Below are 71,319 nucleotides of genomic sequence, written 5' to 3'. Positions count from 1 at the left end.
CTCTTTGGAGCTTGCTCGTGGATATCATCTTCTTCTGGTAGAGTTAAATCAACAAACTATGTTTTCAAGGAATGAGTTTCGCGTGCATTCTTGCTGGCAGCACTTCTGTAAGAAAGAAGCAAGTAAGATCAAGTTTTTGCATGTTTTACAAAGTTGGGATGATGATATGAAAGACCAACGTCGGTTGTGTGCCCATTCCAACAGTTTATTTGCCTTCAAACAAGTATACGATTCAGTAAATATTGATTGCGCATCCATTATCCGTTCTCTTCTTTGTCTTGGTCCTTACCACCAATACCCGATGTCAATTCATGCCATGGATTTCAAGTTGATGAGGGTACTAGATGCTCTTACGGTCCGATTTTACCATATCCCAGTTGAAATTTTGAAACTAGTTTGTCTAAAGTACATTTCCCTAACTTACAACAAAGAGCTTCCAGTTTCCATATCAAACCTTTTCCAACTTCAATCCTTGATTATCAAACCAGATATATGCATTAAAAGGCGTGGAACTGTGTCATATATGCCGGTGGGCATATGGAACATGCAAGAACTACAACACATTGAGGGATATGGATTAAACCTACCTACCCCTAATTCTAATGCTACTCTGAACAAAGTCTCCACTCTTTTTGGCGTGAGCGCAAAGAGTTGTACTAGAGAAATTCTCAAAAAAATCCCTAATTTAGAGAGATTATATATTCAGATGGAGTGGAAGCCTTATGATGATGAAGATGATAACAACTCACTGAGTAGCTTGGGTTATATCTCAGAGGAACTACAGAATTTGGTTGTTCTTAATTATTCTGTAGAGAATCCTCATATGGAGTATGAGTCTACGATTCCTCTTTCAATGTTTCCATCAAGTCTAACAGTTTTGTATTTGAGTGGCTTTGGGTGTCCATGGAAGCACATAAATGACATTTGTTCATTGCTACCCAATCTTCTGAAGCTCGAGTTACAACACTATGCCTTTCGAGGCCCATTGTGGGATATTGAATCAGAGTGTTTTTTGAAACTTAAGACACTTGTGATTGGAGACACTGATTTGGTGCAATGGAGAGCTCAACATGGAAGCCTTCCAAGTCTTAAGCTTTTAAGCATACAACATTGCTACAAATTAAAACAACTAGATTGGACGCGTGATCCCCCAATGGTCACAACGACTGCAATTGAATTGTTTGAGTGCAATCCCTTAGCTGTCGCCTCTGCCAAGCAATTAAGACCAAAATTTTCTTTACAGTTCGTTGGCACTCTTCCTTTTGAGCTGTGAAGTCAAAGCAAGATCTAACTTGGTTAACAGGTTAACCTTCCTACTCCTAAAATGCTTGTACTTGTGATTTAAACTTGATGTGTTTTGATTAAATCTTATTGTAGTACTTGAGTTTTAGGTTGTTGGCTGCTCTTTTTCTTACGAGTTAACGAGAATTTGACATCTAAAATGACCAAGTTTCGTAGGACTCTGTTGATGAGGTTTACTTCACTAAGGATAAGAGGCATAAATAGGACTCTGTTGATGAGATTTACTTCGCTAAGGAATATGATGCATTGAAATGTCTTAGGATTGTGATAGTTGTTAGCTTGGTTGCTTTGACATTAAGTTTTTTCTTTTCTAATACTTGATTTTTTGATGATTTTTTGAAGGTTGGATTATGAGAAGTGTAGGCCCTTTTGCGACTTATTGATGTGTGTTTTGGAGGGTTTTAGGAAGCTGTTGACATTGGGAGAAGTTTTGCTGCCATGGAAGATTATCAAATAGATGGAAACAAAGAAATGGTTGCTCTTGAAGCAATGATCATAGGCGTTTGGTTGACGTCTTGCTATGTAGCTACTTGTATCAATGTACTTGTATGGCGAAATTGTCAAAAATGTCACATAGTTGTGATTAAATTTTGATCTTTTCAACAACTTTCACATTCGGCCAATAAATTATGAGGTTAACATCGCAATTCCTACGAGCTTTGATTTATATCCGAAATTTTGGTTTATATCTCAGTTCCAATCATCATCAGTTTGCAAAGGAAGTACCGAGTGTATTAATTCTATTTCATAGTTTCTGAAATCACTACAAAAAAACTTATATTTTAAGAACATAAAAATCGATACGCAATTATTTTCTTTAGAAAAATTTTAAATATCATAGTTAAGGACGCAAAGAAAGCGCCCCTTTAAAATTTAATGATAAAATAACTTATTTTTTATTTTTTTTAGAACATTTTCATCATCTAATTTTAGTTGGAACATCAATAATAAAGATGCTTTTTGAAGCATTGGTGATATATTTAAAAACACAAATTAGCATCCTTAAATGCATTAAAAACGTCATTTTAAGTTTTTTTGTTTTAGCGAATATCCTTATCTTCATTTATATGTTTCCTAAATTTGACCAAATGTTATCTTAGCTTCATGTCCATCCATAGATTATAAATATCTGAAATTAACTAAAAAATTAAGCCTAGCTAAAATTACGACATGCATTCTCCATCAGTTTGATTTGTGGACGAAAATGGAAGGCCCGAAATTGTTGGCGGCTAACCTACATGACGACGGGCTGATAGTTTAGTTTTTATTGGGCTGAAATATGGCTTCATGAGAGTTTGGGCCTACCACCACATGACTCTACATGGAACCATATCACCTAAATGTCATTTATTTATTTATTTGATAAAATATCATATCCTTTAAGTTTTTCCGATTTCATGCAATATTTTTTCAATACCGTTGTAACTTATTAAAATAGCAAATTGTTTCAAATCGATTCAACAAATTCTCTTTTATCAATGTCACAAGAATAAATATGTATTATTATTATTATTATTATTATTATTATTATTATTATTATTATTATTATTATTATTATTATTATTATTATTATTATTATTATTATTATTATTATTATTATTATTATGAATAAATTGTAATAAATCAATTCATTATTTAGAAGTGGGGTTCAAATTAAGAGAAAAATTAAAATTTCGGCCAGTCCTGCGTTTTCAAAATAAGACGAGACTACATGCAGTTTGAACTTGTTTGAACCAGAAAATCTATGGTGAAAATATATCTGATATGATATCCGAAAAATTATGCATGAACATTATCGTCTTCTACATTTAATTATAATATCATTATTTTATTAAAAAATATTGATAGTCAGTCATTGCTAACATGCGATGAATTATGACTAACGAGAATAATTTATGCTACACACGTATATATGTGCTTGTTGTATATATAAAGTGGTCGGGTAGGGTGGAGTTAAATTCTATTGATAAATAAATGTGGTATGATGGATAAAAAAATATGAGCTTAAAAGATTACAATTTATATAGGAGAATTTTAGTTGAAGTGTAGAGCGTGCTTAAGGTTAGCCGGATTAAGAATTCTGATTAAATTAGCTTCATTTCTTTATCGGCTCGCATCCTTGTTGGGTCACTGATCACCCTTGCTCTGATAAAATATTTAGTTAGAGATATTTATTTTTATGTAACAACCAATATATATCTGCATTATTGGTTTGAAAATATTTTTAAGATTAGTTGTCGTTGTATAAGAGTTGAGGCATATTTTAAGATTAGGGTGTTACAATCACCACCTAACGCCGTTGACGAATCTCGACATACATACTAGTTCATCGGCATATCTCGACAGCCATGCTCCCAAAAACTCTTCCATGGAATTTTCTCAACATAATAGTTGAATCGAATGGATAACTGCATAGAACTCTTACAAATCAAGTAAGTCCTTCCTTTCTCTACTATTTTTTTAAATCATGAAATTTGTTATATAATGAGTTATACATGTTTCTGGTATTGGTTTGAGCGTTAAAGTATCAAAAATTGGAAGACACATAGGGATCTAAAATAGCGATGCTGAAATTGTAAATTTATGCTGGTTAATTGTTTGAATCAATTACAGTTATGTTTATAACAGGGATATTGACACCTAATATAATAAAACTTTCAAAAAGTTGAATTTTTCCCACGAACTTTAAAAAATTGCAAAAATAATATCTTAACTTTACCCGAGTTTGTTATTTCCCACCAATAAAAATATTCCGGGAAAAAAATATCAAGATATGAATTTTTTCGTAATTTCTTGACAACAACTTCGGAGTTTCAAGTTTTTCAATCTTTGAGAATAGTTTTTCTAGAATTACACCCTCCAAATTTGTTCTTCAATCTAATATTATAGCCATAATTTTTCATTGGTAGGATAATAAACTCGGGTAAAGTTCGTTATATTATTTGTCAATTTCAAAGTTCGTGGAAAAATCCAACTATTTGAAAGTTTTATGATATTAGATGTCAATATCCCTTTATAATATTATTAAATTTAAACCCGTGTTGAATTAAAAAAAAAAAATTTAAATGTATACTAAGAAGAAGAATGGCCGAGAAGTTGGAGTTACAGTGATTTATTTTATGAATTCTATTTTATTATATATTTTGTAAATTAGTTATACTGTTTAAAGTTGAAGAGTTTATGAGTAAGGAATGAGTACACTGATGAATAAATGTAATTGTATCATTAATTTATACAAAGTTTATACATAAACGCTTATATTTTGTTAAAGTAAGTAAAAGTGCAATTTAACATACGACTCTTTATCAATTTGGTCATAAACATTATCTTTTGATTATTTGGTCCTCACAAATGAATTGCCGAATCGGTCCCCAATTAACAGATACGTTAAAAAAATAGACGGTCAATTGTTAAAAACACTAAAATGACGAAGAACAGCTTCTTCGTTCTCCTTTTCTATTCTCCTCTCTTCCGGCGACGGCTGCAGTTCGTGAACAAGTTATGGAGCGTTCTTTGTGCACCGACGGTCCGGAGCGTCCTCCTCCACGCGGCGACGCTTGGCTAGCACGGCGTTGGCCTTGAGCGTGTCGAAGCATTTGGGGCAGTCGGGCTCCTCATGGAAGCGGAGGGAGGATGGCTCTCGGGAGCTCGGATCAGCGGCGGATCCGTCGTTTAAGGTGTTAGGCTGGTGGTGGGTTGCGGCGTGGAATGGGGAGAGGGATGCGAGGAGATTCGGTGGCGGATATGTTGGGCATCGGAGCTTCACTTCGACTTCCATCGATGTCGAGAAATGGAAGCCGTGATTGGGGATTTTGTTGGATGGATTAGAGGCCGTCGGTGGGATTTGGAGGTGGGGTTGGCGGAGCGATCGAAGTGGTGGAGGAGGGAGGAGGGGGCGGCAATGGCGCGTTGTTTGCGGGCTTCTTCGAGTTCTTCTTTTGTCTTCCACTTTCAATTTGATTTTTATAGGTTTCGCCAAGCATCTCTCTATTTCTTTCTCTTTGCTTTTAGAAGTAGAATCCCTACTCATATTTAGTCAAATTTAATCATCGTCTATTTTTAACGGATCGTTAGCAGGGACCAATTCTGTCAAAATTCATTTGTAAGGATCAAATAATCAAAAAGATAATGTTTATGACCAAATTGATAAAACAACCATATCGTTAGGGCCACTTTCGCCATTACTCTTTTATTAATACTCCTCCGTCCCCGATTAAGTCACACTTTTCCATTTCGGTCCGTCCACAATCAAGAGTCACACTTCATTTTACCATAAATGGTGAGTGGTCCCCAATCCACTAACTCACTTTACTCACATTTTATTATAAAACCAATATAAAAAGTGGGTCCCACATTCCACTAATCTTTTCAACCAACTTTTCTTTACATTTTTTAAAACCCGTGCCCAATCAAAGACTCTTTAATCTGGACTGAGGAGATCATTTTGTACTAACATGTCAGTAGGAATTTTCTTGTACAAAATTAGGTCAACCTTTTCCAAAAACCAACAATCATTCACTTTCTTCACGTCAACTTCCCAACTGATCTCTTTCCTCGCATTATGTTGCATCTTGTCTAATATTCTCACCAAATTCGTCGACCAAACTCGGAGAATTCTCTATTGCATATGCAAACAAATTAAGGAGAAATAGAATTATTAAAGCATTATTATTATTATGAAAGTTAGTGGGTAAGTGGCAATGAATGTCATTAGTGGATAGTTAATCATGAAAAAATGAAGAGTTTTAGTATTAATATTTCATTTAAGTTACATAACATGATATTTTTAAATTTAAAAATAAAGTAAGTATATGAAAAATTCTTTTTATACTATGAATGACATTCTTTAATTATTCCCAAAACTCTCCTTTTATATATTTATAGATAGATTATAATTTTTAATTTTTTAAAATATAAACTTTTGAAATGATATAAATTTTAATATAAATTTGATAAAGAAAAAAATATGTCGTGAAAAATGAGTTTCATATCATAAGAGGGAAAGAAAGTTCCTAAAATAAATGGGATGTCGGCACTGCACTGCTTTACTAAATTTCAGCCCCGTTTCTTAAAATTTCTGATTCCGTCATTGTTCAATGCTTTCGTTCTCATAAAATTTTTAGTAAGAGATTTATTTTTATTGGTTTGGAAAGAATATTTTTAAGATTAATAGTTGTTGTATTAGAGTTGACGCATATTTAATTCGGAACCACCACCTAACGCCGTTGACAAATCCTGTTCTCCGGCTTCACCACCGCAACTCTACTCCGAGATGGCGGCTTATGGTGCAGCCACTTCTCTTAAGTACACGATTCATCGTATTCTGCTTTTCCCTCGATTTCGTTTGGTTCATCCCTCTCAACAAATCTTACAACGAGCGTATGAGGCCATGGTTCGCTTGCAGAAAGTTTTACTAAAGCTGGATGAGACGAGCTACTGCAAGATCAGGACGGAGGTGAATGTTGTGGATGAACGAATCAAAGAGGTTGTATGGAAATTCAAGATTTACTCGAATCCCATTACACAAATCAGATTCTTCTACAGCTCAAAGAGAGAGATCACTTGTCTTTCTTAGCAGATATGCAGAGTCGTCGGCAGAGTGTTGATTGCTTGGTCGAGAGAGTGACGATGACGGAGCGGGTACAAAGTTCAGCTGGAGAATATGCCTGAAGAAGAAGGCGAACCTGTTTCCTCAAGGATTGATTTCGGTGGAATCAACTCTGAGAATTGGATTATCTGATGAATTTGAACGAGTCAAGGATTTGATTCTTGTACAAGATCGTGGCAATTTCAATTGGCTATCAGTGATTGGGGTGGCAGGGGTTGGAAAGACAACTCGGCGAAGAAAGATTTGACGATCCAACTATTCGAGACATTTCGAGCTTCGAGCATGGTAAAGGGGCGGAAAATGTGATTCCAAAACTTTACGACGCATTCTAGCTCAACTGGATCCCAACATTCGCCACCAAGTGCTTAACCAAGGAGATGACGATGATGGCATCGATATTTTAGTTGGAGTCTTGAAAGAGAGATTGAAGAATAAGAAGTGTCTCCTTGTGATGGACGATGATGGGAATGGGACAAACGGCTAATGGATAGATTGCCAAAGGAGAATATTCAAATCTTGCTTACAAGTAGGCTAAGATCTAATGGAATGTCACTTCAAGATTGCTAGGAGTTAAAGGGTCTCCATTTCAAGTAGTATGTTTGCTGAATGAAGAAGAACGTGAGAAATTACTTGTGTGAAGGTGCTCAATCAGAAGGGTTTGGGAGATCTCTTATCTTTCTCTGTGGATCTGCAGAGTCTGCGGCAGAGTGTTGATAGCTTCATCGAGACAGTGACGGTGATGGAGGCAGAGTATGATATTGAACGGTTGAATATGCCTGAAGAAAAAGGTGTACTCTTTCCACAAGAATTGATTGCCATAGAATCAACTCTAATATGGTTGGATTATCTGATGAATTTGGACAAGTAAGGGATTATCTTCTTGCAGAAATTGAAGTTGATAAAAGATGTGTAGATGAAAAGGATTGGCTATTAGTTATGGGATGGCAGGGGTTGGAAAGACAACTCTTGCAAAGAAAGCATTTGAAGATCCAACCATTCAGAGACATTTCGACTTTCGAGCATGGGTGAAAGTGGGAAGAAAATGTGGAATCAATGAAATATTACGATGTATTCTAGCTCAAGTGGATCAAAACATTCGCAACCAAATGCTTACTCCAGCAGACAATAATGATGACGAGGTGGAAGAACTCTTGGAAAAGAGATTGAAGGATAAGAAATGTCTCATTGTGTTAGATGATGTATGGAATGGGACACAGATATAATTGATTACTTGCCACATGATAATGTCCGAATCTTGGTTACAAGCAGGCTAGGAATTGAAGAATCTTCGCATCATGTCATAGTACGATTGTTGACTTTCGAAGAAAGTAAGGAATTACTTGGCGAGAAGGTGTTTGGTAAATATGGTTTCCCTTCCCACCTGAGAAATTGGGAGAAAAGATTGCCAAAAAATGTGAAGGTCTTCCACTTATGATAGTCACAGTTGCCGAGCTCCTATCCAATGAAGAAAAGACCCCAATCTGGGCTCCGTAGCTGGAAAAAACATAATTCAGTTTTCGTGGATGCATATAGTAAAATATATGAGGTACTTTTACCAAGCTATGAATACTTACCTCAATATCTAAAAATGGTTTTTCTCTATATTGGAGCTTTCCATCCGTACAAAAATATCGAACAAAATCACATGTTCTCCTTGTTGCATGCTGAAGGGTTTCTAGAACATAGTCTAAAACAGACTAAGGAGCCTTTTTGCTGAATTTTGCTTGGAAAGGCTTGCAAGCTATTATCATCTTTTTCTGTTTAGATTAGATACAAAATCTTGGTTTTCAAGGCCACAGTCCCGTGCATTCATGTTGGCAGCACTTGTGTAGAAAGAATCAAGTAAGATCAAGTTTCTGCATGTCTTACAAAGTTGGCATGATGTTTTGAAAGACCAACGTCGGTTGTGTACCAATGATCACATGTTGTTTGCCTTTGAACAAGTGCTTCGCTCAATAACGTATGATGGCGCATCCACCGTCCGTTCTTTGCTTTGTTTTGGTCCTTACCATCACTATCCGGTGCCAATACTTGCCATGAATTTCAAGCTGCTCAGGGTATTAGATGCTTACCAAGTCCGGTTCTACCATTTCCCACTTGAAATTTTCAGACTAGTTTGTTTGACGTATCTTGCCCTAACTTGCACCAGAGAGATCCCATCTTCCATATCCAACCTTTTTCAACTTCAAGTGTTTCTTATCAAATCCCATGAGAACATTAAAAAGCGTGGAGTTGTGTCATATTTGCCGATGGAAATGTGGGACATGCAAGAACTAATATGATTGATGTCACTGGAAGAGACCTACCAATCTCTAATGGTGATACTACTTTGGACAAACTCCACACTCTTTCTGGTGTTAGTACGAAGAGTTGCACTAGAAAAGTTCTCAGAAGAATCCCCAATTTGAAGTCATTACTAATTATTATGGAGTTGGGAACCTTATGCTGACGACAATAATGACGACCCATTGAGTGGATTGGATTATATATCTCAAGAACTCCTTCATTTGGAGGCACTTAAATTTCTTGTAGTGAACCCTGAGATGATGTTTGAGTATGGGGTTTCCCTTTTTAAAAATGTTCCCATCAAGTCTGACATTGTTGAAATTGGGTGGCACTGGGTGTTCATGGCAGCACTTGAATGACATTGGTTCGTGCTACCAAATCTCAAGGGAGTTTTTCTTACATGACTATCCCTTTCCCGAGGGCCAGAGTGAATATAGTCATTGGGTGTTTTTTCAAAACTTGAGACACTTGTAATTCAAGACACTGATTTGGTGCGATGGAGCGTTTAAAAGGGCGAAGCCTCTCAAATCTTAAACTCCTAAGTTTACAGCATTGCTACAAGTTACAGCAACTCGAATGGAAATATGGTAGAGCAAGATATAAATCTGAAATGCATGCAATTGAATTAATTGAGTGCAATCCCATGGCGGGGTAAGCTCTGCCAATCAGTTACCGGAATCTTTGTTTACAGTTCGTAGCTACTCTTCTTTTTGTTAGCTGAGAAGTCGTAGCCAGAATCTTTTGCTTGGTTAACAGGTTAGCCTCCCTACTTCATATAATTTGCACTAACTTTATAAATTCACTTATTTCTTACCTATAATGCATGTGTTTGTGATTTAAACTTGACGATGTGTTTTTGTTATATATTATCGTAGGGGCGTGTGTTTTAAGTTGTTAGCTGCTCTTTTTTTTTGCTAGTGTGTGGTTTGGTGGTTTCTATTACTGCGCGTGCAGTGTGTTTTCCCGAATCTAAGGATTGTGAATTGTTGGAGTTTGCTGAGGATCATGAAACCTAGACGGTGATTTATGTTTGTAACCGAAACTGTTGTCAGTTAGATTTGTATGAAAACATACATGTAGTTCAAGCCGTGTTATGCATGATTTTCACTTTGTTTTGATTCTATGTGGATCAGTTGATGCGTTTTCGTTAGTCGAAGTTCATCAATAAGCTCATTTTCAAAAGGGGAGAATATATTTATATGTTTATTTATCGATTAATGTAGCAAAAGAGAAGGGATTATTACTTGATTCTTGATTATTTTGTTTTTATATTAGATTGATAATGTGTATGTATACAGTATACCATCATCACATTTGTATAATAGGATTTCAACCTCTTTCTATGATGTTTATAGAGATTCACATTGAGGAATTCTTGCAATGAGAGATCAGTGTGGGTTTATGTTGTGGCTATAGATTTTAGGTATGTTTTTCACAATTACAGTTCAAAAAGACCAACAGAATACTTGCTAGTATGTAGAAATTGTTGTAAGAATTTTAGATGCAGAAAAGGTTTAAATCCCCTTGAGCTTTCATAAGCATGATTAATATTTTGTGTTCAAAAATGGTTTATTCCTTACCTAAAATGCTCGTGCTTGTGATTTAAACTTGATGCGTTATGGTTATATGTATCTTATTGTTGTATTTGTGTTTTAGGTTGTTGTCTGCTCTTTTTCTTACTCCTAATTATGAGAATTTGACATCTAATTAATGTTCAAGTTTCGTCCAACCTCTGATATATTTGTTGATGTGGAGGATAATGCCTTGAAATGTCTTAGGATTGTGATAGTATGTTAGGAACCTAAATTTCCCTAACGAACCGATAAAACGGAAAATAACAATATAAAGAGAACCGCCCCCGTTAGGGTCGGCGGAGAGATAAATACGGATAAACCCGGGGCCCGTGAGGGTCGCGGCAAACGGGCTGAGCGCGGAGTATTCCCGCCGGCAGCAATTGATTTGTGATTCAAGCCAAGTTGGACGAAATACTGATTCCATTAATTGGTTGAATGAATAACAAGATAATAATATATCCTATTTATAATAGGAGAACTACTACCCTAACTTAATGAACAAGAAAAATATATGAAAAGATATGAAAACCTAATATATCTAAACTAAACGAAGGTTCAGCATAGTAGCTGGATAGTTACTTTTGACAGTATGTTCAACTCATGTTTTTTGATGTTTTGATTATGAGAAGTGTAGGCCCTTCTTTTCTTGATGTGTGTTTTAAGATGGATAAGAATTTGACCAAATTTCATAATTTTTCGAGCACGTTTATGCCCATATGACAATATACATGTTTATAATATTTATATATATATATATGCTAACATCCTATATTCATTTTTCATTTTTCATTTTCAAAAAAATAAAAGATCAAAAGGGTAAGACGACGCCCATTTGTAATTGAGTCATATGTGTTTTTAAGTCATTTTCTGTAATCGCTGTGGGCATGTTATAAGCTCATTCATGGGTTTTTCTTCGTTTGGTTCTTTTCCCATGTCGAGTAGTGTTTGAATCAAACAAGACTCTTGTTTCTTAATACTACAAATTCTACTTAATTATGATTCTATTTTGAGCTGTGTGAACGTTAGTATCTTTCGTTCTCTACCCCTTTATTTATTTCTTCCTTTCTTGTGATTCTTGGGAAAAATGTAATCAAAGTTGTACAAGTATTTATCTTTTAAATGTTGTGCATGGTTTATACTGATAGGATAAACCTCCTATCGGACTGATCGCGTTTGTAGATCGCGATCGATAAATGCTTGTCTGACAAGTGCCCGCCCAGCACGACGGTTTTCTCACTTAGGGGAACAAAATGAACGATAATATTGATATTCTATTGATTGATTTGATTACAATAGGTCCTATTTATAATGCTAATAATTAACTTAATGAACAAGAAAACAAAGACATGGAAAAGATATACAAACCCTAATTTGAATCCCCTAAATAATGCTAATACTCGTATCAACCACCCACGGTTGAAATCCACCTTGTCCTCAAGGTGGGAACTCGGCAAACCAAATCGGGGGCCGGAACATCTTCCGTGGGGCAGCGGCGCAGTTTGGGTTTTGAGATGGTAAACTAGTTGTTGTCGCGGGTGGATTCCCGTCGGGCCCAAAAAGGATCGATCAGGGGGGGCCATTGGTTTGCGCGGTGGATTCCGTCGGGCAGCAAATAGTTGTGTTCGATCGGGGTTAACAAAAGTTGTGGTTGATCGGGGGTTTTGGGGGGAAAATCGTGATGAAAGCACCAATTTGATGGATAAACTTCCTATCGGGCTGATCGCTTTAAATAAAATCGGGGGATCAAAAATGTTTTTTAGGGAAGGGGCCCCTCAAACCTTTCCATTTTCTCCTTAGGGGAACAAAATGAACGATAATATTGATATTCTATTGGGTTGATTTGATTACAATAGGTCCCATTTATAATGCTAATAACTAACTTAATGAACAAAAAAAACGAAGATAAGGGGAAGAAAAAAACAAAGAAATGGAAAAAAAAAACAAAAATTATGGAAAAGAAAACAAAAATATGGAAAAAAAATGAAATCCCTTTAAATTTTACTATTTAAATAAAAAATTTAAAATTTCGTTTTACACCAATTTAGTGGACGCATGCAAACGTTTAAAATTTAAATAAAAAAACTGAAAGATTATTAATTTTTAAAAAAGAGTTTTTGAAAAAAAAATATAGTCGTTTTAAAAAAACAAAAATAGTACTATAATCATTCTATTAGTTTCACTAGATTTGAAAAAAAGAATACAGTATTAAATTAAAAAATTTCATATTTTTTTAAAAATTTAACCCCCCCTGTAAAAATTTGGATAAACTCGATATCAAAATTATGTAGGAGGAAAGAGCCATTAATATATTCTAACTACAAATAGAATGTGGGAATTTATCATTAATATTTGTCATAAAAAAAATCTCTATCATGACTTAAACTTTTTTAGATATTATTAAAAATTTTCCATTTAATATTATAAAAATATATATAAAGGGGTTGTAGTATTTCAATCTTCACTAAAAAATTCAAGAACCATCAGGGTTCTCAAATATCTTTTTCACCCAAAGATTGTTATTTGTGTCTCTTCTTACTTCTCTAACATCACTTTTACTTCAAAAATTTTTTTGTTTTCTTAGCTATGTATCACGGTTTAATTTTTTTTTTAAAACCCAAGCACGTCAAAAGTTTTTAAACCAATAAAGATTGCGAGTATCTAGTTCCTATATGCGAAAAGACACACCAACAAGCAGTTTGTTTTACAACGCGACTTTGCCTTTTGATGATTTAAAAGGAATTTGAAAAGATTGATAGTAAATTCATTGACGACTCTTTAATATATAATTTACGAATGATTGTCAATCAAATCACAATTTTTCGTTGGTTTTTTTCATCAATCTTGTATTTTTTGAAAGTGATTTTTTGAATCATAATTTTCAATTTTTCACAATTATCAAAATATTGTAAAAATAATAATACAACAAAAATTCAATATGATATGACAAAAAAATGACATCATTTTATTTTTAATGTTGATAAAAACAATGTCGATTTATCAAAAACGACGTGGTTTTGTGCCATATCATTTTTGTACTGTTTTTATCATTGTTGGAAATTTGTAAAAAAAGTAAAAGTTATTTTTATATTTCTTTTTAAAAAAAAGTTAAAAAGAAAAATTGAAATTTTAAAATTTAAAGATTTCTCTTCTCTTAAACGTATATGTCGTTAATTTTTTTTATGTGGGAGTTATTCAGATAGCCAAATGCAAAACCAAGGGCCGACTATTTGGGGAGATAAAAACAAGAAAAACAAAATGGGATACCCAAAGTCGGGGTTTATCACTTTGGGATCAAATAAATTCCGGGTTCAACCAAAATGTTTGATCGGATAAAATTTAGTATTAGAAGATAAAATGTTTGTATTTTTGATAAATCATTGAACTAGAAAATGATCAAGAAGAAGAAGATGAAACGGGAATGAAACATTGCAATTTGGGGGGAGAGGGCCAAAATAACCGAATTTCAAAGGTTTCCAAAATTGCAATTTAGTCCTTTTACTTTCGGAAATTTTATTTTCGGATGCAACCGGTCACCCGGCTAGGGGGGCCCCTTTGGGCCCCCCACCCGGGGGGCTGCCCCCCCCTTCTGTCAATTGCCTTGGGTTAGCATCTCTTCTTTAACATCAAAATTACATTCAAAATTCTTTTTTTTACTATCTATATATCATGATACATGGCTTAATTTCTTTGTTTATTACTTTATTAAAACAGCAAGCTCATCAGCACAGCCTTGTATAACCAATAAAGATTGCGCCCATCTAGGGTCTTATTGCCATCGGATCAAATTACAAGCAGTTTGTAATAAGTATTGCACCTGTGGTCTCACTGTTTTGCAAGGAACTAAGAAGATTGATGGTAAATTCAACGACTCATTTATGTCGCCAATCTTGTGATTTTGAAACTGATTAGTAAAATCATAACTTTTCAATTTTTTATAATTGTCCAAAATGGTCCAAATCTAAGATATAATGACCGGTTTTAGACAATATGACGTCATTCTATTTTGAGTGCTAAATAAAATTACACTGATTTAACTGAAATCATGTAATTTTGTGCCACGTCATTAAAATTTTTGACAACTGTTAAACAATTGCTAAAATTTGTAAAATCATGATTTTATATTCAAGTTTCATGAGTTTATGGGACTGACAAGTCCATAAAAGTAATAATATAAATTACAAGTATCTCTTTAATAGGGATGTGATCAATTGCTAACTTTCTTAAGTTGCTAACTTGCTAACTCATCAACGCAATGTATTAAAAATGTCAACACGATGACATTAAAATGTCAGCACATGGTTTTGTTGAACTTCAATATAACGAGTTGATATTATGTGTTGACATTTTAATGTCATCGCGTTGACATTTTTAATATACTGCATTGATGAGTTAGCAGAGTTAGCAACTTAAATAATTAGCAATATAACGCACCCCCTCTTTAATATATATGTTAACTATTTTAATTCTATAATTTTATGTGTGTTATTCAGTAAAGTCAGAAGCATGGAAGACTGCGGATCAGAATGCAAAATTGGTATGAAGAAGGTATGCATAAAGAGAGTTAGAGAAAATTTTCTTAAAAATAAGGGTAGTTATAATGTTATGTTAACCAATGGTGTTTCTAATATCGATCAATAAATGAATAGATTGGAGATTATGTCTCCAAATCAATAAATTTGTGTGTCATCATATGATTATGTTTGTTTTATCATCAGATGATCAGTTGCAAAAATCTATCTCTTTCCTACATTTTTCTTCTTTACGCAATCGTGATTAGCTTGATAGTTGATACACCATAGTACAACGTGTCCGGACCGCCAAATTTTACTTTTTACTACTCCCTCCATCTCGGAGTATTAGACTCACTTCTTTTGGACACATGATTTAAGGAATTGATATTTAAATAGTTAAAGTGAAGAGAGTAAAGTATGAGAGAGAGAAAAAGTAGAGGAGAGAAGAGAGAAAAAAGTAGGTAGAGAATAAAATAAGATAGATGCTTTTTGCTAAAAAAAGAAATGAGTCTAATATGTTGGGACATCCCAAAAAGGAAAGTTGGTCTAATACCTTGGGACGGAGGGAGTACTATTATACCTTGTTGTTTTAAATATAGCCGGGATTTAAAATTTTGATTGTAAAAGAAATTCTAACTTGTGGAATCCCATAATTAAAATATTGAGTGTAAAATAAATAGGTAAGGATGTACCGAATTTTAATTCATTTTTTTTTTTTGTAATTTTAATTGGTCTACATTCATTTACTAAATAATCTTATTAAATGACTCATACATAATTATATATGGAGCAATAAATGAAGACAAACTAATATATGAAGGTCGATTGCTCGATGGAGCTCTCTCGTGGATACCATCTTGATTTGTTAGAATCAAATTAAGAATCTATGCTCTCGAGGAATAAGTTTCGTGCGCGCACTTGTTGCATAAGAAAGCTAGCAAGATCAAATTTTTACATGTTTTACGAAATTGGGATTATGATACGAAAAATTAGAGGTTTATGCCAATTCCAAACCTTTTCTATAGGCAAATAAACAGAAATTTTAAGGTCGCGTGACATGGACTCGAATTATAACACTTTATTAACCTTGAAATAAACATGCGATTCATTAAACAAGTGATTGCACATACACACTGTATGTTCTCTCCTTAATCATGGTCCTCACCACAACTATATGGTCCAATACATGCCATAGATTCAAGTTGTTCAAGATACTAGATGTTTGTACAATATAATTTTACCACTTGAAATTTTGGAACTAGTTTTGTTCAAAGTATCTTGTCCTAACTTGCAACAAAGAGCTATGCGTTTCCAAATCTAACTTTTTTGACCTTCAATCATTGGTAACCGAGTTATTATCACGTGTGGCATGCTATAAGCTCCTTCATATATTTTTCTTCGTTTGGTTCTTTTTCCATGTCGTAGTGTTTGAATCAAACAAGACTCTTATTTCTTAATACAACAAATTCAACTTAATTATGATACCATTTTGAGTTGTGTGAACGTTAATATCTCTCATTCTCTAGCCATTTATTTCTTGTTTTCTTGTGATTCTTGGAAAATTGTAATCAATGTTTTGCAAGTATTTATCATTTAAATGTTGTGCATAGTTCAGTAACTAGAGGGTTAGACCTATTAAATGTACGTCATGTAACGTTCAAATTTTAAATACAAAAAAAAAAAGTGAAAGATTATTAATTTCCAAAATGAGTATATTGAAAAATAAATATAGTCGTTTAAATAACAAAGTAGTAAATCGTTGCCTCTATGATGATTTGCAAGGAACTGAAAAGATTGATGGTAAATCATTGACGACTCTCTCAATATTTAATGAACGAATGATTGTCAATCAAATCACAATATTTCATTGACTTTTTCGCAATCACGTACCTTTTGAACTGTAATTTAAAATCTTAAATTTTCAATTTTTCGCATTTACCAAAATTTTTGAAAATCAGAATTAATACAACAAAAATTAAATATGATGCCACAAAAAAATGACATCATTGTATTTCTAGTGTTGATCAAAACAACGTCGATTTATCAAAAGAGTAATGATAAACAACCAAATTTTGTACAACCAAATTTTGATTATATTAGTAATTTTAATGTGTTAATTAAATATTAAAATAATAAATATAGTTAGTTAACAAATGAAAAACACTTTATTATTTTTTAGCCTCATTTTCAATTTTTTATTTTTATATTTGAATTATTTCTCTATTATTTTTCAAATTTGAAATAAAATATGCATTAATTATATTTTATAATTCAAAAAAATTTAAAAAATTATACACAAATACCATATAATATTATGAACGTTCCCTATACTATGTATATGTCTATATTTTTTAATTAAATGTATAAATAAATTACATTTTTTCTCAAATAAACCAAAATTTGGTTGTACAAAATTTGGTTGCATATCTTTATTGTTATCGAAAACGGCTTGGCTTTGTGCCATATCATTTACAATTTTGATAATTGTTGGAAAATTGTGAAAAGTTAAAAAGTTACAATAATTTTATGTTTCAATTTTAAAAGCTATAGGACTAACCAAAAGTCAGAGAAAAATTGTAATTTAAATTATGATTTCTTTTAAATGTATATGTTTATTGCTGAATTCGATATTTTTATGTGTGTTATTCACATAGCTGAGATGCAAAAGCAGTGATGACTTGTAAACTAAAATGCAAAATAGTACTCCCTCCGTCCCATAAAAGATATCTTATTTTCATTTTTAGTTTGTCCCACTAAAGATGTAACATTTTCATACTTAGAAAAAGTTCCCTCTCATAATAATATAAATATTAAATTTTCTCTTTTCAACTAATATACAAAATAAAACCACCTAAAGTCTCGTGTCGTTCCACAATTGTTACATCTTTTGTGGAACAGAGGGAGTACGAAGCCATGCATGAACGGCGTCTGCAGCTGTACTTGAGAGTAAACATTCAATGAGTTGGAAAAAATTGTACTCAAAATAAGAGCAAATTATTGACCATGTTTCTAATATCTATCAATTTAGAGATTGTCTCCAAATCAATAAATTTGTAGTTAGTCGTTATATGATTATATTATTCATTGTGTTTTATCAATCATAATTGCAAAATATATCTCTTTCATCTTTTTTCTCTCATTAGTTTAATTAATTGGCTCAATTTAATGAAATGATCTTAGTTAAATTTACCAAACCTTGCTTACAAAAATTATTGACTATAGTCCAAAAGTATTTTTCTGAATTTCCATACAGTGTAAAAACAATATGAACATTATGTAGCAAGGAAAATAGCCATTAATACATATTGCCACAAATAAAATGGAGGAAATTAGTCATTAATACATATTGCCACAAATAGAATGGGGAAAATTAGTCATCAATATCCTATCACTAAACAAAATTGCCATGTGATGGAACTCGAATTTTGTATTCAAAATTTTTCATTTAATATTAGTAAAATGTCTATATAAAGAGAGTTGTTGAGGCCTCACTAGAACAACAAATATAGTAATAAAACAAAAAAAAAAGAAATTCAAGAACTATCATGGCTTCCCAAAAACTGATTTTGCTGATCACCCTTTTGTCAATTGCCTTGGGTTAGCATCTCTTCTATAACATCAAAATTACATTCAAAATTCTTCTTTTTTACTGTCTGTATATAATGATACATGGCTTAATTTCTTAGTTTATTTCTGTATTAAAACAGCAAGCTCATCAGCACAGCTTTGCCAAACCAATAAAGATTGCGTCCATCTAGAGTCTTATTGCCATCGAGTCAACTTACAACCAGTTTGTAATAAGTATTGCACATGTGGTCGCGCTGTTTTGCAAGGAACTGAGAAGATTGATGGTAAATTCAACGACTCATTCAATATTTAATCAACGAATACAATTTTTTGTTCTTTATTTTGTCAATCTTATAACTTTTTAAACTGACTAGTAAAATCATAACTTTTCAATTTTTTATAATTGTCGAAAAATGGTCCAAATCTAAAATATACTGTAATGACTTGTTTTAGACAATATGACATCATTCTATATTTATTGCTAATTAAAATTACACTAATTTAAATGAAACCATGTGGTTTTGTGCCACGTCATTTAAAATTTTGACCACTATTAAACAATTGAAAATTTGTAAACTTATGATTTTATATCCCAGTTTCATGATTCTATGGGACTGACAAGTCCATAAAAAATAATATTATAAAGTACAAGCATCTCTTTAATGTATACGCTCATTAATTTAATTTTATATTTTTATGTGTGTTATTCAGTTAAGTCAGGACGTAGTGACGACTGCAGATTGAAGGTATGCATAAACGGCGCATGCAGATGTGTCACGACCCCAAAACTTTGAAAGGATTCTTACAAGATTGAATAAAACACATTGCGGCTGATGTTTGTTGTTTCGCAACTATTTTCAATGACTATCAAAAGAATAAATTCAAAATAAAAGTTTATAACATCTAATACATGCATTAAAAGTCCGATAAAGTTTAATATTGCAAAATAATTGAATACTAATCTATTACAATTAATGAAAGGAGACGTGCATGAAAGGGGAGTTAAAAAGTGAGATCAGATAAGCATTTAATACCAAAAATCCATCAAGCTAGAGATCATGTTTCAGATTTACATATAGGAAGGATTTGCAAATCTCTACCAATTCCATAGGGATTTCCTTAATATAGACATATAGTGATATCTCATGATTATTACAAGCTTGTATTAAATGCTAAAATCATGATACAAGCTCTAAAATCATGATACAAGCCCAAGCCTTTCTTTCTTTCCTATATATACAAGCGTGCATATATAAATCGGCAACTAGAATCAGCCTAATTAGTTAAACTAACAACACACAGAAGTTCAATCTGAGTTCATCATCAAGTGTTTAAGTAGCATGACAATTGTTCAAAATAACCAATTTTATAAAATAGATAAACCAAGTTCCACAACTATACTAAGCACAAGTTATTATTGTAAATTAGTTAGCGCACTAATGCAACCCTCTCAAGAATACATATCCCCCGGAATGCCGGGAACTTATGTGGGTCCCTTTTATTTATTTGTTGTTGGGCTATTGATTTGTTTACTTGGGCTAAGAGAGTGAGGAGATAAATCCGAGCCCAACTCTTTATTTTTTTTATATAGCTGCAGTAAATAATTAGAGGGAGGCCCAATTCTGAGATTTGATTGTTTGGGCTTAAAATGAAAGATTGTGATTCTTTTCTAACCTTATATTTCTTCCTTTCTTGTGATTCTTCGAAAAGTGTAATCAATGTTGAACAACGGAGATCTTGCTGCAATGAGACTGAGTTCAAACATTATTATTGTGTAGTTGTTTCTATTTTTCAAGCACAATGTGAGGCCTTAGGAGATGGGCTTCTGGCAGCCAGTGCGTTAAGGCCTCCCTCTTAACGGGCTACTGTGTACCCTGATTTAACCCCCCTCACATGATGTCTGGCCGGAGTGTGGGGGCCGCCAAGGCGACGGACTCGCCTTTTTTTGCTGCAATGTTCAACAACTATTTATCATTTAAATGTTGTGCATAGTTCAGTTACTAGATGATTACACCTATTTAGTCGACGCCGTGTAACGTTCAAAATTTAAATAAAAAAAAAAAAAAAAACTGAAAGATTACTAATTTCCAAAATCCAAACTGAGTATATGAAAAAAATTAGGTAATTAAATTAACAAAGTTCTGTAATCATATTCTGAAAATAGAATATTAAATTAAACATTTTCATTTTTTATAAAATTAACCCACCTGTAAAATTCGGATAAAATCGATGGTGATTTGATAGTCGTAATTGCTAACATGGATAAGCCATAAAAGAGAAGGTTGGCCTTGAAAATGTGAAACGAGAAATTGGGCACGGTTAATACATACTAAATAGGATACTTAAGATTTAATATTTCTTTACCAAAATTTATGAAATGGATTAGAATTTAAGCAAATTTATAATTTAAATGGCTGAGAAAAGGTTAATGCTCGGATAACAAAAAAGTTAATTTTTCTTCTTGCATAAGTACAGAGTGTATTGATCAGAGATGCTAACTAGAAGTCTAGAACCCCCCTTACGAAATACTACTTTGATTGAGGATTAAATATATTACTTTTAACTGTGACACAATTTTTAAGAAATACAAAGAAAAGTAAATAAAAAAATTAGTAGAATGTGAGTCATATTTATATACTTACTCTGTTTTCTAAAATTGGGACTTTTAGAGTAACACGAAGTTTAATGTAAAATTAGTAAATAAGCAATAGATAAGAAGAAAAAGTATGTTAGTGGAAAATAGATCTTATCTCATATAGAAAAAGAACTTTCCTAAAATGGAGAATTTATATTTGTAGGAAACGATTCAAAATGAAAAGAGTTTTGATTTTTAAGAAACAGAAGAAATATTAATTTCATAATAAAGTGTGCGTGAAATGAGTTAATCGATTGTGTAGTTCGGATGTTAGCAAAAATAATAATAAAATGAGATTAGTAATGATATAGTGACGAAAAATTAAATGTAAAATATTTAATGACGTCGGATGGAGAAATCATAAAATCGGAGAAAACTAAACAATCAAGTATCCTGTGCAACATCTCATATTGCATTTATGCAGTCATCTTCGTGCGTCGAGAAAATTCAAGAATCTATTAACTTTTGCTTACAAAAATACTTTACTATAATCTAGAAAGGTATTTGATGAATTTAAATATAGTGAAAAAAAAAAACGATATCAAAATTATGTAGCAAGGAAATAGCTAAGAATACATACAACTACAAATAGAACGGGGGAACTTAGTCATTAATGTAAAAAAATCTCATATTATGACGGAAATCAAAGTTTGCACGATATTATTCAAAATTTTCCATTGAATATTACTCCCTCCGTTCCACAAAGATAGTCTCACTTTGATCCGGCACGGATTTTAAAATTTGTAATAAAGTTAGTTGAAAAAGTTAGTGGAACGTGGGTCTTACTTTTAATGTATTAGTTTTATAATAAAATGTAAGTAGGAATAAGTTGGTAGAATATGAGGTCCACTATGAAAAATGGTAAAAGTGAAATGGAACAAACTTTGTGGGACGAACGAAAATAGAAAAATGGGACAATCTTTATGGGATGGAGGGAGTAATATGTATAAAGAGAGAGCTGTAGTATTTCAGTCTTCACTAAAAAAAATTCAAGAACTATCATGGCTTCTCAAAAATCCATCTTATTGGTCACCCTTATGTTGATTGTCATAGGTTTGTGTCTCTTCTCACTTCTCTAACATCACTTTTACATTCAAAATTCTTTTGTTTTCTTTATTTATATATATATCACGGTTTAACTTTTTTTATAAACACAGCAAGCACGTCGGCAAAGTTTTGCACAACCAATAAAGATTGCGAGTATCTAGTTCCTATTTGCAAAAAGACACACAAACAAGCAGTTTGTTTTACAACGAGGCACGGCCTCTGTGATGATTTCCAAGGAATTGAGAAGATTGATGGTAAATTCAATGACGGCTCTTTCAATATATAATTTACGAATGATTGTCAATCAAATCTCAATTTTTCGTTGGCTTTATCATCAATCTCGTACCTTTTGAACTGTGATGTTAAATCATAATTTTTCAATTTATCACAATTATCAAAAAATTGTCAAAAAAATAAACAACAAAAATTGAATATGATATGACAACAAAATGACATCATTTTATTTTTAGTGTTAATCAAAACGATGTCGATTTATCTAAAACGACGTGGTTTTGTGCCATATTTACTCTACTATTTTGATCATTGTTGGATTTGTGAAAAAATAAAAAGTAGCATAATTTTATATTTCAATTTTGAAAGTTATAAGAAAAATTGCAATTTAAATTATGATTTCTCTTCTCTTGAATGTATATGTTGTTATTTAATTCTATATTTTTATGTGTGTTATTCATATAGCCGAGATCCAAAACCAGTGACGACTCCAGACTTAAATGCAAAATAAGTATGAAGCTGTGCATGAAGTCTGCAGCTCTACTTGAGATTAAACATTCAGTGAATTAGTGAAAATTATACTCAAAATAAGAGCAATTATATTTTTGTTAACCATGTTTCTAATATCTATCAATTTAGAGATTTTGTCTCCAAATCAATAAAGTTGTAAGTCTTTACATGATTATGTTAGCCTTTGCGTTTTATCAATCGTAATTGTAAAAGTATATCAATTTAGACAATATGACATCATTCTATTTTTAGTGCTAGATAAATGACACTGATATAACTGAAAGTCTGAAACCATGTGGTGTTGTGCCACGTCATTTAAAATTTTGGCCACTGTTAAATAATTGCCAAAAATTGTAAAGTTATGATTTTATATTCCGGTTTCATGAGTATGCAAAAAATAATAATATAAATATTACAAGTATCCCTTTAATGTATATATTTATTATTTTAATTTTATATTTTTATGTGTGTCATTCAGTTAAGTCAATATGCAGAAGCAGCGAAGACTGCATAATAGAATGCAAAATAGGTACGTAGAAGGTATGCATAAATTCTCTTAGAAATAAGGGAAATTATAATGTTATTTTAGCCATTTTATGGTGTTTCCAATATCTATCAATAAATGAATAGATTGGTGATTTTGACTCCAAATCAATTAATTTATGAGTCATTATATGATTATGTTGTTTTATCATAAGATAATCTCAGTTGCAAAAATCTCTCTCTTTCCTCCATTTCTCCTCTTTACACAATCGTGATTAGGGCATCCGCAGCGCATCTTGCTGCGGTCCCTATGTCGTCTCGAAGAGACGAGCTGGCATGAGACGGCGATGCAGCATGCATCTCGTCCTGAAGAGACGAGCCAGCTCATCGCGCGTCGCGAGCAGAAGGGGCCGGCCTCGAGCGGGCGAGCTACGCGCGGGCCACGTGGCGCACGCTGGCGTGCGGCGTGACGCCTACTCGCCGGCACGCGAGTGAGCGTCGTAATAATGACGTCATAATTCGATTTTTTTATAAAAAACAAAATTTTGATTTTTCGAAAAAAAAAATGAAATTGTAATTTTATTTTATTTAAATTGTAATGAAATTTATTTTATTCGATTTTTTATGTCTTTTTTATTTAAATTATGTAATGAAATTGTGATTATGTCTTTTTTATGTCTAAAAAAATAAAAATTCGATTTTTTGATTTTTTTAATTATGTCTTTTTTAAATTTTTAGGTTTTTAAATTATAATTTTATTTTATTTAATGAAGTGTGTTTTTATTAATTGAATTTGTTGGAAATTAAAATAAAAAATGAAATTGAATTAATAGTTAAGGGATGAGATGGTTAAGAGATGGAGGGATGCACGTATTGTCTCTTAGTTAAGAGATGGACTGAAAAGTACAGTGGGACCCATAAATAGTGAAGAGATGAGACGGTTAAGAGACAGGGATGCGGATGGCCTTAGTTTGATACACCAATATACAATGTGTCCGGACCATCGAATTTTTTACTTTTTACTATTATACCTGTTGTTTTGAATATATAGCCAGTGTTTTAGGTTTCACTTGCAAAGGGAAATTATTACTTATAGCTTGTGGGAGCCCATAATTAAAATATTGAGCGTAAAATAAATCGATAAGGATGTACTGAATTACAATTCAATTTTTTTATTTAATTTTAATAGACGTGTATTCATTTACTGAATAATCTTATTAAATGACTCATATAAATTATATATGGAGCATTAAATGAAGGCAAACTAATATATTAAGATCGATTGCTCGATGGAGCCTCTCGTGGATACCATCTTGTTTTGTTAGAATCGAATCAATAATCAAATGCTAGTAAGATCAAATTTTTGCATGTTTACAAAATTGGGATGATGATATGAATAAATAGAGTTGTGTGCCCATTCCAACACTTTTTTATAAGCAAATTATAAACATAAATTTTGTCATATCATGTTATTAGATGTTAGTTGATCTTTTTTTCTAGTTAATTAGTCCATGAACGAGAATTTTACACATAAAATGAGATAGTTGTTACAATTGAAAATCATTGTTTTAGCATGTAGGTATTGTCTTAAGAATGCCGATTGTTGACTTCAATAATTGAGCAGGTATGGTATATTTAAATTATAGTACTACTATTAAACAAATCGAGAAGCAAGGATGATTATATTAAACTTATAGTACTCTTTAAATTTATTTAATTTATGATTTTTTGGGGTTTTCTAACATCAGTATTCTAAAAGGTTCTCACAAGCTTGTGAACAAAATCCTTTTAAGAGTACTGAAATGAAACACCACAGGTCTATATTGCACCTAAATCTTTTATTTTTATCAGTTTTATCTGAAATGAAACACCACAAGTCTTTAGGCCATATAAAGAGGAGAAAATGCAAGAACTACATACTTACAGTAATAAAACCCAGTGGTAATTTGCAGATATCATTATGACAACGATGAGTTATGTAGCTTTCATTATTAGTCATTTTTCGTTAATGTGAGGATAACATTAGTATTCTGCTCATTCATTCTGCTTTCTTTTCCTATGGATTTTTCGATAACAGTATCTTGCATGTAGGCATGTACGTAAATTCTCTTTTCTTGCTTAATCTATAATGACTTCATCTTCCTTACTAGGCACCATGTTTGTGAATTTCATTTCTTCCTGGTGGTATTAAGTCAATATACGTGCATCAAATCAATGTTATTTGAGTAAAGGCCAAATGTGGTCCCTAACATATGACCGTTTTATCAATTTGGTCCTTAACATTATCTTTTTTATTATTTGGTCCCTCACAAATAAACTCAGACCTGAATCGGTCCTCACTTAACAGAACCGTAAAAAAATAGTCGATGACCGCAATTTGACTATATTAAATTACTAATGGTAATTAATTATACAATTATAATTCTTTTCCTATAAGCAAAATTGGAAAAAAGATAGTATCAGTTGCAAAATGAAATGAATAATTTGTAATTTAATAGGAATTAAGAATTATAATTAGGTATAATTAATTACCATTAGTAATTTAATATAGTCAAATTGCAATCACCGTCTATTTTTTGGCGGTTCTATTAAGTGAGGACCGATTCGGGTCCGAGTTTATTTGTGAGGGACCAAATAATCAAAATGATAATGTTAAGGACCAAATTGATAAAACGGTCATATGTTAGGGACCACATTTGACCTTTACTCATGTTATTTCACAAACTAAGTATAAATAGGGCATGTGTACTGATTAATCACCAATTTTTGTTTTTTTGCAGTTGTCTCTTATTCAATGAGCGGAGCTAGGAGATTTATAGCTTGTAGTTGAAGAGAAGAGTTTAGCTTCAAGGGTAAGCTGCTTTCCTTTTATTTTGTCTCTTATTCATGGTCTGCCTACACTCGTTATAATATGTTTTTTGAGGTTTAGTTCAATGTTTTAAGTTATGTGTATAATTTTCTTATTATCTAGGCGATGGTGCAAGCGATTGCAGCAATAAAGGGCGAAAATCAAAATTTGAGTGACATCTTCATTAATGATTTTTGTTGAGGAAAGCTCGACAAGAAGAAGAGGATGTTTGGGACATGAAACTTGGCACCTAATTAACCTCGTGGTTTACACCTAGACACAGTCTACAAGAGCAACAACCTTGGATCCTTTTCCTTGCGAGATGAATTGCATAAGGAAATAAATGATGAATTAAGGGCTGAATTAAGGGGGGAATTAAGAGGGAAAATATAATTAGGGGGGAATTCGACAAGATTTAGATGTGCAAAGTGTGAAAATTTCAGCGATGGAAGAGAAGATGAACCGGATCATGATTTCCCAACAATTCAATTTCTCACGACTCATTGATGATGATGCTTCACAGACTTGATACATATTAAATATAAACTCCCTATTATGTGTTCTTTTTTATTTGTACTTTGGTGATGGTTAACTAATATACCTTTAGGCTATTATTATTGGTTTGTTGCTATTATGGAATTATTTTAGCTATTATAGGTGATTTGATTGTATAAATGAAAATAGGTGTTACACAGTAATTACTGAATTAATTTGTGAAAAATACCCATTAATTACAGACGGAAATAGTGGGAATAAGCACGTCAGTATTTACTGACGGATGATGCACTAAATTTATTGACGGTAGCATTAGGTCGGGGAATCCGTCGGAAAAATATACGAACGGAATGTATTCTGTCGGTAAATATTACTGACGTGAAGTTTACAAATGGAAAATATCCGTCGGTATTTCCGTCGGCAAACACATTACCGACGGAAAATTCCGTTGATAATTTTACAGTTTTTTGTAGTGGTATTGGATCTTATATTTAATTAAATTTTTCTTACTTACATTTTATTATAAAAGTAATATATAAATATTGGACTCACATTCTACTAACTATTTCAACCAATTTTCTACTGCTACATTTCATAAAACATGTGTCCGGTCAAAACTCATCTTGTATTGGTGGACGGAGGGAGTAGTTGTTACAAATGAAAATCGTTGTTTTAACCTTTAAGTATGTATTAGGAATGCCGATTGTTGATCTTTTCGTTACTAGTTAGTCTATGAAAGAGAATTTGCCATAAAAAATTGATGGTTGTTTTAATTGAAACTTATTGTTTTAGTTTTGTATTAGCCATGCTGATTATTGCCTTCAATAATTGAGCAGGTATGGTCATATTTAAATTATTTTTGTTCTTCTATTAGCCATGCTGATTGTTGACTTCAATAATTGAGCAGGTATGGTCATATTTAAATTATACTATTAGTCTATGAAAGAGAATTTGCCATAAAAAATTGATGGTTGTTTTAATTGAAAATTATTGTTTTAGTTTTGTATTAGCCATGCTGATTATTGCCTTCAATAATTGAGCAGGTATGGTCATATTTAAATTATTTTTGTTCTTCTATTAGCCATGCTGATTGTTGACTTCAATAATTGAGCAGGTATGGTCATATTTAAATTATACTATTAGTCAAATAGAGAAGCGAGATATTAGTATATAGTAGGATGATTGTTATGTTGTATTTTTGGTATGACTTTATTTAAAAGGGTGTAGTTTATTGAATTAAGACTAAAATTAGTCATGTACATATGTCCATTTTACGAATTTAGTGTATTTGGCCATTTGTTACAAATTTATATTATGTTGTATTATGTGATTTATTATTCCATTCAGCAGCTCATTTCTTACCAAATGCAGCATACAATTTCATTATACCACCACCACCAACAACAACAACAATTGCAGCCTACTCTGCCTTGATCATTCATATTTCCATCAAGTGATGGCGGCTTATGCCGCAGCGATCTCTCTCAAGAATACAATTCAGTGTATTCTACAATCGGCTCGTATTTCGCTGGTTCCTCCCTCTCCACAAATCCTACAACCGGCCTACGAGGCCATGTGTCGCTTGCAGAAAGTTTTGCTGAAATTGGACGAGACAAGCTACAGCAAGATCAGGACGAAGGTGAATGCTCTGGATGAACGAATCAAAGAGGTCGTGTGGGAATTCGAAGATTTACTCGAATCCCATTACGCCCAACAAATTCTTCCACAGCTCGAAAGTGAGAGGGATCACTCCTCTTTCTCTCTAGATCTGCAGAATCTGCGAGAGAGTGTTGATAACTTCATCGAGAGGGTGACGGTGATGGAGACAGAGTACGATAGTGAGCTGGTGAGCATGCCTGAAGAAGAAGGCGAAACGATTTCCTCAAGAATTGATTTTGGTGGAATCAACTCATACATGGTTGGATTATCTGATTTTTTTGAACATGCCATGGATTATCTTCTTTCAGAAGATATAAGCAATCCGTTATTATTAACTGGCATGGCAGGGGTTGGAAAGACAACTCTAGCTAAGAAATTATTTGACGATCCATTGGTTCAGACACATTTCGAGCTTCGAGCATGGGTCAAAGTGGGGAGGAAATGTGAATCAATTGAAACATTACGATGTATTCTAGCTCAAGCGGATCCCAACACTCGCAACCAAATGGTTACCCAAGGAGACGATGATGATGATGATGATGATGATGATGATGATGATGATGATGGCAAGAAGTTAGCTAGAATCTTGGAAGAGAGATTGAAGGATAAGAAATGTCTCATTGTGTTGGATGATGTATGGGAATGGGACACGCGACTAATGGATAACTTGCCAAAAGAGAATGTGCAAATCTTGCTTACAAGCAGGCTTAGAATGAAACAAACTCCAACTTTTCTAAGAATGCGCAAGTTAGATATAAAAAAGAGTACGAAATTACTTGCTGAGAAGGTGTTCGGTGAAAAGGAATTCCCTCCTCACCTTGAGAAATTGGGAGAGAAGATTGCCCAAAAATGTGATGGTCTTCCACTTTTGATAGTCACAGTTGCAAAGCTTCTATCCAAAGAATACATGACCCCACAACACTGGACTGAGGAAGCAGAAAAACAATACTGGACTGAGGTAGCAGAAAAACAACAGAATTCAGTTTTTGTGGATGCACATGATCAAATATCAAAGGTACTTTATCCAAGCTATGAATACTTGCTTCAACATTTGAAAATGTTCTTTATCTATTTTGGAGCTTACCCTCCATATTGTAATATCCATGAAAGGGAATTCGTGCATCAGATAATAGCTGAAGGATTTGTTGAACCGATTACAGAATACACTTTAAGAGAATATACCCAGAACTGCTTCACAAAGCTTATTAAGTGGTATAATCTTGTTCTTGAAGAAGGCGATACAAATTCTCTGTTTTCACCGTACAAGTTGTATGTGCATTCTGTCTGGCAGCACGTATGTAATAAAGAAGCTACTATGATCAAGTTTTTGCATGTTTTAAAAAGTTGGGATGAAGTTATGAAAGACCAACGTCGGTTATGTGCCCATTGGAACGCTTTATTTTCCTTCAAAGAAGTATATGATTCAATAAAAAGTGATTGTGCATCTACTGCCCGTTCTTTCCTTTGTTATGGTCCTAACCACATGTATCCGGTGCCAATACATGCCATGGATTTCAAGTTGCTCAGAGTACTAAATGCTTGTAGTGTCCGATTTTACCATATCCCCCTTGAAATTATGAAACTAGTTTGTCTAAAGTACCTTTCCCTAACTTGCAACAAAGAACTCCCTAATTCCATATCCAACCTGTTTCACCTTGAAACCTTGATTGTCAAAACGCATGCGACGATTAAAAAGTATGGAGTTTTTTCATGTATACCGGTGGAAGTATGGAGCATGCAAGAACTACAACATATTGAGGTCGAAGGAAGAGACCTACCAACCCCTAATTCTAATGTTACTTTGGAAAAACTCTTTTGTCTTTGGGGTGTGAGTGCAAAGAGTTGCACTAGAGAAATTTTGAAAAGAATCCGTAATTTAGGGATATTAGGAATTCGTATGGAGTTGAAGCCTTACGACGACGATGGTGATATCAGTCCACTAAGTGGCTTGGATAATATCTCAGTAGAACTCCAGAATTTGGGGAAGCTTGTGTACTCTGTACCGAACCCTGACATGAAATATGAGTTTATGGTTCCTCTTTCAATGTTCTCGTCAGGTCTTGAAATTGTGCAGCTGAGCGGCTTAGGGTGTCCATGGAAGCACATGAATGACATTGGTTTGCTGCTACCAAATCTTCAAGAACTCAAACTAGAACACTATGCCTTTCGAGGACCAGAGTGGGAGATAAAAAGTGGTTGGTTTTTGAAACTTGAGATACTTGTAATTGAAGACACTGATCTGGTGCGATGGAAAGTTCAACATGGAGGCCTCCCCATGCTTAAGCTTCTAAGCATGCGACATTGCTACAAATTGCAACAATTCGATTGGGCGCGTGATCCCTCAATGTTAACAACTCTAATTGAATTATATGAGTGCAACCCATTAGGTGTCACTTCTGCCCTGCAGTTACCACGATCTCTCTTTCAAATTCATTTCAACTATATTGTTTGAGAAGAGAAGTTTTTGCTACTCTCAACTTGGCTTACAGGTTTGACCCTCTAATATTTCCATATCTAAAATTCACTGATATCAAAGTATGAATTAGATGTCTTATGTTTTATTATGTTATTTGATCTAATTTTCGTTTCTAGTTAGTTTATTATGAATGAGAATTTGACATGTAGTTGTTGTTTAATACATATAACATATTAAAGATATTTGTTAGTATATCTTGAATATGCATAGCTTGCCGCTAGCCAAACGGGGTCTCGCTGTGTGCCTAGCCCGACGCTATGATATACTAATATTTCTGTTTCGGGTCCTAATTGTTATATTGGGCTTAGCCCGTCGTCTCTGTGCCTATTCTATAATATAGAAGTAGGTTGCATTACTCTGTAATATGAAAACAATCTGAATACAATCTGTTCTCCGTTTTCTGCCCGAGGACGTAGCTAACACAACGTTGGTGAAACATGTAAATTATGTGTCTCTTTACGTCTGTTCTTGTCTAGATTACACAATTACTCTATTCTGTCACAATGATATTTATGTGTGCTCACATCATTTATTCATTTATCGATTTATAGGCAAATGAGAGAGTAAAAAGACTGTCAGACGCTGCGTCAAGGATTGTGAATTGGTGGATTTTGTTGAATAATGTTTGATTATTTATGTAAGCTCATATGTATTTGTATTTTCTCTTTCATTTGTTGATACGGAACTCACTGTACATGGCTCAGCGTGAACCAAAATAGCTGAGCCATGTACAGCTTAGTCTGAGAGGACCGCCTTTGGAGGTCCTCTCTTCCGACTACGTCACAGTGTGGTTCCGCCAAGTCTACGTCGGAGTTAGTTATGTTGTTAATCGAGTCAAGTATTTTATGTAAGAGAGTCGAGTGAATATAGTAATTTACTCCTGGGGTTTTCTTTGACGGTTCGTTCCTGGATTGTTGTAAGAGAGTCGAACTGCATAGGTTAGGTCACTATGTATAAATAGTCTTTGTCTGTTTTAGATGGCATGAAAAATAAAACCCAGGTATGTTTATTCTCATTTCTTTACTAAACATTGCACTATACATATTAGTCTTCCTGCTTCATGTAATTTGCACAAATCGTATCAATCTTTCTTAACTTTAATTGTTTTTTGTGATTTGAACTTGATATGTTTTTGTTATTCATTTATTGTTTTCAGGGAAATGAGAGAGCAGAAGGGATAAGACGTCAAGTTATGCCATCGTTTTAACTATATTAATGGTTTGTTTCTTGAATCTACTAAGGATTGTGATTTGTTATCGAGTCCGTTGTATTTTTAAGTCGTTTTTTGTAATCGAGTTTTAATCGCGTGTGGGCATGTTATAAGCTCCTTCATGGGTTTTTCTTCGTTTGGTTCTTTTCCCATGTCGTAGTGTTTGAATCAAACAAGACTCTTATTTCTTAATAATACTACAAGTTTTACTTAATTATGATACCATTTTGAGCTGTGTGAACGTTAATATCTCTCAAGCGTCGAAGTCGCCTCGACGAAAATTGAGCCACCAACGGTAAGAAATACGATTCGGTTGAACAAGATGGAGGGCAAAGTCGCACAAATGCAATGTTTTCAGCCAAATAGGATTAGATGCCACTTGGAATTAAATGTGCCATGTCGATTTTAATGATTGTCGAAATGACTCGCCGTGAGAAATTTGCACATTATGCAAAATTGATCACTTTTATTGACCACTTTTAAATTTTAGAGAAATATCATATTTAATCACAAGTTTATAGTTTTTCAAACCAACATTATTGACAAAAAAAAATGGATACTAGTACTTTTTTTTGTTATTCATCTATAATATACTCCGTTGATATATGCGACATCCCACATATGTAACCGAGGACATAAAAAACACGAACTTATAATCTTGGAAAGTGGGTGGATCATAGCAATCTTATAGTAAGAAATTTATGGGTTGATTAACTTAGACCATGATTAGTGGACAGTGGACTATAGTCCACCAAATTAAGTTTTATTGACAACAAATTGAATTTTCTTGGAAAAAACTTACTCCCTGTGTCCCTATGTAGCTGAGTTATACTCTCTCCGTCCACGAAAATTCATCCCGGTTTGACCGGGCACGGGTTTTAAGAAATGGAATGGAAAGTGGTTGAAAAAGTTAGTGGATTGTGGGTCCTACTTTTATATATTAGTTTTATAATAAAATATGAGTAGGAATGAGTTAGTGGAATATGGGGTCCACTACCAAAAATGGTAAAAGTGAAATGAGACAAATTTTGGGGGACGAACGGAAATGGAAAAATGGGACAAATTTTCGTGGACGAAGGGAGTATTTCTTTTTGGGTTGTCTGACTGTAGTTGAGTTGTTTCCTTTTTTGGCAAAAAACAACAACTTTTCTTTTCTCTTACTTTACTCTCTCTTACTTTGTTCTCTCTTCATCTCTCTACTTGTTCGCTTTCCTATTTTATTACTCCCTCCGTCCGTGAAATGCTGTCCAGTTTTACCATTTTGATCCACCTGTAAAATGTTGTCCACTTTGCTTTTTTCCATTTTTAATAAATGGATCTTACTTTCAACTAACTCATTACACTCACATTCTATTATAAAAACTATATATAAATGTGAGACTTACATTACATTAACTTTTTCCACTAATTTTTCTTCACATTTCTTAAAACTCGTGTCAAGTCAAATTTGGACAACATTTTGTGGACGTAGGGAATATGAAATTACTTAACTCACTTAATACAACTTTTTTTTCAAACCCGTGCCGAAAATAAACATCTCGACCGAGGAAGTACTTTACTTATGGGTCTGCATTATTTAAATATCCTTCAACTCACAAAAACATGCAACTATATTAACAAACACATGGAGACAGCTTTAAAAACAGAGCTTATGACATTTGTACCATCAATTATTTTCTTAATCTGTAGTTTTACACGTTAATCAATACACGTGATTAGCAATACTAAATCCCACCACCATCTAACGCCGTTGCCAACTCCTCTTCTCCACCACAACTCTACCTAGTGATGGCGGCTTACGGCGCAGCCGTTTCTCTTAAGAATACGATTACGCGTATTGTCCATTCGTCCCGCATTAATCTGGTTGGCCCTTCTCGGGAAATCATAAAACCGGCCTACATCCACATGTGTTTGTTGCAGAAAACCCTGCAGAAATTGGAGGGGACCGGGTACAACAAGATCAGGACGAAGGTGAATGCTTTGGATGAACGAATCAAAGAGGTCGTATGGAAATTTGAAGATCTACTAGAAACCTGTTTCACCGATCAGATTCTTGCACAACTCGAAAGCGAGGGAGATCACTTGTCTTTCTCTGTAGATCTGCAGAGTTTGCGAGAGAGTGTTGATTGCTTAGTCGAAGAGCTGATGGAGATGTTGAAGGACTACTATATTCAAGTGGTGACTATGCCTGAAGAAGAAGGCGAACCTATTTGCTCAAGAATTGATTTTAGTGGAATCAACTCAGAGATGGTTGGATTATCTGATGTATTTAAAAAAATCAGGGGTTATCTTCTTGCAGATAGTGAACTTGAAAGTGAAGGTGAAGGTGAAAGTGAAGGTGAAGTTGAAAGTGAAGGTGAGAGTGAAAGTGAATGTGAAAGTGAAGGTGAGAGTGAGAGTGAAAGTGAAAGTGAAATTGGAGATGAAAATGAAGGTGAAAGTGAAGGTGAAAGTGAAGATGAAGGTGAGAGTGAAAGTGAAGGTGAAAGTGAAGATGAAGGTGAGAGTGAAAGTGAAAGTGAAATTGGAGATGAAAATGAAGGTGAAAGTGAAAGTGAAAGTGAAGAAGATGAATGGCATTGGTTATTAGATGTAGATCAAGATGAAAATGAAGAAAAAAATGAATATCAATGGAATAGGTTTTTTGATGAAGATCTTCATATAGTGAATTGGTTATTAGTCACGGGGATGGCTGGGGTTGGAAAGACAACTCTGGCTAAGAAAATATTTGATGATCAGTTGATCCAGAGACATTTTGAGCTTCGAGCATGGATTAAAGTGGGCAGAAAGTGTGAGTTCAATGAAATATTACGATGCATTCTAGCTCAAGTGGATCCCGACACACACGATCAAATGCTTACCCAAGGAGAGGATGCTGACAACCAGAAATTAGCCGAACTTTTCGAAGAGAGAGTGAAGGATAAGAAATGTCTCATTGTGTTGGATGATGTATGGGAAACTGACACACAACTAATGGATATCTTGATACAAGAGAATGTCCGAATCTTGGTTACAAGCAGGCTAAGAATTAAAGAATCTCCGTTTTATGTCAAAGTACGATTCTTGACTTTTAAAGAAAGTATGAAGTTATTTGGTAAGAAGGTATTCGGTGAGAAGGGCATACCTCCTCACCTGGAGGAGTTGGGAAAGATTATTGTCTACAAATGTGAAGGTCTTCCACTTATGATAGTTACAGTTGCAGAGTTCCTATCCAAAGAAGATAAGACCCCAGAATATTGGACTGAGGTAGCTGGAACACAACATAATTCCGTTTTCGTGGGTGCATGTGATCAAATATCCGAGGTATTTTTTCCAAGTTATGAATATTTACCTCAATATCTAAAAATGCTTTTTCTCTATGTTGGAGCTTTCCCTCCATATGAAAACATCGACTTGTTAAGTGCTACCTATCTGGTGATATCTGATGGGTTTTTCGAACCATCTGTAAAACATACTTCCAAAGGTTATCTTAATAAGTGCTTGAAAAAGCTTTCTCGCCACTATCATCTTATTCAATTTGAGAGGGGAACAAAATCTTGGTTTTCAGAAAATAAGTTCTACGTGCATTCTTGTTGGATGCACTTGTGTAAGAAAGAAGCTAGTAAGATCAAGTTTTTGCATGTTTTACAAAGTTGTGATGAAGTTATGGAAGACCAGCGTCGTTTGTGTGCTCATGGTAACATGTTGTTTGCCTTCAAACAAGTGTATGATTCAATAAAAAGTGATTGTTCATCCACTGCCCGTTCACTCCTTTGTCATGGTCCTTACAACCAATATCCAGTGCCAATACATGCCATGGATTTCAAGTTGCTCAGAGTACTACATGCTAATGCAGTCCGATTTTACTATTTCCCGCTTGAAATTGTGAAACTAGTTTGTCTAAGGTACCTTGCACTAACTTGCAACAAAGAGCTCCCTTCTTCCATATCCAACCTTCTTCACCTTCAATACTTGATTATCGAACATCATATGAACATTAACAGGCGTGGAGCTCCGTCATATATGCCGGTGGAAATATGGAATATGCAAGCACTACAAAATATTAGAGTCTACGGAAAAGACTTACCAACCCCTAATTGTGATGCTACTTTGGACAAACTCCATTATCTCACTGGTGTTACTGCAAAGAGTTGCACTAGAGAGGTTCTCAAAAGAATCCCTAATTTAATTCTTTTGTTAATTCAGATGGAGTTGAAGCCTTATGACGATGACGATGGTAACAACCCATTCAGTGGCTCGGATTATACCTTGGAAGATCTCCATAATTTGGAGAATCTAGCATATATGGTCAGGAACCCTGACATAAAGTATGAGCATAGAGTTCCTCTTTCGATGTTCCCATCAAGTTTGACGAAGTTGTCTTTGTATGGATTAGGGTGTCCGTGGAAGTACATGAATGATATTGGTTTGCTGCTACCAAATCTCAACTCACTCCATTTAGAGTGCTATGCCTTTCGAGGCGCGGAGTGGGATGTAGAATTGCGGGGTTTTTTGAAACTTCGTACACTTGTAATTGAAGACACTGATTTGGTGCGATGGAGAGCTCAACATGGAAGCCTCCCATGTCTCGACCTCCTAAGCATACGGCATTGCTACAAATTACAACAGCTCGATTGGCAACGTGATCCTTCTATAATCAGAGCAACAATTGAATTAGTTGAGTGCAGTCCTGTAGTTGTTGCTTCTGCCTTGAAATTACCATATTCTCTCTTCAGAGTTCGTGGCTACTCTACTTTTTGAGTCGAGACGTCGTAGCTAGACTCCCAACTTGGCTAACAGGTTACAGGTTAGCCTTCCTACTTCATTTAATTTATTCAAATCACATTGATTCATTTATTTCTTAACTATAAACTTGACATATTTTGGTTATATGTTATTGTCTTATGTGTGTATTAGGCTGTTGGCTTCTTTCTTCCATACTAGTATTTGAATGAGAATTAGGCATCTATGTTTGGTAGATGGATCCAAGATAGAAGAGTTATCTTGCCTTATTAGTTACTCCATTTGGTAGCCAATAAGTTAGCAATGTGGCATAATCAACCATTTATTACATTTACATACTAAAACAAGTTATTTGGCAGCAACCAATAAGTTAACAAGGTGACCCCGCCATTCAGAGCCTCCCGTCAACCGAACACACCACCATGCAGCCCGAGACGTGCAAATCACGAAGAGCCCATCACCGAGAAGAAGGATGGCGGGCGTCCAAAAGAAAGACCTCAAGCCAGCAAGATTCTAGGATTTTAGTTCCCATTAGTTGATATTCTGTTCCCTTTTGTTTTGTTGAACTAAAACTATCTTTAGATTGATTTGAGTCGACCTTCTCGGATTTTATTCTTGAGTCCTTCCGGAGTCGTAAAATCAAATCAAGCAGGCGGGAGTCTATAAATTGTTCGATTTCTCATTCATCTTGTTCGAAAACACGTTAATTCCTCTACAAGTCTCACGCATGCTCTCTAATCCCCTTGATAGGAAATTTTAATCCTATCAATTGGTGCTTCCATTGACGACTCTTCTCCCGTGGGTGCGAGCATGTCAGACACTGAAAAGCTGACTCCGCCGCTGCATAACTACTATCTTGAAGAGGTGGGACAGATGTTATTTGAAATGAAAATCTCAAAAAAACAAAAAAGTTATTGCTCTCTGTACAAGTTATTTCTCTTCTTAGATATAAGCAATTTATCTTTCATACAGACAAAATGAAAAGTAAAACCAGTCAATTCGTTAAAATTTTTAGCTTTTCTTTTTTTTTTCGTAGCCAAATAAGGGCCATGGATTACAAAAGGCTTGAACAATCTATGCACAAATGTGACAAGACAAAGTTCACAATCCCATTCCCACCCCCTACCATAATCAAATTTGTTAATTCCTCAACCCTAATAATAACAAAAAATAAAGTGACATCTCAAAAAATTAAAGTGCCTAACAATTTTCTTCTTCTTGTTTTCTCCATGTAGGTCACCTGGGACCAGACAACTCGAATGCGTGTAAATTTTCAGTCGAGTCGACTATCCAATCGGAAGTCGGGTGGGGGGCGAGCTCCACCTCCTGGCGATGAACCTCCACCTTCTGCCACTCGTCCCATTTCTCAGCCAGCCCGTCGCCTTCTAGCATCCTCACCACTTCCGACATCTTGGGCCGGTCCATAGGGGAGCTCTGCGTACAGAGGAGAGCGACCTGGATTAGCTGCTCGACTTCTGATTCAATGTAATTGCTCTGCAGATCCGGATCGACCAGCATTTCGAGCTTCTTCTCTTTCAGAAGTCCCTTGACCTGAAAATGGCCAGACCCGTTTAAGAATCCGGTCCCCTTTAGTAAATACAGGGATAACGAAACAACCTAGCATCGTGTGCAACGTCTCATATTGCATTGATTGGGTCATCGTCATGTGTCAAGAAAGTTCAAGAATTTACAAAATCTTGCTTATGAAATCTTACTATTTTTGTAGGTTGGTCATACTCATATACTAAATGTAAGAAAATGGAGTAAACAATAAATAAAATCTTCTAAGTTACTCATAGGTCAAACCATAGCTGAAAAATAATGTTTAATAATTCTTAGGTCAACACTAATTAACCTTAGCTTTAATCATTTATAAAATTATTCATTTGACTATTCATTAATTATACCAACTACTTATAATTATTGAACTGAGATTGTTATCTCATTTCTCTACAATCACACTAAGACTGTCTAGTGAAATGCAAAATTCCTACCTATCCAATCTTCACTCTGAAATTCGAATATAATAAATTTAACGAATAAAAAGGCGATTACGTACCCAATCGAGCAACATGACATCATCGTCATTCGCAAGGCGAGCCAGATCGAAAGCTCTCTGCCCGGTTATCAGTTCGAGAAGCATGATCCCATATCCAAAGACGTCGGTTTTCTCAGATGATTTTCCCGTGGATAGGTACTCCGGAGCTATATGTCCGATAGTTCCACGTACAGCAGTCGTCACATGGGTATCCTTATAATCCATTAGTTTAGCCAAGCCGAAATCTCCAACAACGGCCTCGAACTCCTCGTCTAGCAAGATGTTCGCAGCTTTGACGTCACGGTGAATGATCTTGGGGTCGCAGTGGTCGTGCAAATAGGACAAGCCCCGGGCGGATCCGAGAGCGATGCGCTTCCTAGTTGGCCAATCGAGTGGCGGCTCATTAGGCGGACGTTCTGCAACAGACGCAAATGGACGAGTTTCTTTAGCTTCTAAAAACACTTAACATCGAAGTAAATATTATTCAATGAAAAAAAGGAAGGCACCTCGTAAACATGATGCAACGCTTCCATTCGCCATGTACGGATAAACGAGCAACCGTTCCGTCGGAGTCATACAAAAGCCACGGAGTCTAAGAAGGTTACGATGCACGGCCATACTTATCATCTCGACCTCTGTTTGAAACTGAAGCTCTCCGCCAGGTGTCCTCTCCTCCTTGAGTCGTTTAACGGCAACCAGAGTGCCATCGGCGAGACGTCCTTTATATACCTTCCCGAAGCCGCCTCTCCCCAGAATATTCTTGTTGCTGAAAGTGTCGGTCGCGACTTGCAGCTCTCGGAGAGAGAATCTCTTGAGCTGTCCGAGATGCACTTCGGGGTCCTCCTCGGCTGCAAGCGTGATCCGATAAGTTAACGAGAAACGACAAGATTGTTCCATAGAGTTACAATGCTGAATCAAAATCACTTTACCTGGTACATCAAAGAAATATTCCTGTGGTTTTCTCCTACGCCACCACGCAAAGGCGATTGCCGGTGCAGCGAATAGCAGAGCAGCGCCGGCGGCAACTCCACCAGCAATGGCTCCCGTGACACTATTCCCTCCTGCATTTACATCAAGTAAGTAGGAATACAAGGAAATTCAATTTTATCGAGTCGCTGAAAAAGCTATGATTTAAAACTAAGAATACCTGGCAACGAGATAGGGGGTGGCGGGATAAAAGGAGGGGGTGGAGAAAACGGAGGAGATCCTGGGCATGGCCGTCCAGTGACAGGGCCGCACAGGTTCATATTATTTGCAAAACTGCGAACGCACATCATCTATGTCAGAAGCCAATAAAAGAGGGAGGGAGCACTGGAAAACATTGTTCCCAATTAGTGCTAATAGAAGCATGATCGGAATACCTGATAGGCGTGAACAACGAAAAGGAGCCGTTATCCGGAACCACACCCGAGAGCTGGTTATTCGATAAATCCCTGCACGATTCACGACAACGCGATGATAATCACTACCATGTTTCTTAGATGCGCGTCAAGAACAGAAAATAAGTATTTTAGACGAACTCCAGAGACTCACAGCACTTGTAGGGCCGAGACGTTGGTCAATGACATAGGGATGGGGCCCGATAAGCTGTTGTTGTTAAGCCGGCTATCCTTACAAAAACATAACAGCAAACAATAAGATTCACGAAGCAAGGATAGGTTGTTAATAGAAGTGCATATCCTATTTGCTCAACTAAGAGAATTTCACTCACAGGAATCGCAGTTTTGACAGCTTCCCCAACGATTCAGGTATGGGACCCGTGAAACTGTTCAAGTACAGGTCCAGGCTCACCAGATTAGTCAGATTTCCTAGATCACTCGGAACTGGCCCGCTAATGTTGTTACTGTATAACTCACTGTCGCGCCATATAAATCAACAGAAACGACATGAGTGCAAATAGGATACACACTTTATACTAACACAGCTACTTATTCATTGCTTTTGATCGAAAATAAGATACAAAAATCGAGCATATTCGCTTATTGTTATGTCAAGGCATCAAAATCATATCATAATGCTTCTGCATTTCTCTTCAAAATCAATAGTCGAAAACACGAAAAAAGGAAAAGCCACGAACGATGCTTACAGGTACTGCAAATTCTTCAATAGGCCGAGTTGTGGGACCAATTGACCCGACAAAGCAGCATTTCCTAGATCACTGAAAACAGAGGCGATCAAAACAGATTAGGCCAACACTCGAACAAGCATGAGACGGAGGGGTACAACAAACAGATTCTTACACTCTTATCACACTGTTATCGTTGTTGCAGGTGACGTGAAACCACGTGCAGGGGTTGACAAGGGTCGGGTCCCAGCTTTGCAGCACATTGTTAGGATCTTGTAAGTTTGTCCTAAGGCTATGCAAGGCATCACCTATTCAAACATGCCACGGCCAAAATCAGACGCTACGAGTAAAACTATCAACGCATCAACAGCTCGTTGGGTAACACATATTGCATAAATGTATCTCAAACACACATTTTGTGCACAAACATGAAATCAAGCAATTCCAATTACAACTCCTACGCTTCTAATCCCTAATAACATCCGATTCGCAATAAATTTCCAAGCACATTGCAAAACAGCCCTAATTTATCACAAGAAATGCCCATAAAGTAGCATATCTGCAAGAATAATCTCAAATTTCTTGCTTAACACACATATCTAAATGAACAAACTCAAAAAATTATGGAAGGAATTCAATCAATAATCCAATAAGGGCATAAACAAAAATACATTTTCCATCTCACCTATACAAAACAGCTGCAAAATCAAACTAAAAATCAAACAGCTGAAATTGCTCAAACCAGAAATAGAAAAGCACATTCAAAGGAACAAATCAAGAATCCCTTTCAAAACAAAAAAAGGCCCAATATTAGGTAAATATCAACATCAAAGAATACAAACCTTCCATATTAGCAAAAATATGCACCACCAAGATCAACCAAACCACCAGAGAAACCAAGCTCCATCTCCCCATCAACTTCCCCATCATCATCCCCACACATACACACAAAGAAACTGTATCTATAGCTCAAACCCACAGCACCTCAGATCCAAACGGTGAAATCCACAGCATTTACAGAAAACCCACAAAAACCCAGATGCCATTCTCCCTCATTTAGCCCAAAAGATTCGATTTTTATGATTTTCTCCTCTCAAGAAACCGATCCCATCACACAACCTGGACTTGGGAAACCCCAGAAATCGAAATGAGTATTTTTTTTTTCTTGAATGTGTGAGTAAAAATGTGTACTTTAGTAGTCTTGATACTTTCCCAGCACTTTTAATAGCTCTCTGCAAACTTTTTTACCTCTGTACTTTGCTTTTCGGTTTCGCTCTGTATAGAATGGATATCACCTCTCTCTCTCTCTGTAGTGAGAAGTGTGGAGGTGAGAGAGTGAGGGGGGTGTGGGATAATAATCGTTTTTCTTTTTTGGGGGGTGTGTGTGAATTGTTCACTGTTCGAGAGCTGCCCGAACGGTGTGAAGAGGCTGCCCTATCTGCCCGTCTCCATAGCCTAGAACGGCTTCGAGCTCATACTACAACACTCTTTTTTTCTTTTGAGCTTTTCTTTCTTTTTTGCCGTTTCCTTTTTTTAAGAAAGTCATAAATAAGTTGGAGGAAAATACATTAAATGATAAAAGTATTAATGAATAATCTTTATATCGAAAAATTCGACTTCTAAAGCATTGTTTAGAAACAATATAATTTGCTAAAGCTAAAAAATTGACAAAACACACTAAATAAATAATATATGTAGATGTAGGTGTGATCAAATCGCTTAACTTTTAAAGTTGTTAACTCTGTTAACTCATCAACGCAATGTATTAAAAAATCAACACAATGACATTAAAATGTCAATGCATAATTTTATTGACATTTTGTGTTGACATTTGAATGTCATCGTATTAACATTTTTAATACACTATGTTGCTAAGTTAGCAATATAACACACCCGGGGCATGTTAGGATGCCACCAACCCTTAAAATAACATTATACCACCATTCCTATCCAATCATTTGTACACATGGACGAATAATAAGCTGCCACGTGGCAAATTATTTTTTTTTTTTTGAAAAAGACGGTTAACAATTTTCTGGTCTTTATCTAGCAATATTTCTTATCCAGCAATATCCGACACACTATACAACAATCTATAAATTGCTGTGTAGTGTTTGTAATATTGATGTGTAGCGTTTATAATATTGCTGTATAAGTGGTGTCACGGTGTCATTTTAAGAGGGGTTGTCATTTTAACACAAACCTAACACACCCCATTACAAATATATGTAAATTGTCTTATTTTATGATTAATTGTATATAATGATATTATTATGCTCACTTTCTTATTTATAATACTACAATATCTGAACTTTGGTTTAAAATATAATCATTTTAATTTGAGTGATTTACAGACTGAAGTATACTTTTCTAGTGTGATGAAAAGCTTAATTGGGCCTAAATATTTTTGATGTTATACTCTGTAAAGGTCGTGGTATAATTTTTAGCAAAATTTAATCAACGTATCATGTTATATTGAAAATAAATTGTTCATGTTTTGTCATCTATAGTAATTATTATCATTATACAATCATAATAACAAATAAAGCATTACATAGCCAAAGAGAATATCTTCAGATAGAGAAAATTTTGAACTTTCAGAAAAGATTCCATCCCCATCTAACTTTATTTTGCGAATATATCAAAATTCAAAAGGTGAGTTAAATAATTAAGTATTCCTAGTATAAATATGGGGGCAGAATTATTCGACCAGAAAAATAAAGTTACATTTCTTGAAATTCTCCACTATTATGGAAAAAGTGATATTTTATCATTTTATGAAATTTAGAATTTCGAAATAAAATAGAAGTCGTAGAAAGTGACGGGACACTAGAATCATAACCCCGTTCAAAGAAAAGCACCTTTCAATATTCTTTTTCCCCAGATATTAAATGTGGGTCAGCTTTATTTATCATTAATAATTAATAGGGCCAAAATGCAGTTTGAATAATTTATTTATTTATTGTTGTCGTTATTATTATGCCAGAGTTTGTATAAATTGTCAATTTGAGAACACACGTTCGATTTTAAAGTTTGTGTGAATTGTCAAATTTAGAATACACGTTCGATTTTAATAATAGTTATAATGGATTTATAGTATATTCAAATCGATAACTGGTCCAATTATTTTAGGATTGTGCAATATATATTGAGAAATTATATGAAATTTTGAAGTAATAGTGTAATAAATGCATACTTGTATACAAATCCAAAACGATATTAAATATTTCTCTCTTTGCCTATTTTTCTAGGCGATAGCATATAGTACTCCCTCCGTCCCAAAGAAGATGACTCCTTTCTTGGGCGACACGAGATTTTATGCAGTTATATTTTGTGTGTTAAGAGGAGAAAGTAAAGTAAAGTAAAAGAAATAAAGTAGAGATAAATGTGTTTCCATTTTAAGTAATGTGTCATCTTAGTTGAGAAAACCAAAAAGAAAAGTGTGTCATCTTCAGTGGGACGGAGAGAGTAGTATATTTTATGTTCAGAACCAGTTTTAATCTTTACTCTATATTCTATAATAATAAAAAAAAAAAGATAATTACTTAAAATTAATTCATAATGTTATTATGACTTGTTAGAATAATTACAAATAAAAAGAAATCAAAGATCATAATGGACCTCTTTTGTCGAACTAAATGTGTAAAAATATTTCCACATTTTTTTGTCACGTTTCCTTAAGTGAATTGGGTTGGGTATTCTAAATTGTTAATCACTTAACAGACTACTGTTGAGGCCCATTACCAGTTCAACTAATGGGCTTATTGTAAAAGAACAATTTCAGATGCAATTTTCGTTCGCATTTCGACCTTATAAGTTTTTTTTAATGCAATTGTTAATATTCTTTTTTATTTAATTTATGTTAATACAAAAAAATTATAATAGTCCCTATTAAACATATATAGCAATTTTACTTAAGAGTCAAATTGTATTGCGTCTCTTATTCATGTAGCGTTAACATTTTTCTATGATAGGTAACTAGTGGAGTTAAGTGGATTGGAATAGGTATCTATAATTTGATTATTAATAACTTATTATAGTATCATATATAAACCATGAAATTCAATCGCACATTAACATAGTAATAATACATGATTTAAAAAACTTGAGAGAGTATATATGAATTTAATTTGCTAAAACCTTAAAATAAGTATACAATTAAGTTAAGCTGTGTGTGTATGTGTGTATATTTGTGTGTGTATTTTCATTTATATTAATATACGTACGTATATGTCAATCCTATTTAAGCTGACACAGCTGCAATAAATTTCACACCACCAACTCATCCATAAATTCCACACAGAGAATAATACTACTATTCACACAAAAAATGGAGGTGAAATCTGCAGATGAAGACTACATTTCTCTTCAAAATCCATGCAATTATTTTCAAGAATTCATGAGGGCTGTGCTCAGATGCCTAGGTTTCAATTCCGACGGCCGAGAAAGCAGCGAGGGAGCGCAGACGGTGGAGGAAGAGTCTTCCTCCACCGCGGATTCCCCAATGGTTTTGGCTGCACTGGTCAGAGTGCCGCCAAGGCCGGTCATACGTGGCGGCGGCGGCCCTCAGACCAACTCAATCCCTAATTAGGTTATTTAGTAGTATTGATTTGGTGATTTATTTTATGTAATTTCAAGCCTTGTTTTTTCTTTGCAAGCTCATGTTTTAGGGCTTCTTTGAGTTCTTTCTCTCTCACACATATAGAGTGTTGGAGAGTGGGGTTTTGGAAGTTGATATTTGTTTTTCTTTGTTTGTTGTTTGTTGTGTGTATATTTGTGTAGTGTTATTTTGTATCAAGATTCTTCATGATATGTGTGACACTGCATATGTTGCTAAATTGTTTATTTAATTTATGTGTTACTGTTTTGAGAATGTGAAGTTGCTTTCTTCCTATTGTGATGATGATTGTGATGTACTAACATATTCATGTGTATGATTATATATGATCATTGAATTTGAATGTTATTCATGATGATATCATATGTTGAAATCGAAACACTACTATTGTTTTGCTTTTAGTGATTTTAGTTGAATAATTGCTAGCATTCATTACCTGACATGAAATAGTTGTCATGACTTGAATGAATTTATTCATGAATTAAGAATATGCCAGATGCATTAATTTATTCACAATTCATTTACGAAATTTATTACCATCTACCTCCTTCTCTTCTCCCTATTATTATTATTAATATATTGATTTTGGTAGAAAAATCAAATAAAAAGATTGAAATAGTATATACTCCCTCCGTCCCCCATTAGGAGTCACACTTCCGTTTCTGCACCCGTTTTATAAAAATGATAATAAATAGTTAAAGTGGAGAAATGGTAAAATAAGATGGAGAATAATGTAGAGAAAAGTTTTATCTACGTTATTCTCTCTCTTACTTTACCATTTCTCCACTTTAACTATTTATTATCATTTTTATAAAACGAGTGCAGAAACGGAAGTGTGACTCCTAATGGGGGACGGAGGGAGTAGATTGTTAATACCTCTAAATACTATGTAAATTGTGTTAATGTATACATTCGAAAATTAAGATGAACATTTTTTACGTAAATCATTATTAATGGGTTTTTTCAATTTGGAAATGGGCCATAATATACCTCTTTAGCTATGTTTATACTTTAATTTTGGCCCAATAGTTGAAAATTACAAATCTCTCTAATCCATTTGCACTATATGTTCACGTATTTAATTTATTTGCTATTTATAAATTTTAAATGCATATAACAATTCAACTATTGCTATAAATATACCTCGGAGTATAATATATATTACTTGGATATAAACTCCTCCAAAAGAATAAACCTCTGACTAATTCAATTGAATATTTGAATCCGGTATATTTAATACATTAATCTAAATTGAATTGGAATCCAGTATAATTTTTTATCTCCTATATACACAATAGCCCACAAATTAAAGGATGCTATTACTTTAAAACGATTAATACATTCGAATTAATTCATTGACGAACAAATAAGGGATATTATTTCATTAATTTTGGACTAATATTTGAATTTGAATCCAACCTTGTAAACGAGATTGTAAAATTCTCTATAAATTTATTGATTTAAGAATATCCTAAAGTAAACGCCCATTTTGTCTTTACTACTTTTAGTTTCAATTTCATTTATTTATTTAATATTTTAGCAAGAAAAAGTTGAATGTAGTACATAAAGATTATAGGCAGCAACGGTAACCAAGGTCCCCAAAAATGTCAATTTATTATTAATAAACCAATTTGCAATCGCAATAATTCTTCCCATAATAATGCCAATGTCCCACCATTATTATTTACTCACCCAACTCATAGTACTACTTTGCTACTACTCATCACATAATCTAAAAACAATAAACAATCAATGCTGTCTTATTTAATTAATTAATTTAGCTACTATATGAATCATAAATGATCCCCTGAGATTTAATTTTGATTTAATTAATAATTTATCAATTCAAGTTTCAACCTTTCGTTAGAAATGTAAATGAACAAAAGGAAATTTTTTATTACAAGATCTGCTCTTTGATGTCTAGCTGATTAAGTTCATACCAAAAAAGAAAGAAAAAGGAGATCTTTTAGTCTCAATCTTTGCAGAAAAACCTCCACATTCTTCTCTGAAAAAGAATTAAAAAAAGTTAATGTGTATAAACTACTAAAGCAATTTGCTTTTCAACAGCCCACGGGAAATAGAAGAAAAATTGAAGTGTGTTCATAGTTTTCTCGTGCAAGATTCAGAGTCTACCAAATCTTTCAGGTATCTCTATCTATCTCATTTCCCACTTCCAAGATTTGATTTTTTGCTCTTTTCTTGTTTCAATTATGTCTATTGGTGTGAAAACTGAAGTGGGTTCTCTTCTTGGTGCTGTTTTTTTGTCATTTGGTGATGCTTTGAGTGTTTTGGGGCTGCTGGGAATTTTGGGGGGATCGAGATTTTTCTTAAAGACTTGATTTTGCTGTTTGTTGATGCTCTTGATTGCTCTTCATTAGATCCATCAAGAAAATGAGGTGTCAAGAATGATGAATGGTTGGATTTATTGTTAATTTGGTGGAATTTGGTGATGGCTATTATCTTGTTTTTAAGCCCAAATTGGTGTAATATAGTTAGATAGCTACCTTTAGTTTGTTTATTGCTGAATTTAGGAAAAAGACCACTCTTTTACCAGCTTAAATTGGTTGAATTTCCTAACAAAAATGATGGGGAATGATTAGAAAGCAATGTTTCATTGGGTTCAAGATTTGTAATTTTCTTAGGCTGATTGGAAGTTTATTACTTAGAACAGAAACAATAAAACTTAGTCAATGAATTTTCTATGGAGACACTCAAATATAAGAAAAAAGTAGTGTTTGAGATCTAATCTACATAAATATAATCTATAGAAATATGAACTACAGAATAGAAAAATATGACACCCCAGATATAAGAAGAGGTGTTGCATTCGAATAAAACGGAATCTTACCTAAGAATGGTTTTGTGGCAATTTTCCTTATCATCATGTTGCTTTTAAGTATAATAGTGAAGCATTTGATTATTAGGATACAAATGGAGTTTGAATATTCGAATTTCGATGCTCGATCAGGATGAAGGATGATCAAATGATCGCTACTGCCTTAGTTTAATCGAGACATTGAGTTTAAAACATATCAACTTGGATTTCCATCTTGCAAGATTGATTTTTTATGGTATTTGGTTGTGTGAGCTCAATCCGATTGCATAAAATGTTTATTATAGTCAGTAAGCGGACTGCTTGGCTCGACATTTTCTACTAGGAACGTGATACTAGTTTATCATTTAAGCCTACTGAATGGACTCTCATGTAATTAGTACTAGTTCGTTGATTTTTCGCGTGTTTTGTGGAAGAATCAGAGTTTTTCTTCTGAAATTTCAGCTCAGGAGTAAGCATTCTAATGAATTACTTTTGCATATATCTGTCTTAGGTAACTGGTTATGAGAAACTAGTCGCCGTGTGTGTGTGTGAAGGCGAAGTCCCCGTTATTTTGTGAGCATGGATAAAGGTTCCCCGGACTGTCCGTACCCCGGTTGCTTCTTCTGCGTGATGAAAGAAGGGAATCCAAGCAAGCGTAGATCGAGTTTATTGAAATTCTTCCGAGAACTCCCCTCTCAAGACGATGACGGCCAAGTCCTCCCGATCAGTGGCCTTTGGAACACTGCCATGGCACATCCTAATGATCCCGAATTCATCGAGTTGGGGATTTTCGAATGCATGTCAGCACTCATCTGGAAGGGCTTAAAGAACCGACGCTGGCTATCTCATGACCAGAACATTTACATCCCTTACTACGCAGCACACATAATCGGATCGTACACTATGAATGTGGAGGAGTTCGCTGAGATGGCGGTGCACGCTGGAGTCATTCCGGCTCTGGTCGAGCTTCTGAGAGGGAGGCTAACTTGGGTCGAACAACGAGTGGCGGTCCGAGCTTTAGGCCACTTAGCGACTTACGCTGCGACGTTTCCTGCTGTAGCGAGCCATGGAGAGATCTTGGAGCTGTCGATGCAGCTTGCGGTGAGCTCTCTCGAGATTGTTTACACTCACTTTTACCAGTACGTCGACAGGAGGCTTAGTTACCACTGTGATCTCCTCACGCGTGGTATGGGAGGCGTTGAAATGGAGTCGAGAAAGGCTGAGGAGTGGGCTAGTCAGCTGCAGTGCTGGTCCCTTCAGCTCATCAATTGCTTTGCTTTCAAACCCGAGTTTCTTACAACTATATGCAAGCCAGAGTTTCTAGCAAAACTTCCCGGGATGTGGGGAGGGCTTGTTAACGAGAATTCACCGGCTGGAATTGGATTGTTAAGAACAATTTGCCATCATAAGTTCGGTAGAGGCCCGATTGCAAGCTCTTCCGGAGTTATAGATGCGCTGTGCAACATAGCACGATCTTCGGACGACTGGCAATATATGGCCATCGATTGCCTTCTTTGGTTGCTCCAAGACCCGAGCACCTGTCATAAGGTAATTTGCTTCCGAAGTCATCTAAATATCGTTAACGACTGTTTTGGCTAAGTGGTTTTGGTTTTGCACATGACTTTCGGATCTTGTCCTCGAATACACGGACTTTACATTGTTCACAACTTTTTCTCCTAATTTCACTTTCTGAGATTTTGAAGCCGGCTTTAAATTTGTCGAAAAATGAAATTAGTAGAAAGTTGCAAACTATGTAACGTCTGTATGTTCGAGAACAAAATTTGGAAGCCAAGTGAAAAACCGGGTCGTGGCAAAGTTTGAACTTGCTGCTCATGCCCTATTTGATCTAATTATGCAGGTTAGCGATAAAGTCGTGCCTACACTGATCGACCTTGCAGAAATAACAACGTTGGGGGATCATAAGAAGCTAGGAGATTCCATTGTTAGTGTTCTTGAAGAATGTATGCAGTTGTCCGGAACAGGTAGAAACTCGATAAGCAGCAGTGCAAAAGAAGAGATCGAGGAACTCCTCGCTGCTCGACAAAGATTAAAATGGGAAAAAAGCATGCCGAAAGAGGATCTTCATATCAAACATGCGGCTGCATTGGTGGTTAAACTCGAAGGGAACTCCCTGTTTTCGTCCGGGGATATTTCTGCGGCCGCTTCAAAATATTCCGAAGCGTTAGCTTTGTGCCCGATGAGGTCGAAGAAGGAAAGGGTGGTGCTGTACAGTAATCGAGCGCAATGCCATCTCCTGCTGCAGCAACCGTTGGCCGCGATAAGTGATGCCACTCGCGCACTTTGTCTTCACAGCCCCGTCAACCGCCATGCTAGAAGCCTGTGGAGACGAGCGCAGGCCTACGACATGCTTGGTTTGGCCAAAGAGAGCCTTCTAGATGCTATTTTGTTTATAAACGAGTTCTCCCAGTCCGCTGATCCCGATCTCTCCTTGAGGCAGAACAAAGTGCCCGACTATGCAGAGCGCTTGGTCAAGAAACAGATGCGGGCTGCCTGGTTGTTTAGAGAGGCTTCTGTCAAACACGGAGGCGTGCAATGTGAAGGCGATGCTGGCGACCACTGTGGCCAAGAGACGGAGGACTCGGAATGGGAAACGGCCAGCGAGAGTGATATGGGAAATGACGTTAAGGATGACTTGGGTGATGATTTTGAGAGGAAGGATAGGCATGTCAAAACCTTGATGAAAGGTAAAGTCCCCGATATTCTCGTTTAGTTCATGCACGTTTGCTCCCTCGTTTCTGCATCTTGAGACACGAGGATAGGGTTAGAATTAATTTTGAACCGAACCTAACTTTGGAAAAGTGCAGATATGTAGCTAGAGTGAATGGGATTTGTTGCTCACCGGGGACGTGAGATGAGTTTTGGCCGATCCGTAGCCTCGTTTTGGGCGTAAGCACGGGTCGAAAACTTGGTCATGAAGTGCATATAAAGATCATGAAAATCAAGTAGTATTTGGTGGAAGAATGTTTTTCTTGAGTTGTTGCATAATTTGTGTTGAAGTTTACTTGAAGGGATTGGTAAATGGTTTGTAAGTTTGTTAGTTATTTGTTTAGTGTTATGTTTTATTTTTTGATGTAATCTTTTTTTTTTTGTTTAATTTTAATGAATTGTGTATATAGGTTTGACAGCTTGACATTTGTTTCTACGCTAACCTTTGTTCATGTTTCATTTTCAGATAAATTTTAGTTTCTATGCTAACCTTTGTCAGCTTCTATGATATTTCTTTGTACTCTAAAGTTGTTTCTTTTTGTTTCGAAAATGAGTTCTTATTACATTTTTCTTTATATATCTTCATTATCAAACGATCCTAAGAATCTAATTCTACGTGCATTTTTTTTGGCGAGAAGGGAATTGCACTTCATTCTCACTTCATTATCGGACTTTAGAAAAGTGTCACAGATGGTTTTTCCGAGACTGAGTGGTCTCCAAGACTTAAGATTGAATGCTCTCTTAGACTTAGGTTGAATGCTCTCTTACATTGCCAAACCAAATTGAAATAGTAAATTTAGTTCAATTGAAGGCCGGATGCATTTTCATGAGGAAGCTCCTCCTGTGTGCGAGGCTGGCCTTCAAAAATTATTGTTTTTAATTACTCTAACGTGATATCTAATTTGACACAAATATTTATCAGTACCACCAATAACATTAGTTTAGTAGCATTAGGCTTTCTCTCCATTTTTGAGGTCAATATGAATTTTACAATTTCTTATTATTATAAATTTTTGCTATATTTTATTTATTTTAAGAGGCCATCAAAGTTTGAAGAGATTATAAAGGGGTTTGTATGACGTTGATTAACCGTGAAAAGTTAATGAAGAGTGATGTGAATTATTCTAAACATTTTAAGCATTCATACTATTATATTTATAGTATAGAGTAAGTATGTAGATGATTCCATTGAAAAGTGAAAAACATGTCTAGATTATTCTAAATATTTTAATTTAGTCATACCTTTTAGTATTGTACTGTTTTTTACATATACAATTAATGTATTGTAGAAAATTGTAGATTCTTATGATTTAATGTAACTTAAAACAGATAATTTAGTTTTTATTTAGGACTGCTAAGGAATTTCAATTCATTCATCTATAGTTACGCTATGTTTAATTTTTTCACTAAAAAATGGTTATTCTCATTATTATTAAGTGATAGTACTTCTCAGAATATTAGGGACCTCAAATTTGATTTTAGTGAAAATCTTCTTTGCTTGAATAAAACATTTATGTTATATAATCGGGAGTAAGAAGTATAAAATTAATAAAAGTAACAAAAATATATACAAATAATTATACGTACCACAATATACAAATATTAGTGAAAAACTGATAACTGAACTAGGTGAGCATTCGCCATAATCGTCCTCTGGAAGCCGACACGGCCTTCAGTTTGGGGAAGACGAAGCCCGCCTTCGGAGGATTGCCATCAACGAGAGAGTTTTCGTAGATTTCTCTGCACTGCTTAACGACCTGTTCCACAGAGTAAGCAACGTCAACCTAGTAAAGCAGTTGCTCGTCTTGGAATGATTCGTTTAAGCAGGATTGGAGTTAATTAGCTTAATTTGCTTACCTCTTTGGCATCTTTCCTCAGTATACCTTCGCGTAAGCTCATCAACTTGTCGACCACCTCTGGCTGCAGTGTCGGAAGCGTTGAAATGAGAATAGAGATTACAAGCGAGTATACGCTGCAAGGATAGTACAAGTAAATAGCCTTACGGGACAGTCTGGTTGATGTTCGAGAATATTTGTGTACACGAGTGTGAAAGAATCCGGGGTCTCGGCTGAAGCAAGTTCTCTCAAGTCAACCAGTACCCTTACTCTACTTTCGACTTTCTACATCACGTTATAGTATTAGTATGTCACAAATATCTCAGACTATTGAACCGAGCATTCGAGTTCCATCAAAGTGCAGCAATACTTACAGAAATGCTAATGTACTCCTGGAAAAAGTCCATGAGAACCTCTTCGTCTAGCTTCATTCTTTCAATCGTCTCTTCTTTAATGTAATTTTTCTGCCGAGCAGACACAATGAGTCAAATCTACAGAATGATACAACTGGAACGTGAACTGTCTATTCTCTATATGAAATGCTTCCGTGATAGTAACCTGCACAAGCATATGGTCGACGTAGACAACAATAGTTTCTTCAACACAGGCCTCAACAAATCGCCTAAATGATCTTTCTTCAACGTACCTTCACATACGATGGCAAACATTGAGATAGAAAATGATTGGAGCACTGGAAAAATATAAGTAGTGAATTGCTGGATTTGCCAGTTTTTCAGGCTCCATTTAATTAGCATTTCAGTAACTTACGTTCTGACGTCTGCAAAGTAATCACCAAATGTTTCAACTAGGAACTCGGTTACCTGTCCTTCCAGCCAATCTGAAATAAGAACAGAAAAGCAATGTTCACAGAATACAAATGAGAATGTAGCAATGTGCCAAGCCTTCGAGAAGAAAAATGGCATTTTGTGTATTTTTTCTATTTTCTTTTGAACCATCCTATACAAATAACCCAGTGAAGTGTTGTTTTGTAGACACTACTGATTCAGGAATGGGGAAAGTTCCCAACAAGAAGTTCGCCAACAGGGAAAATCTATTACCTTTCTGATACAGCTTTATAAGCAACCCCTGAACTCCCGGGTCTTCAAAAATGAAACTGACAGTTTCATGTACAGCTTCCTAACGTCAATTAAGAATTATCATAGTTGTGATGTATGAGTCTAAAATTGTAAAAATAGCCATGCAGTTGGTGTTGAAATTGCATACTGGAATCAAAAGATTCGATCAACATACCTTTGCAACCTCCAGGAAGCCTTTGCAAGCGTCGTCAAAATTAACCTGTAAATGTGATGGTGACACAATGTCAAGAAGATCAACGAATCCACACTGGGAATATTTAAAAGGTAAATCACACTGTGACTGAAGGCAAAAAGAACATGCTGCAAAAAGAAGAATGAAAGGAATAGAAGTTCTAAATATGCACACCTGCTCTGCATAATTTTGAGGAAGAGCTTCAAGGGTGCTCGAGCTCAGCTCCATGGCAAGATCATAGCAGCGAAGGTTGTTATTAATCTGTCATAAAATGATTCATCACGAGATATAAAGATGACTTGTATAATCATTTGGACAAATAAGTATATAAGCTGGCGTTATTCACATACCATAACACATAAAGCTTCAATTTTTGAAGCAGGTTCTTCCAATCTCAGCCTTTCAGCTCCTTGAAAATCAATCATAACCTGAAATTGGTTGGGAGGGTGGGAGGCTCAGCAAATGTTTTATCCATTTAATTTGTTCTTTTCGTGTTTATCTTTCCATTCTTTTCGGCTGGGAGATTAGGTGGCATGAGAAAGTGGTAAAATAGTTTCGCAATGGACAAAATCATATGGTACCATATTTTCAGTAGATAAAGTTGAAGACAGACTTGAGTATCTTTTCCCCAACTTGAAATCAAAGAGAAAGACTGAAAATAAAATAGTGTATTTGTTCCCTAAAAAGCGGGCTTTTGGTATAAGTATAATGCATTCTTTAAGTTGTCTACCTGAATGATGGCCAATGAAATTCTATATAACATGACATCCGTGCTATTGTCTCGTACAATTTGTACTTGCTCTCCAAGAATGCGAAAGAAATCAACAGCAGCTGGGGTGAAAAGCTTCCCATCGTCTGTTTTCTTTGGTGGCTGGTCCTTATCAGCATCGAGTATATTCAGGTACCATTTCTACAGAATAGGATGGATTTAGTTGATTATTTGACTTGAAAGGTGACTTGATATCATTGAAAGTAATGGAAATACTCTCTAGTCCAGTTACCCTTGTTGTAGCTTGCATTCGTTCAACATAAGCATTCATAAGGGGGTCCATGGCACCACTTTCAGAACAAACTTGAGCTAGAGAGTCGTCAACACCAAGTCCAATCAGATTATCTTGGTACTCAATTACCCATCCAGTTACCTATTATCAGAAGAAGACATTCAGAAATTAACAACAGCTCCAATTTATCTTATCAAGCAATGGTTTGTAGCAGAGTGCAACTTCAGGAATTAGTGTAACAAAAATGGTTCTCCATATTATATGGAGTATTTATTTAATATCAAGAACTACAGATGCAGATAACATGCCTTTAAAATATCCATAGCTGACAGATCATCAGCTCTATCACTCAGTAATCGTAGCCAGTGAATAAAACGCTCTGTGTATAGGTTCACCATGAGCTGGAATATGTTGTATCTGAAAGAAAGGAATTCAAATTAAGAAGCAGAATTATCACAAAAACAACAAAACTATATATCCCAGCAAAGCTTCGGGACTACAACATATCTCAATTAACATACACTGTTGTGTATACCAACATAGATGGCCAACCTTGGGGGAAAGCATGGAGCAACATAGTCATATATATCTCCAAGCTCTTCACCAATCTGACGTCAATAAGGAACAATAGCCAAATAATCAGATAAATATATAATTTCCTAAAGTTATTTAAACAATGCCAGCAAAGGTAAAAGTGAAAAGTGGCAAAGACATAAGTTCATCAAAAAATCAAACAAGTATAAAGTACAGGATTCCAGAATATTCACTAGTTTCATAAATTAATTGAACACATGCATCTTGAATATGAAGAATGTTACCAAACATTTGTTATTTAGTTAACTGATCCCATAAAGAATATATATGCTATTTCAAAAATAATAAAGATGATATTCTATGGTTTTTACATCAAAACAGAATATCAACTTCTTAACTTTCCATTTCTCGCTTACTTAAGAGAGCAATAGTTATAGATAATTTAACTGACTTCCACCGTCCCACACAAACCATGAAAATACTAGACGAATACCTTTTTAGCCTCCTCTAAAGATCCTATTAGGTCCTGAATTTCAAACTGAAAGAAACATCATCAGTAAATGACAACTCAAAAAACTCAGGATTTGCATTTAGCAACAGAAGAATGAACGTCAACCTCAGAGAGCAATCGGCTAAAACGCGCTTCAACAGACTTCCTTATTTCCTCATAACATTTATCCTTGTATCCTTTGCCCTGAAAGTTCAACTTCTTCTGTGCAATATTCCTAGAAGATGACATTGTAGTTGTAGTTTTTGTAATACAAAAAAAGAAGAAAACATAACATCAACAAAATTATGCTACCCTAATATGCCCAAAACTTGGAGGAAACTAAACGAGGCAATGGGTAGATGAATCAGTTTGACCAGGTAAGTACTTGGCATTTTTGCGAGGATTAGTTATAGTTTTCAAGGCACCATCTCCTTCTGCCTCAGCTGCTTCTGTAGCTAGTTGTTGATCCAGGGTCTCTTGCATTTCAACAACCCTTTTTGTTTTATTAATAATGAAAATACGATGCATCAATACCATTATACCAAGATGGAACCAGCCAAAAAATATCTTATCAACTTAACTCAGACATACCTCAATGCACGAACAAGTGTTTGTGGTCTGCAAAGCAAAATAATCGCAATAGATGATTAGCACAAACACTTGGCATAACTTTCCGAATGACTGCAGAAGTGTAAGACATGAAAATGGAATGCACTATTTATTTATGCAAGTTGTTTTCATCTAAAAATGAAAAGGTATATTGGGGTCCTCATAATTTCACTTTTTCCTAGTCGTCCCCATATATATATTCATAATGACTAAGTCCCTATATTTGAAATTCTGTTATGTTTTGAGGCAAATAATAGTATCAAGGACTTCTATTGAAAATATAAGGACTCATCTGTAAAAAGAAAAATGTGGCTCTGCCATTGGGTACCAAGTATAAAAGAAAAGAGAAAAAGGGCAAGTCTAGGGACCATATATGTTTTTTCTCCTACATAAAATGGCACCTCAACCTAATTCAAAATGTATATGAGCGCATGTAAAATCTGTTTTCCTCCTAAAGTTTTAAATTAGTTTATATCTTCAAGGTATTCAACAGAAATATCATGTGTAAACCAAGGCCCTCATAACATTATTCTCTCTAAATGCACAAAGACAAGTTTGTGACAATTAAAACTGCTGATTTTGCAGCCATTAATGTGAATGCCAAAGCTAAAGAACCAGAAAAGCGCATCCCAATGAAAGCAAAACCATAAAACTAAGATACCTGTCTTTAGCAAGTTGAAAGAAGTTGCTTATATGACCCCACAAAGTCTTCTCGAATATCTCCCATGTACGATCTATATCTTCAAAGTATTCCCTGCAACATTTTACAACTACTTCAGCAAAAGTAAATTGCTCATCTTTGAAAGGTCAGTGAATAAAAACATATGGGATAACTGCTTCCCATATTCAAACAAAAGGAGTAATAACATCAAAATATGTGTTCTTTTTTTTGGAGTATTTAACTGGTTGAAAGAACTGTAAGGCACACTGAATATGAAGGTCTTATTAGAAAAGCACAAATAATCAATGCAGCATCATTTTATTAAATTTTTAAAAGAGTAAAATGTTCTGAAGATACGCTTAAGTGAACGACATGATAATATGAGGACTGCTGATTTGTAACTAGTCGGTACTAGGTAATAATATAGATTATTGAAAGATAAATTGTTAATAGGAAGAGTGCAACTCAAAAACAGGACTCCTCTACACAATACATGCAGATGAGCTCTCTGACCTCAGCTGACCAATCTCGTCTTCATGAGATGATGCAGCAGCTAATGCAAACCTTCGTTTTCCATCCAGTGCAGTTAACCTCTATATTCCATTTAACACACCCAGATAAGAAGCAAAGCTTTTGAAATTTATAATAACAATCAAGCCAAGAAAAAGTCACAACCTCATAGGTATTGATTAGTTCTTTGTCATCATTTAAAGAATCATGTGCTTCAGAAGCCTCACTAGAGATTGACATCATACCCTCGACATCCTACAAAAGAGCAATCAAGTTCTACCCCAGAGATTATAAAGAAAACAAAACTGAATTAGACTGCTAACCATAAAAACTAACAATGAAGTAGTAAAGGAGAGCATAAGTATATTCAGTCCAGCTCGGTATAGGTTTACCATAAGGATACAGGGATAAGGGTAAAATCCATTTGTACAAAATCACACCAGTCACACACTCACCTTCAGAGTTGTGTTTAGGTTATTCCTTGCATTGCTGAGGAGTTTTATTTGGTCATGATCATGAATCAATGTTTGACATTCTTGGCATAACCTATTATAAAAGAAAATCCAAGATCATCTTAAAGCATAAACAAAGCCATGCATGACATGCAAGGATGGAGAACATTCATAAACCATGAGATCACATTCCTACTTTTCAATCCCAACAAAATTTTCTCTGAGATGACTTGTTGTTGTCTCTGACAAGGACAATGACTCTAGACCTTCTTGTGCCTGCTCAACCTGAATTTGAAAATTTCAGAGAGAAAAGTTAGATGACTGTAATAGATCAAGGAAAATGAAATTTCGCAGGCTCCAACCGTGCATCTCAGAGTGGAAGATATTGAACTTCCACTACAATAATTTGATTTTCAAAAAAAGAAGGTTTACCGGCTCAATTTATACCTGTTCGACAACCATTGTACTGAGTTGTGCATCATTTGCCTGAAACCAACCCATACCACTCAATATCCACAGCGTGCTTTCCTTCAATAAGATAAGTGTTAATGGTGCAAAACAACCCAAGATGCGTGATCATAATTCATATTCATCGGACAATGCAATGGTAATTTAAATAGTACTAAGTATTCCATTAAAATTCGAAACTTCACATCATCAACAACCAAATAAAAAAAAAACTCATTTCGCTTCCACAACTGCAATTTCGAAGCTCCACAACCTAGATTAATTCAAACCAACAAGATTGACAAACACTATCCATAAATCTCAACTCCACGAACTCATACACAAGCATGTAAACCTGCAGAGCAAAACACGAAACCAAAATTAAGCCTCCAAACCTAACCTGTTGGCGCGAAATGTAATCAGCTTTGATCGAAGCGATGAACAGCAAATGCTCCGGCAGCGACAGCAGCTTCACTACCTCCCGAACCGCCGCCTCCTTTGCCTCCACGCCTAGATCCTCCGCCATCATCATTCCTCTCCGCTCTAGCTCAGATCCCTCCGATTAATCGGAGCTGTGCATCAAATTTCCTCTTTCTCAGTTGGAAAATTTCCAAAATAAATTAGTCAAAAATAGTCTTAATCGGATCGCGTAGGGAAGAGACAGAGAAAGAACAGTAGCGACTTACTTCATTTGGATCCGGGTCGGGCTCACAATTCGGGATTTTTTAAGGCCCTATATTTCTTAAAATTAGCCCAATACGTAAATTTATTACGATAATAATTTTGGATTTGTTTATTTAAAGAAGATTGTAAGTTTGAAACATAAAATTGATATTATTTTTTATTCTCTTAAATTTGAATTTATGATTGAGATAAAACTTTGTTAAAACTTGGAATTGTTTAAAATACACGTTACAGTTACAATTTCGGAAATGAGTAATTATTTGCTGAAAATTATACTCTATGACTCAAGATAGTATATTGAAAATGATTTGTAACTAATTTTGCACCTAATTATAGAGGCTAGGAGTAAAATTAAGGTTTGATTTTTATTTATCAACTCCTTACAAAAACAGTGAAATTGTATACAAAACTAGTTTTGTGTTCTTAATTGTCATCTTTTTAGCTTGTGAGTTTTGTACACTTAAAACACAGTGAAATTTTATATGAGAATAAAGCTCCATACAATATTACAACTCATGTGATAATAATATTACAAGAAAACATTAAATGCCTTTATATATAAAGATGCACTAGTTTGGTTGAAACTCTACTGACATCTGTTAATTTGTGGCAAAGAATTTAAAGCTGATAATATGCCAGAACATCTCTTGCTTTATTAGTCTCAAATAATCAATTAAATAAGTAATCAATTATGTCATATCCAAATGCTATTTTACTCAACAGGAATAAAAGTCTCATCCCCACACATCTTTCATCAAAAATGAAAAAATTCGAAGAATATCAATAAATCACAAAGTTGAAAACACATGCAATATTGGTAAAACAAAGCAACCAGACATAAATTAAAGTGACCATGTAATAAATTAAAGAATAGATTTTACCTTTAATTACCATAAATCATGACACCTTATAAAAGTAACATTAGATAGAACTTGATCAAAAATATAAGTCAAAACATTCTTCTATTCTGATAAAATATCACATTACGACATGTAAAAAATCAACTTTGCGCAATCTACTTTATATCATAAATAGAATTTTCAATCTCTAAGAACTTTACTCTTCACAATTCTATAAATTGCACTTCAAAACAAAACAAAAATCACATACCAAAAAATTTGGTTTTCTCACGCCATGTTTTTCAAATATCACTACTGCATTTTACTTATCTTGATCTTCTCAACCTCCATCTGTATAAAAGCTTCCAAGATTCAACGCTACCGCTTCATCGTGAGTGCTTCTTCTCGTTCGTTTTCGTTCGTGTTTGTTTTTCTACTAAATAATTTATTGCAGGTTAGGGAAGCTTTATATGAGAGATTATGTGAGAAAAAAGGATTTTAACAGTGAATGGGAAATTCCCTGGCCCAACTCTCAAGGTTCATGCAGGGGAGACCATCATAGTAGATGTATTCAATAAGGGAAATTACAATATTACCCTTCACTGGTAAGTCGTTTCTCCTCGTCCCTAATCTTGATCCATGTCCAAATCGGTCTTTTCGACACTTTTCAGGCATGGAGTGAAGCAGCCTCGGAATCCGTGGACTGACGGCCCCGCGTACATCACCCAAAGGTCCGATTCAGCCCGGGAACCAATCGCCAAAGGTCATATTCTCCAAGGAAGAAGGACGCTGTGGTGGCACGCCCACGGCGACGGTCCCGCCACGGTGCACGGGCCATCGTGGTGCGCCCAAGCCCGGGGGCACGTACCGTTCCCCAAGCCCGATAAGGAAGTCCCGAGTCATACTAGGTGAGTTCGGACTACATTTTTAGGTGCTTTCGTTTGATAAGTATTTTTTCGTGTCGATTTTTGTTTAGGGGAGTGGTGGAGGGAAGATGTGATGAAGGTTATGGAGGAATTTGTTGCTTCGGGAGGGCAACCGAGGAATTCCGATGCGTATACTATAAATGGGCAGCCTGGGGATTTATATCCTTGCTCGTCGCCTGGTAAGTCATTATTTTATTTATTTAAATGATTTTGAAAGTTAGAAAAAATGTGACTTGGATTGGAAAGAAATGGCTTTAGTAGGATGAAATTGGTAGCATTAATGCAAGAGGCTTCCTACTATACTAACCATTTATAGTGTTTCGACTTAGAAAGTTATCGATGAGGTCTTCTCATCATTTTTAAGTACTCCTTCCATAAAAAATAGCACGTAGTTCTATTTGTATAAGGCATGAATTTTAATGATAAACTAATAAAGTAAAAGAAATAGAGAAAAAAAGTGAATAAGTAGAAAGGAGAAAAAGTAAGGGAGAATAAAGAAAAAGTAAATGAGATGAGGATAAAGGTAGATAAAGTGTAATAGAGTTTTTATTTTTTGAAATGAGACTATTTTGTAGCATTTAAAAATGCAAATGAGATATTTTTCATGGACGGAGTATTAATTTCACTAATAAATGAAATTATTGTTGCATGATAGACTCTAATTAATGGAGTATTTCAGAGAAAATTTTGAAATTTAAAAAATTACTACATAACATAATTATGAATTATATAGTGTAAAAAATAATTATAATAGAAATATTATAAAGTTTAATTAAGTTAATGAACCATGATTAATAATCTCAATCCGAACTGAAATATAAAAAAAATTGAAGGAACAAAAATATTAGCAAGTAAGAAAAATGAAGTGAAATTCATATATTTTAGGAACCTTGCAGATAGGTTCGTTATGAAGGTGGAGCAGGGCAAGACGTACCTCTTACGCATAGTGAACGCGGCCATGAATGAGATCCTCTTCTTCGGGGTGGCGCGCCACGCTCTCACATTGGTCGCGACCGACGGGTGCTACACCACTCCACTCACCAAAGACTATATCGCGATTAGCCCCGGCCAGACAATGGACTGCCTCCTCCGCGCCCACCAGGCGCCGGCCCACTACTACATGGCCACCCAACCCTACACAAACGGACTCGGCATCACCTTCGACAACACCACCGCCACCGCAGTCCTCCAGTACTCCCACGCCCGCCCGCCCCGCCCCAATTCCCCAAACTCCCCTCCCCAATGACACGTCCGCCGCCCTTAACTACACCTTTAGCATCAAAAGCCTAATGTCCAAACTCCACCCATTCATAGTCCCTCAACACATCCACAAACAAATCATCACCACCGTCTCCATCAACCCCTTTCCCCTGCGGGCCCGGGGAGACCTGCGCCGGCCGCAACGGGACCCGCCTCAGCGGCCGCCATGAACAACCTCACCTTCGTGGCCCGCCAATCGACATCCTCGAGGCCTACTTCTACCAAATCTCCGGCATATTTAGCAACAAATTCCACTATCCCCGCCTTTTGTGTTCAATTACACATCCGATTTCATCCCATTTGAGCTACAAACCCCTAAAAGGGGCACCAAAGTTGCAATGTTGAGCTACAACTCCAACATTGAAGTCATTTTCCAAGGTACAAACCAAGTGGTGGGGCTTGATCACCCTATGCATTTGCATGGATTTAGTTTCTTTGTTGTTGGTTGGGGATTTGGCAACTTTGATCCAATAAAAGATCCCTTGAGGTATAATATCGCAGACCCGCAGAAGCGTAACACTGTTATCGTGCCCAAAAATGGGTGGGTCGCGATAAGGTTCACTGCCGACAATCCAGGTATTCAAGTTATCTCCAATGTACCAAAATTGAATTTCGATTTCAATTTTATATGCTATAGTTTAATTTTATAACATGTAGGGGTGTGGTTCTTGCATTGCCATTTTGAGCGGCATCTGACGTGGGGGATGGAGACGGTGTTCATCGTGAGGAGCGGAAGAGGGCGGAGGAGCGAGTGCTCCCGCCGCCGCCGGATATGCCGCCGTGTTGATCTTTTGCGGTTATAGTAGTGTCTATGTTAATAGTTGAAGTGTTTGATATTTTCATTAATTAATTGATTTTAAAGTGTTGGACGTGATACAAGACGTTTGAAAAATAATTGAATTAGGTTTGAATTGCACACTTTATGATTTTACAGTACTATGTTGTTTGCACTACTTTTCGAAATGTCACAAAATAGAAAAGTTGGGTTTTTCACCAACTACTTTTCAAATCAAAATTTATGGCTTGCACTCCTAAATTTGGTTTACGTGACAAAGATGATATTTTTCATTCTTATGACTAGACAGACATCTTTATTAGTGGACCTATATATAATTTCTACTACTAAAGAATTCGAAGAGAGAGGATTAATTATAGTGTGGCTAATATAGTTGGATAATTTGATTGCATGAATTTTTCCTACTTAACTTTAAAGGCCGACCCAATTCATAGAGAATAGTCCAAATTAAATTATGTTGTCCTCTTTCAAGAAAAACTAATTTAATACATACCTCACGTTTATAGAACAAAAACTTTCAAAAAATCGTTTAATATTGGGAAATCTTGCCTTTCGGTATATTTATAGTTGAAAATGTTAGATTTCATTACAAGTTCAAAAATATACATCATCATAAGTCATAAAGTTGAATCGACTTAATTATGAATGTACACCATTATGCTTATACATAAATTATGTGAATTTGATCTAAATTTGCGAGAATCGAGACATTATCATATATAACTGATTGTTGCATTAATTGAAAATTTTCCATTAAAATTTATGATTAATTAAATTGATTGTCATGTGACATCAGTCCTAGTCGTTTGATATTGCAAACTTGCAATCATAAGATTGATATTTGGTCTTAGTTATGCAATAAGTTGCAGTTCAATGTTGATCACAATCACGTATATTCACGTGTATTTTTCTATAAAAATTATTATACTATTATAAACTTTGTAAGAAAAAATTATAAGTATCATGTATACCATGGAGTACTTTATTGGAATCCACTTTAAATCTTGAAATTAAATATTACGCTTAATTATGTCGAGACCAATTATACGCTAGTATTAAATAAATCTTTTACTAATTAATTTCTATCATGGTTTCCTTTTTCTTTGGCTGTTTATGAAATCTTAGATCATAGAGGTTTTTACTCGGAAATGCTCTCCCTTATCTTCGGAGGCACGCATTAAAATGTTGAATTTAACTTTATTAAGATATCAATATATTTAACAGTATCACATAATCACCGACGAAAAAACAATTTCCAGGATCTATATTAATTAAATTTTATACTACTACTTTAAAAGTTTATAGTAATTGTCAATTTTAATCCTCCGACCAAACGTTCCACACTTCCCAAATCAAGGAAGAGAGGTAGGTGAGATTATTGTAAAGAATGCAATAATTTATTCATGTGTTAGGTAACACTTTGTACATTTTAATTGAATTTTAGGATATTTAGGTCACTTTTTTGTGAACATCTCATGTAAGGGGTATAATAGTAAATCTTCCCGGCTGCTATGATTCAATCATTTTCATCTTTGTTTCTAGCTATTTATTGTGGATAGGATCTAATTTCGATTTTGGGTACTTATCTTTCATCATCAGATTATACGTACTATGTATATTTGTGAAAATTTGTCAAAATAAATTTCTCACGCGTTTTGAAAAAATTAGGGGTTTGTAATTTAGTAAATCAAGTTACATTAACTGCCTAAATTAGTACATTTAATTAGTATACATTTAATATCATACTGTATAAAAAAGGCAAAATTAATTTGACAGCAATATATATATGCACGGCAAAAACTCTCAATCAGAAAATTCAAAGTCAATACACTTTACTTTACTGGTATTTTCTTACGCAACATTAATTATAAAATAAATGTCCTAGCTAATTATTGTATAAAGTCACCGTCATGTCGCATAATTAAAATGGACATTTGGTATTATTAATTTTGAAAACATGTATATAGTCTAGGAAGCTAGCAAATAGACAGTTAATTTCTTGTACTCTCATACTACTTTAATTGATTTAATTATTGGATGGTTTTCTAATATTGCTATGGTGTGAATTTGTATTTATTGCGGTATAATTCCTAGTGTATACGTATACTCATCTTTGAATTATATGTATATAAAAGGTGTCATCAGTCATGAATAGTTGAAAAACCATCAATATTAATAATCTAATTTAATCTAGAGTCTGGACATATATTGAGCGGGAGAAAAGATTGCACTTTATGTTCTTTCGAAAAACAATCATAAAATCTCAGTAAATTAAGTTCTATTTTAGTATAAACTAGTATTATTCCCGTGCTATGCACGGCTCATTATAGTTATATCAAATTATAAAATATTTATAGTTATATCAAATTATAAAATATTTATAAGAAATAGTACGAAACATTATACTAATATACGAATCTAAAATTATAAATGTATTAATAATAAATATATACAATAATACATTTGACAAAAGATAGCAAAATTATATCAAGATTTTAGTGTAAGCAATAAAAAAATTATAACTCATCAACTTTTTTCTAGTGGTTCTATTTGAAAATGTGTGTGAAATAAAAAATATAATATCTATATATCATTTTATTTTGATTAAATGTGTGTGAAATATTTTCTCTTTCCTTTTTTTACTTTATCAATTTTGTATTAAAACTTATGTTGCTTCAAAAATTCAGATTTTTAGGACAGAGAAAGTATATAAGAAAAGCATCTCTAATATGTAACCTAATAAAACTACTTTGCAAAAAGCACATATAGTAATAGGTATATAATATTTTATTTCTAAAAAAGGTAAATATCCCAAAATGTAACTTTAAAAGATCGAATTTAATATTACAAAAAATATTAAGATCTCTTTGCAAAATCTTTTCATTTCATCACCTCTTCTAAAATCTTTTCACTTCTCTCCATTATTACGCGAACCCAAAAAAACCTTTTCACCTCCAAAATCTTTTCATTTCTAGGGATGAGATCCCCTACTGTGTTTAAAAACACAGCACCAAATGTTGTGCTGTGAAACGCACAAATTTAGGAATAAAACGGCAGCTTCTCTCCACTTTCTCAATCTTTCAATATTTTATTCTTATTTTTATATTTTTAAATTATGAAGACAATGCATGAGTTGAAAGTATTACCATGAGTAGTGAATAAATTTAGCTAAAAAAATATATAAGTGTAGTATCTTAATTTTTTTTCTTTCGTTCATTTACTGAAGTATTTGTTAAATCAGAAAATATTAATGGTAGGTATCCTTTTTGAAATAAATTTTTTAAAAATAATAACTATAATTAACCAAATTAAAAATGCCAATAACATTTTTAAAAATGTATTAAATCAAACTATAAAGTAAAACGAACAACACTAAAAATATGTTGAACGGAGTTGGTGCTCACATAAGTTGTCTACATAAAATGCGTAGCATGTCATTTTCTATCCTTCATATTTCCTTTCGTCGTTAATTACTTATTTTATAGTATTTGATAATTTGATTAATATTTAATTGAGGAATCCAATTTTAAACGGTATTCATTATTATTTTTAAATATTTTATTTTAAAAAGGATACCTACAATTAATATTTTCAGATTTGACAAATCTTTCGGTAACTGAAAGAAATAAAAAAAATTAAGATACTACACTTACATTTTTTTAGCTAAATTTATTCACTGGTAATACTTTAAAAATATAAAAATAAGAATAAAATATTAAAAGATTGAGAAAGTGGAGAGAAGATGTCGTTTTATTCCTAAATTTGTGCGTTTCATAGCACAGCATTTGGTGCTGTGTTTTAAACACAGCAGGGGATCTCACCCCTATTTCTACTTCCCAAAATTATTACTAAACTTTTGATTAGTAGTAGAGTACCACTATTTAACTTCTAAACTTTTAATAGGTGATCAATTTATCTTCAAAAAAACTTTTTACTTCCACCTCTCATCAATTTATTTACAAAAACAGTTTCATTTCTACTTCTCATAATTATCACAAAAATAAATAAAACCTTTTCACTACCTTAATTGTAATTAAAAATTCATAAATGATTTAAATATTGAAATTTATAAAATAAAATGGGTTAAATTTATATTACATATTTGATTGAAGTAAAAAAATTAATTATCATCATTATTATCGTGCATTAAATATTACTACTACACAACATTATTATCTAATATTTATAACTTTTGATACAATGGAATAGACTCGATCATGCAACAACATGAGTATATTGACAATAATGATGCATATGTATAATAATACTATTATTAACTGAGATTTGATTCATTTATACTAATGTCGTTATTAAACCTTAAAATTAAGTACATGTAAAATAATAAAATGTAAAACGCATTTTTACAAATTAATTAGTACTACTACAATCTTACCAATTACATTAGCTAAATATCAAGGCCAACTTATTCGGTCCATGCCCTTGAATTTCAGCCACCTTTAACTCATAGAACGAATAATAAGTTCGCTTTTGAGTCTCTTCTTCCTCCACGCCTCTAGAGTCTCTCTATCTTCTTCGACTTCTTTAGTTTAGGAAATATTTATAGGAAGATTCCATGTGCTCCACTACTCCACTAAACCAACTACATGGAAGTTACATATAATTACTAGTATAATTTATAATTTATAATTATGAAGTCTTTATTTCATTTTATTTTATTATAATATTTTTAATGACAATTTTGTAAATATCTCCAAAACTCCCATTTTATATATTTATAGATAGATTAAGAATAGTTTTTACTTAATTAATACGTAACCAATCTTGATATGAAAAAATAATTAGTTAAATTAACCGGAGAGAATAAAACACATAGACGAGAAAGCAAAGTACCTATCAAGACTACTCTCCTTTCATGAGAGATCAAGAAATGCAAATGTAGAATTTGTACACAAATTACAACTATGGGTAGCGTAAAATCGAAATACTACTTGCTATTCCCTCCGGTCATCATTAAATGTCTTATATTTGACTGATGCAAATTTTTAAGAAATTGTTCGTTTGTGAGAAAAAGTGGATAGAAAAAGTTAGTGAAATGTGGGTCATAATTTTATATAATAGTTTTATAAAATGTGAGTGAGAATGAGTTAGTGGGATGTGGGGTCCACTAATAAAAATGGTAAAAGTGAAATGAGATATTTATTAGAGACCGTTCAAATAAAGAAATATGGGACATTTAATGGGACCAAAGGAGTACTAATTAATTAAGTGATTATTTAACTAATCTTTTTGTGATATCTTGATTCCGCGTATGGCGATTAATTAGAGCGTCATTATAGTTGGAGAATGTTGATGGCTTTCATCGTCAAAGATGCAATTGTCAGACATTATTATGCCTCAATATCAAGATCACACAATCGTTATTGATTAGAGTTCAGTAGTTTTATCGTGTTCGTGTTTAAACGTGTATGAACGTGTCAAGTGAGTTTTCATTATTTTGAGCAGTTCATGTTTATTAATATGTTAATGTTAATTTCACTTAAATCTAGTATATATTGTTGATTTAGATTTTGGTTATTTTATAACTTTTCTTTATAATTAACTATAAATTTATAATTTAGATTAATTGGCTAATTTTAGGTTGATCGTTTCATAGTATATAGTTGAAGGGGTCATAATTAATTTCAACTTCAATTAATTTTTTAGAGAAAAAATTAAACACTTCATTTAAGACGGTGAATAATGATACAATCTAATGATTGAAAAGATGGTAATCAAAAAACATTCACTAGGTCTAATTACAAATAATTATTCATCAACACATGCAGTACCTACAATAACAAAACGTGTAATATTGGTATTAATTTTCATGTTTTTCATGCAACTCGAATTGGAAATAAAAATGTTTTGAGACTCTGGACTTAATTAATTAATTTACTATTTAGAGAAAAATATTTAATAATATCAACAAATGATTGTCAAATTAACATCGTCTACTAAAGGGATTCTTAGATTTGAATACATGAATCAGAGATCTACAAGAAATATATTTTTATTTAGTCATTTTTAACAACACTACTAAAATTTGAAAACAACAATTTGGATAGATATGGGCGCACCATATATATAGATATACTCCATCATATATAAAAACACGACTACTTAATTTGTTGCATAATGAAAAGTTGATGGAAACAGGACAACAATATAATAATTAATACTACAAATAAAGGCGTCTTTACATTTTCATGCATTATCTAAAAATGGATGATGACCTAACCGACTAACTTAGGCTTTTATTCGAGACTTCGAGAACTATATATGCTGGCCAGGATAGCTACGTCGGAGTGGATGCAGAAAATATTATACTCCTAATAATTATATTTTCTATAATTTAATAAATATTTTTAAGTAATTCAAATTATTATAGATTTTTTGCAAAGCAATTTGCATAAATGTTAAATTAATTTTAGAGTTTGTAAATGAGAAAAATGGATTTATTTAATTGAAAACAGATTTTAAATCAAATTATTAATAGAGTTATGTTTTTTTCAAAAATTTCTTTCTTGTATGTCTGCATGCGTTACGTACAGAATTGTTATTATTTGAAAGTAAAATAAAAAAGAAAGACATATATATATATATATATATATATATGGGGGTGTACTAGTATAACAACTAATTTTAAAGTTACAACGTACATCCAACCACGTGCTGCCACATGGCACGAAAAATGCAATATTGTATACAGAAAAATGCAATACGCATTTGTAGAAGCTATAAATGAATTTTGGCAGATTGCATTTTTGTTATATGCAGATTGCATATTTTATTGTTAAGTTTTGCATTTAAGATATTGACCGTTTAAATTGCATTTTATATATAGACGGATTGCATTTTTATACGTGAAAATGCAAAACTTAACAATAAAAAATGCAATTTATGTGAAAATGCAAAACTCAACACTATAAAATGCAATTTACATACAACAAAAATGCAATCTGCGAAAATGCATATACAACTAGATTGCATTTTTGTGTTTAAAATATTGCATGTTTTGTGCCACATGGCAGCACCAGATTGGATGTACGTTGTGACTCTAAATAAGGGGGCATCCTAGTGCCCCTATATATATATATATATATATATATATATATATATATATATATATTCAGAAATGCTCAAGTCATATATTATTTGAAAGTAAAAAAAAGAAATTCATATATAATTTTTTTTAGTTAAGTTGCATCGTAAAAGCATAGTGCTTTTTAAAAAGAAAAAATCAACCAATTAGTAGAATCAGTTATCTTTATTTCCAATTATTATTGTAAATCACTAAGAGCATCTTCAACGGCGGAAGTTGCGGAAGTCCGACCGGACGTCCGCCGTAGTGAGGAAAATGGTAGGACACGGACGTCCCGTGCGCCCGTCGGATGGGCTCAGATATCCGACCGACGGGCGGCGGACGTCCGCCACTGTGGCGTGGGGTCGGACGTCGAGGTCGGATGTCCGACAAAAAATTAATTTAAAAAAAAAAAAAAACTCTATAAATAGGGCTTGTTGAACTTCATTTCATTCACACCACTTGTGTTGACAAGTTTCTCTCTCTAATCTACAAGTT

General features: G+C 34.3%; 6 protein-coding genes, 1 long non-coding RNA gene and 1 pseudogene across 12 annotated transcripts in view; 6 read left to right on the top strand and 2 right to left on the bottom strand.

Moving 5' to 3' along the window:
• LOC125200512 (probable disease resistance RPP8-like protein 2) overlaps positions 1–1,273 on the top strand; it is a 1,407-nt gene extending 134 nt beyond the window's left edge. Inside the window, exon 1 of the mRNA XM_048098149.1 lies at positions 1–1,273. This exon is cut by the window's left edge and continues 134 nt beyond it. Within this exon, the coding sequence (XP_047954106.1) occupies positions 1–1,273 (1,273 nt within the window).
• A 21,193-nt stretch (positions 1,274–22,466) lies between these two features.
• On the top strand, positions 22,467–23,517 carry LOC125202667. The gene is made up of 3 exons (XR_007173146.1): positions 22,467–22,536; positions 22,641–22,784; positions 23,227–23,517. It is a non-coding gene; the product is annotated as an uncharacterized LOC125202667 (long non-coding RNA).
• Positions 23,518–28,364: 4,847 nt separating this feature from the next.
• On the top strand, positions 28,365–32,656 carry LOC125202385 (putative late blight resistance protein homolog R1B-13). Of its 4 annotated transcripts, none has more exons than XR_007173088.1 (3): positions 28,368–31,245; positions 31,784–31,869; positions 32,389–32,656. XR_007173088.1 is itself a non-coding variant. In XM_048100775.1 (2 exons), the coding sequence occupies exons 1-2, from the start codon at positions 28,554–28,556 to the stop codon at positions 29,926–29,928; spliced, it is 1,230 nt and encodes a 409-aa protein (XP_047956732.1). In that variant the 5' UTR covers positions 28,365–28,553; the 3' UTR covers positions 29,929–30,073. The 4 variants fall into 4 exon arrangements, 2 of the variants coding, with proteins under 2 accessions (XP_047956732.1, XP_047956731.1); XR_007173087.1 differs by having other exon boundaries at positions 31,784–32,232; XM_048100775.1 differs by lacking the exons at positions 31,784–31,869; positions 32,389–32,656 and having other exon boundaries at positions 28,365–29,771; positions 29,917–30,073.
• A 1,574-nt stretch (positions 32,657–34,230) lies between these two features.
• On the top strand, positions 34,231–37,783 carry LOC125200511 (putative disease resistance RPP13-like protein 2). Its single transcript, XM_048098148.1, has 3 exons — positions 34,231–36,326; positions 36,426–37,228; positions 37,524–37,783. The coding sequence occupies exons 1-2, from the start codon at positions 34,231–34,233 to the stop codon at positions 37,180–37,182; spliced, it is 2,853 nt and encodes a 950-aa protein (XP_047954105.1). The 3' UTR covers positions 37,183–37,228; positions 37,524–37,783.
• Positions 37,784–38,142: 359 nt separating this feature from the next.
• LOC125201197 (somatic embryogenesis receptor kinase 2) lies at positions 38,143–42,761 on the bottom strand. Its single transcript, XM_048099213.1, has 11 exons — positions 42,110–42,761; positions 41,443–41,575; positions 41,289–41,360; positions 40,914–41,057; positions 40,736–40,807; positions 40,564–40,635; positions 40,350–40,462; positions 40,132–40,263; positions 39,709–40,050; positions 39,224–39,618; positions 38,143–38,715 (listed from the first exon to the last, which is right to left on the bottom strand). The coding sequence occupies exons 1-11, from the start codon at positions 42,198–42,200 to the stop codon at positions 38,401–38,403; spliced, it is 1,881 nt and encodes a 626-aa protein (XP_047955170.1). The 5' UTR covers positions 42,201–42,761; the 3' UTR covers positions 38,143–38,400.
• Positions 42,762–47,748: 4,987 nt separating this feature from the next.
• On the top strand, positions 47,749–51,916 carry LOC125202144. Of its 2 annotated transcripts, none has more exons than XM_048100495.1 (4): positions 47,749–48,030; positions 49,212–50,248; positions 50,559–51,405; positions 51,526–51,916. In XM_048100495.1, exons 2-4 carry the CDS (start codon positions 49,280–49,282, stop codon positions 51,531–51,533), a joined length of 1,824 nt encoding a protein of 607 aa, XP_047956452.1. In that variant the 5' UTR covers positions 47,749–48,030; positions 49,212–49,279; the 3' UTR covers positions 51,534–51,916. The 2 variants fall into 2 exon arrangements, with proteins under 2 accessions (XP_047956452.1, XP_047956453.1); XM_048100496.1 differs by lacking the exon at positions 47,749–48,030 and adding an exon at positions 48,180–48,300.
• A 1,056-nt stretch (positions 51,917–52,972) lies between these two features.
• On the bottom strand, positions 52,973–59,841 carry LOC125201612 (exocyst complex component SEC6-like). 2 transcript variants are annotated; one of them, XM_048099796.1, is made up of 25 exons: positions 59,636–59,841; positions 59,236–59,274; positions 58,985–59,073; positions 58,792–58,882; positions 58,502–58,591; positions 58,340–58,419; positions 57,827–57,919; positions 57,148–57,174; positions 56,942–57,049; positions 56,683–56,791; positions 56,560–56,604; positions 56,085–56,140; positions 55,841–55,949; positions 55,533–55,673; positions 55,262–55,441; positions 54,882–54,959; positions 54,706–54,792; positions 54,514–54,558; positions 54,321–54,399; positions 54,031–54,100; positions 53,821–53,908; positions 53,637–53,726; positions 53,431–53,547; positions 53,285–53,347; positions 52,973–53,184 (listed from the first exon to the last, which is right to left on the bottom strand). In XM_048099796.1, exons 1-25 carry the CDS (start codon positions 59,765–59,767, stop codon positions 53,053–53,055), a joined length of 2,238 nt encoding a protein of 745 aa, XP_047955753.1. In that variant the 5' UTR covers positions 59,768–59,841; the 3' UTR covers positions 52,973–53,052. The 2 variants fall into 2 exon arrangements, 1 of the variants encoding a protein (XP_047955753.1); XR_007172945.1 differs by lacking the exon at positions 52,973–53,184 and having other exon boundaries at positions 53,431–53,543.
• A 1,906-nt stretch (positions 59,842–61,747) lies between these two features.
• LOC125217650 lies at positions 61,748–63,883 on the top strand (annotated as a pseudogene).
• The last annotated feature ends 7,436 nt before the right edge of the window (positions 63,884–71,319 follow it).

This window comes from Salvia hispanica, chromosome 1, assembly GCF_023119035.1.
Source record: "Salvia hispanica cultivar TCC Black 2014 chromosome 1, UniMelb_Shisp_WGS_1.0, whole genome shotgun sequence".
In the NCBI taxonomy this organism is placed as follows: Eukaryota; Viridiplantae; Streptophyta; class Magnoliopsida; order Lamiales; family Lamiaceae; genus Salvia; species Salvia hispanica.
This window is presented reverse-complemented; position numbering and strand designations above follow the sequence as displayed.

What these genes read in the sequence shown, in the direction of transcription:
- LOC125202385 (XM_048100774.1), top strand. Translation starts at nt 28,554, where the DNA reads ATGGCGGCTTATGCCGCAGCGATCTCTCTCAAGAATACAATTCAGTGT.
- LOC125200511 (XM_048098148.1), top strand. Translation starts at nt 34,231, where the DNA reads ATGGCGGCTTACGGCGCAGCCGTTTCTCTTAAGAATACGATTACGCGT. An exon ending in GTGAAACTAGTTTGTCTAAG is followed by an intron (nt 36,327 to 36,425) that starts GTACCTTGCACT and finishes GAACATTAACAG; the next exon opens with GCGTGGAGCTCCGTCATATA.
- LOC125201197 (XM_048099213.1), bottom strand. Translation starts at nt 42,200, where the DNA reads ATGATGATGGGGAAGTTGATGGGGAGATGGAGCTTGGTTTCTCTGGTG. An exon ending in CTGTCAAAACTGCGATTCCT is followed by an intron (nt 40,808 to 40,913) that starts GTGAGTGAAATT and finishes TTGTAAGGATAG; the next exon opens with CCGGCTTAACAACAACAGCT. An exon ending in ATGTCATGTTGCTCGATTGG is followed by an intron (nt 38,716 to 39,223) that starts GTACGTAATCGC and finishes GGCCATTTTCAG; the next exon opens with GTCAAGGGACTTCTGAAAGA.
- LOC125202144 (XM_048100495.1), top strand. Translation starts at nt 49,280, where the DNA reads ATGGATAAAGGTTCCCCGGACTGTCCGTACCCCGGTTGCTTCTTCTGC. An exon ending in ACCCGAGCACCTGTCATAAG is followed by an intron (nt 50,249 to 50,558) that starts GTAATTTGCTTC and finishes CTAATTATGCAG; the next exon opens with GTTAGCGATAAAGTCGTGCC.
- LOC125201612 (XM_048099796.1), bottom strand. Translation starts at nt 59,767, where the DNA reads ATGATGATGGCGGAGGATCTAGGCGTGGAGGCAAAGGAGGCGGCGGTT. An exon ending in GACGAGATTGGTCAGCTGAG is followed by an intron (nt 57,920 to 58,339) that starts GTCAGAGAGCTC and finishes AAAATGTTGCAG; the next exon opens with GGAATACTTTGAAGATATAG. An exon ending in TTTCAACTTGCTAAAGACAG is followed by an intron (nt 57,175 to 57,826) that starts GTATCTTAGTTT and finishes TTTGCTTTGCAG; the next exon opens with ACCACAAACACTTGTTCGTG.